The sequence below is a fragment of the Symsagittifera roscoffensis genome, chromosome 9 (genome assembly GCF_963678635.1).
Source record: "Symsagittifera roscoffensis chromosome 9, txSymRosc1.1, whole genome shotgun sequence".
Taxonomy (NCBI): Eukaryota; Metazoa; Xenacoelomorpha; order Acoela; family Convolutidae; genus Symsagittifera; species Symsagittifera roscoffensis.
Genome location: NC_087070.1, coordinates 27,832,295 through 27,904,383, shown reverse-complemented (window position 1 = coordinate 27,904,383; position 72,089 = coordinate 27,832,295). Strand labels below are relative to the sequence as shown.

Genomic DNA, 72,089 nt, shown 5'->3' with positions numbered 1-72,089 from the left:
TAGTTTTGTTTACTGTGCGTGTTGTGATGAAAGAACTATACGAACGAACGCGAATAATGTTAGTGATTTAGGCATAACTGACAACTTTTCTTCGAAAATGAATACTAAGCAAAAAACAAAAAAATCCTAAAAATTTTCTATAATTTTAGCAGAACAATTTTCGAAGTTTTAAAAATGCCAAAGAAGTGCTATAAGGATCTACCAATACTAAATTTTCTGGAGTAAAAAATAAATGTTGTACTTTTGTATAAGACAACTAGCGCGCTCGCTTTACTAAATTGCAAACCGGTTTTCTCGGAACTGTGATTTTTTTTTAAATGTCGTTCGAATCACGACAGAAAATGTCTTAAAATGATAAATAATTCGACAAGTTTCAATGATTTTCTGCGAAACCTGAGTTTGCGTGGGTAACGAAAGAAAATAGAAAAAAGCCGACTTGTTTTTTGAAAGAAATTCAACTACGAATTTCAAAGAAAATCGCTGATGGCCGTAAAGCTCTCCGAATTTTAAGAATAATTTATCTTGACTTTTTTTGATTAAATTTACCCTCTTTGAGCAAGTTGTAAAAAAACGATGATGTTAATTGTAAACAATTAAGGTCACCTTTCTCTCAACTTGACTTTTGACATTACAGCCAAGCTGACTGACTCGTTTCACTCAACTTTTCAAAAACAGCATGACTTACAAGGAAACTTACAAGGAAATGACAAACTTTCAGGTAAAATAATGTTTCAATTTATACGAAAACTCGGGATTAATATCAACTTTTCTGAATAACCCCCTTATTAACAGTTCCCCTTTTCTAACGTTCGCCTTTAGTATTCCCCGTACCATGTAATATAATATCCCTATTTATGATATTATATTTACCTTAGTTTTATCCCTGAGTTACTATTGTATTATTTTTCATGTACTTACTCAACTGATGCCCAACTGCATGGAACTCCTTTGACTCAACCCTTAAAACTACCCTTACTAACAATTGGTGTATTACTCTCCTCAGGTAATTTATCCAAATATTTATATTGGCGCCCCGAAAAAGTTTTGATTAGCTCGTTACACTGTGTTTTTTATTCCCCCACAACCAAAAATTTATGGTTAGTTACTGTTTTTCCTCCCCAGTTTTTACGTCTGCGGTTTATTATATCTTGTTATAATACTTCCCCATTACAATATTATTTCATTTATTTACAGTTAATCGCAGTTTATTTGATTTACATTTAAAAAAAAAAAAAAGATCAATTATTGCTCTTGATTTCTAACCCATGTAAACTTTAAACGTTTCAATTGTTCATAGCTTCATTTACTTTGAATAATGTATTAAGTTATTTTCATCAATTTTCCCCTTTCAATTCGTTTTTTGTTGCTTTGCTATTCCGAGTCTTTTGTGACTCATTTATGAAAAAACTTCAGTTTTCCCGACTCATTTTTCATTCCGTTCAGAGTCTTTATTGCCTTTTGCGTTCCTTTCCGAGTCTTTTCTGACTCAATGTTTCATTCCTTTCCGAGTCTTTCTCGACCCATTTGTTGTTCGTTTCCGAGTCTTTCCCTACTCATTCATTCATTCCTTCCGAGTCTTATCTGACGCCTTGTATATTCCTTCCGAGCCTTTCTTGGCCCTTTGCTTCCTTCATTGCTTCCTTCCTTCAAGTGTTTTCTGACACTTTTGCTTTCTTATTGCCCGACTCCTTGGTTACCTGATTCGAGTTCTTTTTGGACTCTCAATTTTCGTCATTGTTCTTCGACATGACATTTGTTTGAGCTTTATCTGAGCTCACTTATTCCGCTTGCTTCGAGCCTCACTGGGTTCGTGGCTACATTCGAGCTTCGTCTTAGCTCACCTTATTTTCTGCTTTGAGCCTCTCGGTTCTTGGCTACTTCCTGTCGAGCTTTACCTGAGCTCATTTCCTCTGCTGCTTCGAGCCTCACTGGGTTCGTGGCTACATTCGAGCTTCGTCTTAGCTCACCTTATTTTCTCCTTTGAGCCTCTCGGTTCTTGGCTACTTCCTGTCGAGCTTTACCTGAGCTCATTTCCTCTGCTGCTTCGAGCCTCACTGGGTTCGTGGCTACATTCGAGCTTCGTCTTAGCTCACCTTATTTTCTCCTTTGAGCCTCTCGGTTCTTGGCTGCTTCCTGTCGAGCTTTACCTGAGCTCATTTCCTCTGCTGCTTCGAGCCTCACTGGGTTCGTGGCTACATTCGAGCTTCGTCTTAGCTCACCTTATTTTCTCCTTTGAGCCTCTCGGTTCTTGGCTGCTTCCTGTCGAGCTTTACCTGAGCTCATTTCCTCTGCTGCTTCGAGCCTCACTGGGTTCGTGGCTACATTCGAGCTTCGTCTTAGCTCACCTTATTTACTGCTTTGAGCCTCTCGGTTCTTGGCTGCTTCCTGTCGAGCTTTACCTGAGCTCATTTCCTCTGCTGCTTCGAGCCTCACTGGGTTCGTGGCTACATTCGAGCTTCGTCTTAGCTCACCTTATTTTCTGCTTTGAGCCTCTCGGTTCTTGGCTGCTTCCTGTCGAGCTTTACCTGAGCTCATTCCTCTGCTGCTTCGAGCCTCACTGGGTTCGTGGCTACATTCGAGCTTCGTCTTAGCTCACCTTATTTTCTGCTTTGAGCCTCTCGGTTCTTGGCTGCTTCCTGTCGAGCTTTACCTGAGCTCATTCCTCTGCTGCTTCGAGCCTCACTGGGTTCGTGGCTACATTCGAGCTTCGTCTTAGCTCACCTTATTTTCTGCTTTGAGCCTCTCGGTTCTTGGCTGCTTCCTGTCGAGCTTACCTGAGCTCATTTCCTCTGCTGCTTCGAGCCTCACTGGGTTCGTGGCTACATTCGAGCTTCGTTTAGCTCATCAACTGCTTCGAACAACTCTAGTTCGTCTCATTCGCTACGCTACAGCGATAAAGGCAAGTTGTCCTCTGGGAGGTCAACTGGTATAAGTGCAAATTTTATTGCACAGGGATAAATCTACGGTATTAGGACAGGTAGGTAAACAGGTACATCAACTTTAGTTGTCCTCTGGGAGGTCAGCAATCACAATTCGGTCGTCTGCTAAATAGCGACAGGTAGGTAGGTAAATACGTCATCCTCAGTTGTCCTCTGGGAGGTCAACACTCATTGGTGCTAATCTTTGCACCCGGTTTTTTTTTGCCGTTTATACTGGTAATTGGTAGGTAGGTAGGATCGGTAGGCTGGTAGGACCAGGTAGGTTCTTGGACTAGCTTTAAAATCGCATTTAATTGTTAATACCGAGGACACTTTGAACGACCGCTCAATTTTCCCTCGGAGGTAGGTACAAGTGGTAAGGTACAGTGGTAATTGGTTAAACTTTATCCATTATTTCGCTCCTTCTTACGAGCATCGGTGGTATTCGGTATAAGTTGGTAGGTTGGTAAAGGTAAATTCATATTCTGGTATAAGTTGGTAGGTATTGGTTTACGTCTCCTGGTTCAAGGTATGGCCCCATCCGGTAGAAATAAAACGACGCAAAACAATGACAGCGATCCTTCGGAACAAAATGGTACCCAAACGCAAGATACCAATCAAAACGTTCAAGAGACTGGCGTTCGAAAACTGGTTTCGCTTCGACGTCATCACGAAATGGAGATCAATACTTTGATCGACATGCTCGAAAACAACATCTACGAGGAAGAAGATGATCTTGAACTCATCAATGAAACGTTCACTGAATTGTCTCAATTCCAACAAAAACTTGATACCCTGAACGATCAAATGTTACAGGCTGGTTCTGAACACGATTTTGAAGAACATTCTCACTGGACAGTACAGTTGAAACAGAAAATCCGAGTATTTTCAATGAAAGTGAAAAAATATTTGAAAAAACAAGTATCAAATCCTGCTACTTCTACAATTCCAAATAACAGCGCTCAAGAAAATGCTACTTCAATTTTCCCACAGGAAACCGCAACCTCCATGCCGACTGCAAACATAATGGATATACCAAACAACAACCTTATAACCATGAGCAACAATACTCAAGGCAATGCAAGAACAGCTGCCTCTGACGACAACCTTTCGGCGCCATTTCAAGGCGACCAATCATTTTCAAATCCATTTGCTAGTGATGTTCCTAACCACAGCTCACAACAAGCTAGTGCTGCAAACCCTCCTAACAACAACAATCGAGCTTTGGCAACTAATCCAAGCGACACTTCTACTACATTCAGTCGATCAGTGCCAAAACTGAAGCCTACAATTTTCAATGGCAATCCAAACTATTGGTTGCACTGGTATGGTGTATTCGTATCATCGATTCATAATTCTAATATGTCTCCAACTGAAAAGATGATCCATCTTCAATCATTGGTAACTGGCCCAGCTAAACTAATGATAGCTGGTTATGGTGCAAACGGCGACACATACGAACTAGCACTACAACGTCTTCGTGAAAACTTTGGCAATACCAATAGAATTGTCAACTCTTTTTTGCAACGTCTTGCAAATTTCAAACCTCCAAATCTGGCTCAACCAGAATCATACATGCAGTTTTCTGCTTTTCTCCTAACTTTAGTGGACACTTTTGAGCAACTTGGTTTTGTTCACGATATTTGTTCTACAACAAACTTGAACACTGCTCTGGCAAAGCTTCCCGACCCTGTGAGATTAGAATGGAATCGCTTCGTCATCGACAAAGACTACGATCAACCCTCCTTGAGACATCTAGCACAATGGTTTCAACGGTACGCACAGGCGTGTCGCGACATGCCTCCGACAGGTTTCCGAAACCAAAACAATAACAATTTTAACAATTCTTCTGGAAACGCTAAACACCCTAGTGGTTCCCGTTTCAATGGTTTTACTACAAATGGTGTAGGAAATCAAAATCAGCGCTTTAACCATCAGGGAGATCAACAAAACTCTCGTGCTCAGAATAATGTAAACTCGAATGCTTGTCCTAGTGGAGACACCTGTGGACCTCTCTACAAATGCGAGCACTTCAAAGCCTTAGACCCTAAGCAACGAAAAGAGCATGCCCGAAAAATGCACTTATGCTTTAACTGTCTAGGGAATCATAGGTTTACTGACTGCAATTCGAAATCGCTCTGTCGAACCGATAATTGTGGTAAAAAACACCACACTCTACTCCACGATCCTTCTGATACTTATGGAAAAAACCCTAGTAAAGCTGCAGTGAATCGCGCAATAGCTTGTCAGAGATCAGGTCAATCAGCTTTTGTACCAATCGAATTATCAAATGGTGATAAAACACTTTGTACCTACGCTTTCTTAGATAGTGGTAGCTGCGTAACTCTACTACTGGACTCAGTGGCAACTCAACTAGGCTTGGACGTCAACAAGAAGCACTCACTTCCCATATCTGGATATCATGAGACCAAGTCAGTTCAAGTTACATCTGTGGATGTACAAATTAGACCATACAAAAGCACATCGACTCCAATGACGCTCGATGACGTACTCACGGTAGATGAAAATAATTTGGCCCCAGTTGATATTTTTCAACTAAACGCAATGTGCAACAATTTTCCACATTTAAAGCATGTTAAATACCCGGACTTAAACGACAATAGCATATCGCTAGTCATCGGAAACAACAATCCAGAATATCATGAGATCAAAAATACCGTTTATGGCCCCAAGAATGTTCCCTGGGCTATCGAAACCCTTTTGGGATGGACATGCACAGGTCGGAACAAAACGCAATATAATTCCGTTCCATCTGTTCCGGTGAACTTCACACAAGTTCATTCACACAATAACTTAGATGAAAAATTATACCAGAAAGTTCTCAACTGGATGAAAATAGAAAACACAGGCATCGCTTCTTCAAAACGCTCGCACTCCAAATCGGATAAAAGAGCAATCGATATTCTCGAAAACTCTTGTACTTTAGTAGATGGTCACTATCAAATTGACCTTCTTTGGAAAGAGGATACTGATCTTCCAAATAACCGTTGGCTAGCTGAAAAGCAACTCAACAGCCTCGAATTTCGCCTTAAAATTAAACCTGATTTAAGGGAGAAATACCGCGCAACAGTCATCACTGACTTAGAAAAAGGCTTTGTCACCAAAATAGATGCAAAACATGACACTGCAATCAAATCTTGGTATTTGCCGCATCATCCAGTGACAAATGTCAACAAACCAGACAAAGTTAGACGAGTCTCAAATGCTTCCAGCATTTTTCAGGGTAAATCCCTCAACTCGAGTTTGCTCAAAGGGCCCGATCTTTTGTGCAACTTAACAGGTCTCATAATTCGCTTTCGACAAAATAAAATAGCAATATCTGCTGACATAGATGCTATGTTTATGCAAGTGCTAGTCAGCCCAAAGGATAGACCTTTTCTAAGATACCTTTGGAAAGAAAATGGTAAATTAGAAACTCACGAATATACACGACACATTTTCGGTGCCACAGACTCACCATGCGTGGCTTGCTACGCAGTACGACGATGTGCATCAGACAGTAAAAACGACTTTCCTCTGGCTTCTGAAATCATTCAACGGAATATCTACATGGATGATTTGTATGTCACTTCGTCAACGGTAGAAGAAGCCCTCCAACAAATGACACAACTACGAGGATCTTTATCTCGAGGTGGATTCAACTTGAATAAGTGGAACTCAAACAGTAAACCATTCCTGGATTCAATTGATCCAAATATTTTAGTCAGCCCTAATGATCCAACGCCTAAACATCAACGAGTTCTCGGTGTTCACTGGAATACCAACACTGACTGCTACTTCATCGATAACAAAAAGTTTGTAAAAATTCTACGTATTGGCATTGCTACGCAACGGAAACTCCTGAAGTATACCGCTTCTTTATTTGACCCACTCGGAATAGTGGCTCCATTGACAATTCGGATTCGAAAAGTTCTCCAATCTGTTTGGTCACAAGGTGTTAAGTGGGATACTCCATTAGACACGGATAAACTTCCCGATTTCAAACTTTGGGTAGACGAAATGGAAAATTTCGAAACTGTTTCATTCCAAAGGAACTTCTTTGATAAAGAAAACCCTGCTTCAATCCAGCTTCACACGTTTTGTGATGCATCAGAATTCGCTCTCGCTGCTGTTTGCTACCTAAGAATAGTCTACAGCGACGGCTCCACATCTTTGAAGTTTATAATAGGAAAGACAAGAGTCGCTCCTATGAAACGTGTTACAATTCCCAATCTCGAGTTGCAAGCTGCAGTATATGCTGCCCAACTATCGCTCTTTGTTTCAGAGGAAATTGACCTCAAAGTTGAAAAAACTTATTTCTGGTCTGACAGTACTACTGTTTTGTATTGGCTGCGAACACCTGAAATACGACACAAAATTTTCGTCGCTAATCGGCTTCAGAAAATTTTAGACGTTTCTAAACCTGAACAGTGGTTTCACGTTCCAACTCTGCTAAATCCTGCTGACGACGGTACCAGAGGATACATTGCTTTAGAAATGACCTCAAGCTGTCGGTGGCTACTAGGACCGGAATTTCTGTTGAACGATTCTTCTCAATGGCCTTCACAGGAAAACATTCGGCTTGAGAACATTCCTGTATTCGTTACTTCATTAGAGTCTAAATTTGAGCCTATATTTGACATCAAACGCTTCAGCAACTGGAAAAGACTAATACGGACAGTTGCATACTGCTTCTTATTCGCAGAAAATCTCAAACGGAAGATCAACAAACAGTCGAAGGTCGATCTTCAACTCTTGCATCTAACGAAATCGCACTTTCTCATAATTAAAACTGCCCAAAGGACAGATTTTGTCTCTTAAATTTCAGACATCAAAAAAGAAAAACCAATTGAAGGCAAAAGTAGACTTCGAACATTAGCACCGTTTGTGGACAACTTCGGTATCCTGCGTTCTCGTGGACGTCTCACGCGTGCCCCTATCATGCTATCAGCTAGATATCCAATCATTCTCGCTGGTGAAAACCCCAATGTTCGCCTGCTGTTAGCTAACATCCATGTTCTACATTCCCACTGCGGAAAGGAACAAGCAATTGCCATAGCACAGGAAAACTACTGGATTCTTCGCTGCCGCGTCATGCTGAAAAGTATCATACACAGTTGTATACCCTGCAGAAGAATGCAACAACAAGTCGACTACCCTCAGATGTCAGATCTTCCAATTGATCGACTGCCATCAAAAAATCATTTTCCTTTTGCAACGACTGGATTGGACTACGTTGGACCTTTTCCCATCATCCTTCAAGGAAAACAATACCAAGCGTATATTTTACTGTTCACATGCTTAGTGATCAGAGCTGTGCATCTTGAAATCTCATTAGGACTATCGACAGACAGCACTCTTCTTTGTATCAGACGCTTTTTTGCCCGGCGAGGAAAACCATCGAAAATGGTTTCTGATTGTGGGACAAGTTTTGTGGGCTCCAATTCTGAGCTGAAGAAATGTCTAGACAACTTGGAAAAGAACAAAGAATTTGTGGAAAGCATCAATCAGCTGGACGTATCACTCGAATGGAAATTCAACCCTCCTGCGGCCCCTCATTTTGGTGGTTCTTGGGAACGACTAGTTCAGATATTTAAACTTTCCCTGTACAAAGTCATCGGATCAAGAACACTCTCCTATGAAACACTGGCTACTTTCACGACCGAAATTGAATCAACCATGAATTCACGACCTTTAACCAATGTGTCTGACGACATCAAAGATGATCTGCCTCTCACTCCCAACCATTTCCTTCTTGGTCGTGGAACTCCAAATTTACCGCCTGGTATCTTCAAGGACAAGGATTTATCTCTGTCAAAATCATGGAAAGCATCCCAACTACTCGCAGATCACTTCTGGAATCGCTTTCTTCGAGAGTACTTACCAGGTCAGCAGAAACGATCAAAGTGGACTTCTGCGACTTCCAATTTGCAACCCGACGACATGGTCTGGATGTTGGAGGATTTTACACCTCGTGGACTGTGGCCTCTTGCTAAAGTGGTGGAAACCTTTCCTGGACAAGATGGAATAGTCCGCTCAGTGAAGCTGAAAACGCCAACTGGATTCAAAGTTCGACCTGTGGTCAAATTGAGCCGCGTTTTCCCAGTTTCGCAGTAACCAAGCTCCAAATAGCTAACCAACCAAATAATCACGCAACTCAGCCTTCAACATATCAACTCGACAAAGATGAACAAATCTACGACGTGTCAATTCAACTAAGACAATCAGCTCAACGATAGACAAACCAAGATGAAGATGAAAAAGAACAATTTCTGGTTCCCTTATCTACTGGTTCCCTTATCTTTGTATTTTACCGTATCCTTACTATTTTATTCAATACTTTATTTGCAAGCTCTGCAAATGTGGGCGGGTGTTAATTGTAAACAATTAAGGTCACCTTTCTCTCAACTTGACTTTTGACATTACAGCCAAGCTGACTGACTCGTTTCACTCAACTTTTCAAAAACAGCATGACTTACAAGGAAACTTACAAGGAAATGACAAACTTTCAGGTAAAATAATGTTTCAATTTATACGAAAACTCGGGATTAATATCAACTTTTCTGAATAACCCCCTTATTAACAGTTCCCCTTTTCTAACGTTCGCCTTTAGTATTCCCCGTACCATGTAATATAATATCCCTATTTATGATATTATATTTACCTTAGTTTTATCCCTGATTTACTATTGTATTATTTTTCATGTACTTACTCAACTGATGCCCAACTGCATGGAACTCCTTTGACTCAACCCTTAAAACTACCCTTACTAACAATTGGTGTATTACTCTCCTCAGGTAATTTATCCAAATATTTATAGATGACAATAATGCATTCATCCACTTTGCTTGAGCCGTTGTGAACTTCTCAGCAGAACTCAAATAAAAAGTGAGACCAAAACGAACCATGAATTAGACTAAAAAGACGAGGAACGCATAATGACCGAAATATGCTGACTTTTTCAAAAAAAAAAGCTCTGTGCAACTAATTTGCTGACTCTTTCTAAAATTTCATGACATTTGCCATCTACTGACATTTGTTATCAAATGAAGCATACAAAATTATTCCAATATCACATTCAAAACTAAAGCAGAAAGAGCCATTCAAAGTCAGCTTTGTACAATTCTAAACAGGGGCGGATCTAGGATTTTCTCAAGGGGAAGGGGCGGATTTTCAAAAATGTTGCCCACCTTTTTTCTAGATTGACCAAATTGAATTTCCGAGCATTTTCAGAACACTATAAAGACCCTATTTTGACTCAAAATGTTCCGCCGCAGGCAAATTTTAGAAAAAAAACAGGTCAAAAAGCCGGTTTCGGGCACTTTATGGAAAATTTTGACCAAAAATGGCGTTTTTCGGCGCGCGCTCCCCTTCAAAGTCAGTAAATATTGGCGCCGAAGGGTTGGTCGGCCGAAAATGGATGCCAAATAATAATACCAAAATGGGGACAATTTGATTGGTGAGGTGGTCGAATCCCTGTGAGAAGGTGGTGTCCGAACGCATCCCCCACTCTAAATCCGCCCCCTGATTCTAACAAACATCAAAACTATCCGCAGATCCGCTATACTCAGACAAATTTCACTTGATTTCTAAACTGCATAATTTTACCACCCTCTGTGCAAATCGAAATTAAAAGACGAATACCATTTATAATTGAACAACAAATATTACGCGAGTGTCTATGATAGCGGTGGCCCGGCGCCTGGCATTCAGCGGAATTTAACTTTTCGATCGTTTGCAGCTGTTTTAGCTTCGTATCTGCGGCGTTGTGAAGTTTGAGAAACATGTTTCGCTTTATTCGAGGCACTCGGCGGGCAGAGGTAGCTTTGGATGTTTGCTCTCGAAGTGCTGTTTGTATGTCTTAGCATCTCCTAGCTGTATCATGCACACACTACATTTGATAGTTAGTGCAGCCTCGGCCGTTTTTTTGTGGTCACCGGCCTTCCCTTTTTTCGCTTTCTGCTGCTTCTCCGCATTTTTCTGCTGTGACTGGATTTTTTGCTGACCACGCGCCATCGCAGTTCTACGCGTTCTCTTGGTGTACACTATTCTATTTAGTTTTAGCTGCTGTTTACACTAGACAGACAAACAGCCCGATCTGAAAATGTTTCATAATCATTAGGACATTCCTTACATCCTCTTTTCTTTAATCGGATTTTGGAAGCCAGAAGCCAATATAACAGAAGCCAATATAAAACCTGATAGTCCTCAAATTTTAAAGAAAAAAATCATGAGATTTCTTTTAAAAAAACTGGCAAAAGTTGAGACCGCGGAAAACTCAGCGAAGATCAGGGGCGGATCTAGGATTTTCTCGAGGGGGGGGCGGATTTTCAAAAAATTTTCCAAAATTTTGACGACCTTTTTTTTTTTTTTTTTTTGAATAAATTTTTGAAAAAACAGTCAAAAAAAGCCGTTTTTGGGCACTTTTTGAAAACTTTTGACAAAAAAATAGCGTTTTTTTTGGCGCGCGCTCCCCCTCAAAGTTAGTATATATTGGCGCCAAAGGCGCCTTTAGAAAAATGTTAGGGTCGGTCGGCCAAAAATGGATTTCTGAAAAAGTATCAAAGGGGGGACCCTTTGGGTCGGCAGGGGGTCGAATCCCTGAGGGGGGGGGGCTTCCGCCCGCCACCACCCCCCCACCTAAATCCGCCCCTGGCGAAGATCCACAAATATTTTCAAACTCGTAGTTCGGACCATTCTAGAAAGTGAGGGAAAGAACTATGGCGTAGGGCGGATTTTATTTTCAACCGATTTCGCCCTACCTCAAACAAAGCTTTTAAGTGCGCATGAGCTATCATATTAAAACCCTTTCATTCAAACTTGTATAAGAAACTTACAAAATTTGTGTCCAGAAAAATTGGTTTAGACAATTTAGACAAGAGCGGATAATTTCTCGTCTTTCCAATATTGATAATTGTCCAGAAAATAGTTAACTGTTGTGATTGAAAATTTAATTTATTAATCTGAGGATTTATCGTTGGCAGCATTATTCACGGTGTTTTGATTTTTATGTACCTTTTAAAATGATAGCTGTGCTTCTTGTAGACCGACCGGCTATTCTTGTTCATATATGCAACAAACAATGAATGACTTTCTTCAGGATATCAAATTTTTCCAGCAAACTTAAATGAAAATAGCGTGTACAGCACCTCCGGTTCTTCAAATTTATGACAACTCATAAAAAACCGCATATATTAAAACTTTCATATCTAAGTTCTTTGAACATTAAAAAACACGCCATATTTCGAAATATCATAAAACACGCCGTTTCTCGAAAACAACAAGTATTTTAGCAGCCATATGCAGAGGCAAGAGTCGCGACCCCTGAGAGTACCCTCACAGTTTCCAAGTACGGGATTGAGATCTTAAAAATTTTGCAAAATTTTTAAAAATTAATTTTTCTTGAAATTTTGGAAAAACCTGGTTATTCATATATGGTGGCCAAAATCAGAACAACTGGTGAAGCCCTAAAAGCATCCCAATATTGGTTTCTAAATTCAAACTTGGTTAAATAAACACTAAATCCAAACTGCAAAATCGAAAAAAAAATTATAGCCATTGCAATATACGATGTAGCTTAAACATGAAAAAACTCTTTTGATATACATGCAAAAAAATACGTTGCTTAAAGCTTAAACATGGCGAGATAGTGAAGCCCGCATTTAAAAATATAATAGATAAAATATTGAAAAAGTATCATCGCCCCTGTGATATCTTATTATGTGCTATGATCACTACTGTGATATAAAAATAAAATCCACGCTTGCGATCTACTCAGTAATCTCTCCTTATTAAATTTTCTTGAGTAAATTTTGATGATCACGTTTGCTATAATTTAAACAAAAATAGCCTGTTACTGTGCAAATAGCACAAAATGTCCCGATCATAGTTTTCAAAGAACTACAAGATAAAAGCTTTTTTCAAATTAGTGAAGTTTTTTTCTGCGTAGGGTGATTTAAAAAATCTGATCTAAAACTATACTTTAGACTTATTTGACATTCATAGCGATTTAGGCCAAAAGGACAAGAACTTTTTTAAAAAATTGACTGGAAAAACAAAAAATAAAAAAAATACAAAAATAAATTGCAGAAAATTTTCCACTTTTTTGAAGTTTTTGGTTCCCAAAATGGAGCTAGAAAAATTCAAACCCCAAGACCTTAAAGTACAGAGCCAACATTTTACCTCGCCCATTTTGCCAAGTGTGAAACAGTTTCGAAGTTGCTACGTTTGGCTAATAAAGTAACTTCAATTTCAACTTAAGAGCTAAGAAGTTGTTTACGAAAAGTAGTCTAGTTCCCGATTACAGGACACTTGCTTTCGCAAATGTAAAAAAACTTTCGAAATTATAACTCCGTCAGGTTTCTTTGTGCAATTTAGTTATTGGAGATCTTAATTTCTTGTTTTTTATCTTAAAGAATCAAAAGTTGGACTTTTTTGAATTGAATTAATTTTACACCGATACCGAGCTTCGCGCCACTTGCGATACAAAAGAAATTCGAAAAAAAAACCGGAAAAACTAGATATGAAACACAAATACTTAAAACGTTCTTTGCTTGTCGAATGCACCAATATGAGTTCATATAATGTAGACCAAAACCTATTAAACCGAAAAGAAAAATAAATAAGACTGGAAAAATTCAAAAAATTATGATTAATAAAAAGTTATCAAGTCCTCCTCACTCTCAAAACACACATGAAAATTTTTCGCTTGTCGAAAGAAGCAATATCAGGCACTTACGCCGCCTTTATATAGGCCGAAACCTATGAAGCGGAACACAAATGAAAAGCACCATTTTATTTGCACCAAAAAGAATGCTATAAGTACAGCCGATCGTACAACCAAAAACAAATGTTTGAACCAATTTTGTTACTTGACGTGATAAAAAACTAACAAAAAAACTGATTTTTTAACGATTTCTTTAAAGAGACTAGGAGGTTGATTTTAAGTTTTTCCCAATTTCATAAAGAACTCGATCACTACCATATAATACCAAAGAAAATTATTCAAAAAAACATAAGGAAAAGAAGCCGACAGAATTGAAGTCAACCAATCTCAGCGCAAAAAATGTATCAAATTTGGAATCCTACAAAAAAATTCATTTCTAGCTCTTAACGTAGAACAACTAAATGCCCTGTCGTAACTGCATGGAGCCTGCATGGAGTCGAGAAGAGATGAGTCCTGTGCCTGAAGTGATTTACGGGAAAAAAGTCGATTGCAATACCCTTGCTATCGCAAGAGCATTAAAAATACTAGCGTGTTATGCACCTCCGGTGCTTCGACTTTTTGACAACTCAAGAAAAACAGCATAAATTGGAAACCAGATCTGCAGGCTTTTAGTGTACTCTGACACCAGCCAATTACAGGGTTGGTAATTTCAAATTTTATGAACTTTTTTGAATTCCAATTTTCCGTCAAATCTCGAAAACGTCATATCTCAAAAAGTACAAATATTTGAGTAGTCATATTTTGGGGCAAGATTTACAACTCCTGGGAGTACCCTGGCAGCACCCAATTAGAGGCTAGGGATATTTAAACTTAGTGAATTTTTCTAAATCTAAATTTACTGAAAATTTTTGAAAAATCATAGCAAAACCTCATTTCTCGAAAACTACAACAATTTGAGCAGTGATATTCAGAGACAATATTTGCAACCTCTATGAGTACCGAAAAAGCACCCAACTACAGGGTTAAGAATTCCAAATAATTAAAAGAAAAATTCATTTTAAATTTTCTGAAAAACTTAGAAAAAATCACTTAAAACGCCGGATCTGGAAAACTACAAAGATTTGAGTAGTCATAATTGGAATAATGGTTCGTAACCCCTGAGAGGGTTCTGATAGCCCCCAAGTACAGGGTGGGGAATTCAAACTTCGAAGAAAAAAAATTTCGTTCAAGTTATCTAAAAAAAATTTGAAAAAATTACAAAAACGTCATATCACTAAAACTACAAGGATTTGAGCAGTCATATTCAAAGGCAAGATTGGCAATCCCTGAGATTACCCTGACAGCATCCAACTACAGGCTAAGGAATTTTGAACTTGGAAAAAAAAATTAATTTAACTTTTTTGAAAATTTTTTTGAAAAAATCACAAAAAACATAATATCTCGAAAACTACAAAGATTTGAGCAGTCATAATTAGAGGCAATTCTCGCAAGCATTGAGAGTACTCTGATATCCCCCAAATACAGGGTTCGGAATTTCAAATTTTGAAGAAAAAATTTCGTTTAAGTTTTGTAAAAAAAAATTTTGAAAAAAATCGCAGAAAACGTTATATCTCGAAAATTACAAGGATTTGAGCATTCATATTTGGAGGCAAGATTAGCAATTCCTGAAAGTACCCTGACAGCACCCTGCTACAGGGTAAAAAATTTCAAATTTTGAAAAAAAATATATTTTTTGAAAATTTTTAGAAAAAATCACAAAAAACGTCATATCTCGAAAACTACAAGGATTTGAGCCGTCACATTTGGAGGCAAAATTCGCAATCCTTGAAAGTACTCTGACAGCACCCAACAACAGGGTTAGGGGAAGTTTGCTAAATTATGTTGGAATTTGAGTTTTCTGAAAAAAATCACGTAAATCGTCGTATCTCTTACACTCTTACATAAGGATTTGAGCATTCTTAAATGGAGGCCAAATTTGCAACGTTTTGATGAATCCTGACAGCATCCCATTACTGGGCTGCTAATTTTAAACTCTATGGAATAACCACTGAATTCAAACTGGAAAATCGAAAAAATCTTAACCATTGCAATATACGATATATCTTAAACATGCAAAAATATTACGTTGAAAAAGCTTAAATGTGGCGAGATAGTGAAGCCCGCATTTAAATATATAATAGATAATTGATTATCTTAAAGCATTCTAAGAGCTTCAAGTCCATCTATTTGTTTGTTTTGAAATTCGAAAGCTGAAAAATTTCAAAACACAAGTCAAGTTTTTCGGTTTTCTAGCGTTCATTAACACTTCCAACTGTTCAAGCTTTCCAATTACGAAAGCCTCAATGGTGCAAACATACGTGAACAAATTCTAGTTTCGAAGAATGATTTTAATTTTAGATTTCCCAGCGGAGTAAAAAATCTACACTTGGTCTAGTTTTCTCAATTTGGTCACTTTTATAACATAACTCAAAAATGTGTCAATCGTAAATAATTCTTGAAACTCGAAGAGCCTGGAGGCCATCTATTTTTTTAAATTCAAAAGAAAACTACAAATTAACACGACCTAAATAAGTATCTTCACTGCTTTCCTTAACACTTGAAAAGCTCTAAGCCATCATATTTGTAAGATTTACTGCTTGACATAAATAGTTAACTATTCAATTTTAAAAAAGTTAGCGTGAAAAAATCTATTATCAATCTATTATCATTTTGATAAAAATTTCTAACACTTTAAACCTTTAGCTGCGTGCAACAACAAAGCTATATTATATAAATCTTTAAAGCATCTAAGCATCTTCGTAGAACTTTCAAGTCAAAAGTGCTTATTATGGAACGTGTCTCAATGAGCACCTATTAGACTATTCATATTTCAATTACATGAGAAACACTTTCGGTTAATTGGGAATTTACTGGTTGAGCTGTTGAGTCTCTGGCCATTGGAGTCCAGTTGGACCAGAGAGCGACTGGACATGAGGCGGCCTTCAGTGTCTGTGGTGACAGAGAGCACCTCTCCCTGGTTCTTGTAGATGAAGTCTGTCACCAGGATCTCCGCTATTTGCTGGAACGATCGCCACACTCCATCTCCAGTTTTCGCACTGCCTTCAAGATTAACTCAATTTAAAAAAAAACAAAAAAAAATAACTCATCTGCTTTTCAAAAAACAACAAGACAGCCAAATCGATAGTTGACTTGAAAACTCAGATACTTAACAAGGAGTGAATCTAGGAATTTCCCGAGCGTGGGAGATTTTAGAGTGGAAGATTTTCAAACACAGACGCGAAACGGGCCTTAGCATCACCTTGGTACAAAAAAAAATCACGTACGTAGCCGAAAGAAAATAAGGGGAAATAGAGGCTTAATGACTATTATTAACACAACGAAATAACTACGAATGTCACGAAAGCCAGTAAGGCGAAAAATTTAAAGCCGAAAAAAAATCAATTAGAATTTTTATACGTTTGTCTCGAGTAGGTTCATTTTAAGGAAAACACTTCGAAAAACAAAGTCAGTCTTAAATTCGCACTAAAGCTTTTACGCCGCACGCCTAACTAACATACATTTCCGCCGGAGTTAAGGAAATTAGACAAGCAAATTTTGAAATTTGAGCCATGAAAACTTAATTTTACTCGAGTAAAGCTGTTTTTTGAAATTTTTTAGCGCCATTTTGGTAATCAAAAACGCCAAAAACTGCAAAAAATGTCTCAAAACTTTATTACGATGTTTATTCACTTTTCTACAAAAACTGTTTTCCAATTGTCCTATGACTATCGAATATACCTTATTTCTATTTCACACCAGATAGAAAAAAAGACACTTAATATATATTTTTTAAGACTATGGTCGGAACATTGTGCTATTATCACAGTAACCTACTATCCTTCTTTACAATAATTTTTGATCAGTTCTATGATAGCAAACTCCTAGGCCCCATTTTACACAATGCGAGGCAACTAAAAATATGCCAAAATTTTTTTGAGCCATGAAGCCTTCACGGCGAAACAATTATAACAGACGGTTGAAAAACTGGCAATTAACTCAAGTAAAGCCGAACAAATGATTGATTTTTTTGCAAAGAAGATAAATATCACTATAAAGCTAACTTTATTTCCTGATCAAACTTTTCTAATAAAACACAAGACCAATCAGAGAACATAGCCAGCAGCGCATTGGAAAAGTCCCATTGAACTAAAGGAAAATGAAAAAGGAAAAACAACTGATTTTAATCCACATCTAAAATTTCAAATCAATTTTCGAGCGCACTTTCATCGCGGTTCTTGCACTTTTATAAATGGAATGCGTAACTCGCTTTCCTTTTAACAAAATAATGTAAATTGGCCCATAAAAAAAGAAATCACAAGTCAGACCGTGGAAGATCAACTTTGAGCGCTAACCAATTTTCCTGAAAAATACCGATGACCTACATAAGTGTCTTCACGATCAATGGATATTATTTCTATAAATTATTTATTAATAAAAAATTATATGTGGCAGCCGGCCCTCTCCTTCAACTATACATGTGCTACCTTCGAAGTAGTGTGCGTCGATGGACTTTGAAATGGCCACTGCCTCGTGTCTCTCTATCTCTCTCCTCTCCCTACCGGCATCCGTCTTGTTCCCTATGATAATCAGACGGGGGAAGTCGGCCACATCCTCTATCCGATCTATCCACTCGTGCAGGTTGGAGAACGTGGATCTAAATCCACAGATGAATGAGGGAAAAAAACCTGAGCTTTAAACAAATCAAACTTCCAAACGCAAAAAATCACATTTGAGCGTGATCAAAATTTAAAATATTTCCAGCAGGAGCGGATTTAGAATTTTCTCGAGGGGGGGGGGGGGCGTTTTCAAAAAAAAATTGTCGACCTTTTTTTAGGTCGACCAAATTTGATTTTTCGAGCTCTCCTAAAGCACTGTTTTGTCCGTTTCAGCCAAATTTTCTGCGCCGCCAAAAAAATGGCCAAAAAAGGCGGTTTTAAGCAGTTTTTGAAAAATGTTGACCAAAAAAATCGCTTTTTTTCGGCGCGCGCTCCCCCCTAATTAGAACATATTAGAATATATTGGCGCCGAAGGCACCTTCAGAAAATGTTTAGGGTACGTCACCAAATATGGATATCTCAAAATAATACAAAGTGGGACCCTTTGGGTCGGCAGGGGGTCGAATCCCTGAGGAGGGGGGCGTCCGATTTCCAGAAAAAAAAACGGATAAAAAATCCTCATAGCCTTTGTTCAATTTTTCACATGTCTTGTATCCAGATAAGCAACAGCTTACATTGCATCTCGAGTTTGTCCACATCTCTGATTTGAAGCAACAGCTATATATTGCATCGGGAAATTGAGTGAATAAAGAGTGTCGGGATGTGAACAAAAATCGAACAAAACACAATGGAAAAAAAATTAGTCTAACGCTATTTTAACATTTCTAATTTGTTTCGGTTGATTGTTCTAGGAAAGATATTGACCCAGTGCTTCAATTTCATATTTGACACAGAGGCGAAGTTGCGCTTCGCAATTACTTGCGAGAACACCAACAAAACGCAGCTCTATCAAGTGAAATAGAAAAAGTAGAAATAAGCCTCTGTCCAATTAGCAAAAAACTCGGCTACGTGTCGGATTCCAATCTGCGACCTAGCAAATTTGAATCTCACGCACTAACCACTCAGCCACGGAAGCTTAAAAGCCTCAAAAACCAGCCACCAATACCGCAGCTACATATTGCCAATTCGATGCAGCAAAAGTAGCACTAAATATAAAAAGACATAAAATTGCATGTAAAAAAATTGGAAAGCCTAAAAACCAAATTGTGTGTAAATTATGCATTTCAAAAAAATTGCGAGACTCATTGAGTTGGAACTTTTCTGAAACCGATCTTTTTATCATTGTACAGCTGTTTGAAACAAAAAAAAAATTTTCGGGTCATTTGATGAATTAAAACGCATCCGCTGCGTTAACTTTTTACTAATCAAATGTCAAAGCGCATATACTATTATACTGCAACCGCAGCCTACCGATTCAAAAGTGCCACCAAACGTAGCACTTTTATTTGCGACCTAGGTTTGAAAAAAAAAATAAAGTTCGTAATAATACTTATTGCTTCGCAAGTTTAAAAAGCTAGTGCAATATTTAAACACAGAGGTGAAGCTCCGCTTCGCAACAACTTGCGAGAACACGACAAAAAGCAGCTCTATAGAGTGCAATAAAAAAAATTAGAAATAAGCCTCGAATTAGTTTTAAAAATCGTGTACCTCAGAGATTCGAGACTGGGACATAGAGATTAAGATACTCACACAATAGCCACTCAGCCATGGAACCTTAATAGATGACAAACACTAGCAAAAAATAAAGACGAGAACAGATGCTATGCAATTTCCAATGCTACATTGAAATTTTCAAATAATGGAACACTTCTATCTGTGAGTTAGGTTAGAAAAAAAGAAGGTTCGTAATATCACACTAAACTGATCGCAAGTGAATACACTAGTGAAATATATAAATATTGCACTAGTGTTTCAAAAATTGCACTAGTTTTTCAAATATTTCACTAGTGTTTCAAATACTGCACTAGTTTATCAAATATGGCATGGAAACATACTGAAAACCCGTGTTTTAGATCAGTGATATTCTAATCGTTCTGTTACACATTAAAAAAGTCGGAGTGAAAGATCACTTTCAAAGACGACCTTTAAGTCGGCATTCAAAACTCAAAAGAAAACTCAGAACTTTTCATGATATGTGAAAATTCTGTGCAGCTACTCGCAGAGCAAAATTTCAGACAAGCATTGACAATCTCTTGGAGAAGTGCAGCTTTCGCAGATCTTTCAAATGCTTACCCACCTCTTAGTGACGTCGAACATGAGAATGGCGGCGTCTGCATTGCGGAAGTAAGACTGCGGCAGAGATCGGAACTTCTCCTGGCCAGCCGTGTCCCAACATTGCAACTCCACTCCCACCGCCTTGCCCCGTCTGCTAACTCGAAACTTGTGGCGGAAGAAAGACATCCCTACAAAAAGAACAACGACTTACTTCATTTGCTTTAATAAAGCACATTTTGAAACATTTATCGAGTCTCCAAATAAGTTATGCTAGATTTTTTCGTTCTTTTTTATTGATCAATGCAACAGAAAGGGAATAGAATTGTGAATTAACCTACACCAAAGACAGCCTTTGGCTGTGCTTACCGATAGTAGCAATAGTAGACTCTCTGAACTCTCTGAGACATAACTGGTTTAAGAAGGATGTCTTTCCCACAGACGGATCCCCACATAAGATCACTTTGAACGTGTACTCCACCAAGTTGGGGAACTGGTGCCAATCTAGTTCCACATAGTCTGCCTTCTCCCTCTCCGCCTCACTTCCGTCGTCTTCCATGGTACTTTGAGGGTGTGGTTGCAGAGTGGACACGCGTGATTCGTCAGTGTCTTCATCTTCTGACGTCACTGAAATCTGATCGTCCAAATCTGCAGATGTGTTCTCATTTCTGAGAACCCGTTTTGAGCCTAATTCTTCTCTTTTCGATGATAGCTGCCTCTCCTGTTGATTTCCAGTGGCACGAGATGGTTTCGCTCTATCAGACAGAATCTTCGGCTCCTCCAGAGTATGCAGCAGCGAATCACTGAACTGCTCTTCCGTTCTCAGCGCTGATTGGCTGAAACTAGTGTCCCTACTGTAGCCCTGCTGTGCAGTGTAGAATGTTTCCTCGTTGTTAGTTAAGGTGAGTGAATCGTCGTCAGCTGCCGTATCGAATGTCGAGTGACTTCTGTTGATCTTAGGGGTGCTGAACGTATATGAACCATCCGAAAAATGTGCTGAGCCTAAAAATTAGAACATCAATTTGATATTTGTATTTGCTGAAATAAATCTTTGCAAATTTACACAGAGGCAAAACTGCAACTTGCAGAGACAAGCAAGAAAAACGGCAATATGTAGCTTTAAAGTGGTGAGAATACGCCGGAAAAGAAAAAGGCCAAACAACACCAAGCTACCGTGGGAGTCAAACCTACTATTTGCTGCGGAGCCTAAACATTTATGATCACTGCTTATGTCCTTTTGATCACTCAGGCCTTATAACTAATGATTTCAAACATGGTTTACTAGAAAACACCAGACAGCACCGAATGCGACTTCACCGAGCGGATAAAACGCATGCTATCGAATCGCCTAATATAGAGTTGCATACAGCAGGTGTTACAGTGTTGCTTTAAATTAACCGAACAAAACGAAAATAATTGTTTTTCTCAAATTGGGTTAACATTAGAGAAAAAGAGAATAAAAGTTGCCTAGAATTTCACCTCATCATAATTAATACGATGCAATTTGTCTTTAACCAAAATTTTAACCTAAAAATGGATCATTTTGCGATTTTTCAGTTTATCAAGAATTACGCTTAATTCCTTAAGTTAATCGACTAAAAATTTTTATCGCAAGAAGCCCCCTACAAACCCAACAAATTTCTAGAATTCTTGAAAAGTCTATTAGAATTTTAATTGCTTTTTAGCCAAAATAAGGTCATTTTTACCAAAAATTTGTTCAGTTGTTTAGGGGGCTTCTTGCGATAAAAAGTTCTTATTGATAAGCTTGGGGTTCAAGCTTAATTCTTGATAAACAGAAAAATGGCAAAATGACCCATTTTTGGGGTAAAATTTTGGTTGCGATTTTTGCAAAACAAATTGCATCAAATTAATTCTGGTGAAATTTTAAGCAAATTAAGTTTTCTTCTATTTTGTATAATTTTAACTTAATTTAAGAAAAAACCGCGTATGAGGTTTCAAATTTTGTTTGTTTTGTCCGGATAATTTAAATCAGCACTGTATTGCCAGAACAAACTAACACAAAAAAGGCAACTTTGGAGGGAAAAATTGAGATAACATTATAACAGCAGCGTTGCTTGTGCTAATTTTACGCAAGGTCTAAAATTTCAGTTCCAAGTTTTCGAAGGAGATTAACAAATCACAGCCAACCTGGCGATCGGAATGACTGGGTTCTGCGTGGTGTTGTGAACTGATCTATGGCATGCACTCGAGCGGGCCCGTTACCGCCACTGATACACTCGTTACGTACTCGCTAAAACACCATAAGGGTCTGACTGGGACTAAAATAGTTTTCAACAATTTAACTCAATAATTAGCTTCATTAATGTCCAGAATAAGCATACCTTCAGTTCATTTTTCAGCTGCTCCACTTCCATTTCGTATTCACTTACTTTCGAATTCAGCAACTTCACCTCGTTTGATCTACGGGACTCAACGCTTGTTTTAGCCTGCAGCTCGTCCATCAGTTGTTCTCTTTCAGAACAAATAATATCAATTTTCTCTTCATAACTTTTGATACTATTCTGAATTTGTTTTTCATACTGCGCAATGACTTTACTTAAATCACTCTCTGCTGATTTCTGTAAGTCCATAAGCCGGTCTTCCTCTGAAAGGTTGAATTCCTTCAATCGTTGACTTTGTGCTTGAATAAGGCTCTGCTGATTGTCCATTTCCAGGATTATTTTCCCCACAAACGATTTAAACATGATTTCCAACGTGTTGTCTTCGTGCGCACGCAAAGCTGACCAGACCTGCAGCAGACTGTTTTGCTCTAGAGTCAGATCTTTTGTCATTCCTAGTTCTTTCATGTACTCATCCAACTCAATATTAGTTTGTTGATATGACATTGCCTCTTCGTTGCCCGCTGAAAACCAAAGATCAGTTATTAGAAAATCTGGTTACTTTAACTGGGATATATTACATTCTTCATTTGAAGAAGAGGAGGCGTAGTTGAAAAAAAAACTAACAGCTAGAGTAAACTTCGTACTCTTGAAGACTTCTATTTGGACCGCTGAAATGGTCGCCGCTTGAATCAAGGCTCATGCCAAACGAATGATTTCGGATAGTTACGTTGCTCAAGGAGGCAGGAGCAATCTGATAGCTGTTCTGCCACTCAACTGAGCTTCGCCTTGATAACGACGGCCCGCTTTCGCCAACAGTCTCGTGAAACTTTTCCATGAACTCATTTTTCGAAATAAATGTTGCATTGAGAGGAATGAGAGAGTCTACGATAGTCTGTGTATCAGCTTCTGACAAATTATACTGAAAATCAAAAATATGAATGATAAGCAGGTCCTTTCCAAGGTCAATTGACTATTGAATCCAAAACAGAAATGATTTTCGTATTAAAACTTCAGCTATTCAATAAAACCGAATTGGTGAAAATGGATTGACTACTTGAAACAAATTGTTTACTATTTAAGTGTCAATCCCTTCGTTGCCTAGAAAGACGCCAATATTTACTCAAATTTATTCACTAAAATTGTATTTCTTTGTTTTCTTACCGAAACGTACAAGCCTAATTGTTGTGATAAACTTACTAAAGAGCCTAAATGTTGTGATAAACTTATTAAATAGATCTCCTTTTCCTTTGTTCAAACCATGTGTTTTCAGATGATTTGAGCTAGAGGCATGAACATTTGATTAATTAAATTAGATCAAAGAATACGAATTTGCTCTACGACAACAAATACCGGTGGGAACGGGGGTACAGCAAATTAATGACAAAAACGGCTTGTGCCCATGTTGCAGCAGGAAAGTCACATATAGATCAAAGGGGGTTGAATGCGAGAGTTGCCGAAACTGGTATCATCTAAAATGCGGAAAAATATCCGATGACGTATACGCATCAATAACCGAGATAGTCTGGTACTGTGAAAGCTGCTGCCGAGCTAAGAACAAGGAGAAGGATACTCCCCAGGTGAAATTGTTCCTCAGGTATGTGGATGACATTGTTAGAACAGTCAGAGGGGAGCCGAGTTGTCTTCTCGATGCCGCCAATTCTCTTCATCCAAATTTGCAGTTCACTCTAGAGAAAACTAATTCGGAGGGGAATTTGCCGTTCCTGGATTTGAACATAAATGTATCGCAGGATAGGCGTGTAACTTGCAGCTGGTATCAAAAACCAACAGATACAGGGACTATACTGAACTATAGAAGCTGCGCCCCAACTCAGTATAAGCGTAGTTTTATCCAAGGCACTCTACACAGGGTTTTTAGGAGTACATCTAGCTGGAAGCAATTTGATAAGGCTATGGAAACTAGTAGGGCGCAATGGCTGACAAATCAGTACCCTGAAAATTGGTCCGCAAAGGTGGCTTCAGACGCCTTGTGCAAGATCATCGAGGGTAAAAGCAAGCCCCTGGATAGTGACAGGGGTTTGTCAGTTCAATCACCAAAGGATGAGAAGCCCCCAATGCTGATGATGCAATATAGAGGTAACCAGAGCCAATATTTTGCTAACAGGTTACGAAAATTAACGAACGTTCAAGTGGTTTTCACCACAAGAAAACTACAATCATGTTTACCATCACTGAAGTCAGCATTTTCTAATGACCTCAAGTCAAGAGTGGTTTATAAACTGTCATGTAGTGGATGCACTTCCACCTATGTCGGACAAACTGTTCGACATTTGACCACTAGAATTGAGGAATATAAGAAAGCAGACTCACCGGTAGGCCTCCACCTTCAGCAATGCCAACTTGAGGGAAATAGCGCAGATCTTAGTTGGGAAATTATAGATAGGTCAAACAACCAAACAAAATTGCTAACACTAGAGGCAATACATATCAGGAAAGAGAAACCGGGCTTGAACACGCGCGATGAGTTTAGGAGCAGGGAGTTAACACTGAAAATTTAGTCCCAAAATATTTTTGGTTTTTTATTCAAAACGTACATGTCTAAATCGAAATTATGACTCAGAAACTTCCAGACAAATTAATTTTAAAATGTTTAATTAATTTTAGAGGTTAAAAGTATTTTAATCTTAATAGTAATTTAGAGGTCAACTGGGATTGGCTAATTTTTTATCATGATGGTTTAGAACCAAATTGTATGTGATTTATTGTAAATAACATTTGTAAATTGATGTTTTATCGTCATTTAGAGTAGTTTATTGTAAAAATCCTGACGATGCACATAGTTGCGAAAACGTTTGAAATTTACTTTTTGGCAAAAATATCTTTAATTAAATTTACGAATACAATAATTTGTCCAAAGTCCCCCCCCGCCTCTAGCTAAGGGCGGGTGAAGATCTATCCCTCAATCTATGGTATTTGTTATCGGAGCTTCATCATTAGATCGAGCAATCGAAGTTGCGAAACACCCATTCAAAAACGACTCCCAGGAAAATACTTTACTGTCAATCCAGAGTGAAGAAACAAACTACTATTCAGCAATACCACTCGACAGGCAATCAGAGCAAAAAATAAATACTGGAAAAGTTTTGCGGAAATAGAACAAAAGTAAATTTTGACAACTATAAAGAAAAAAGAAATGCTGTTAAGACAGCTACTCGAAATGATCAAAGGGCAAAGGAAAGTGAAATAGCTAATGATGTGAAAATAAAACCAAAAAAAATCTGGAGCTCTGTGAGACAGAAAACCGTGTTACAAAATGCAATACCAGCTTTAGTGCAGGATGATGGATCTTTAACGACCAATGAGATCAAAAAAGTTGAAGTTTTGTCAAAGATCTTTTCATCAGTCTTCACACACGAACCACCGGGAGAATGGAAGATTCCAGAAGTGGATATCACCCATCCAATAAAGGACTTAGAAATAACAGAGAAATTGGTGAAAGAGCAACTAGGTTCAATACATCGAAATCTCCAGGGCCCGACGAAATTCACCCGAAACTTCTGTTTGAATTGCGAGATTTCCTGACTCAAGTTCTAACAAAAATTTTTATTAGAGCCCATCTTATGGAACATCTAGAAGAAAATGAAATCCTTGTAAACGAACAGTTTGGTTTTCTGCCGGTAGATCATCACAATTACAACTACTGAGAGTGCTGGATGATTTCACAAAAACAATAGATAGTCGCCGAGAAACGGATGTTATCTACTTGGATTTCGAGAAAGCGTTCGACTCGGTTCCGCACAAAAGACTGATAGGAATCCTAAAACAATATGGAATAAAAGGAAAAACACTGGTCTGGATCAACGAGTTTTTATTAACAAGACGACAAAGAGTTGTGATAAACGACAGTAGATCTGAATGGAAAGATGTTCTGAGTGGGATTCCCCAAGGATCTGTATTGGGACCTGTTTTGTTTGTAATATATATAAATTCAATGCCAAACACACTCAAATCAAAATTGTATTTATTTGCAGACGATGCAAAACTATACAGAGATATTACCAGTAACAAAGACGTTGAGTTGCTGCAAGAAGATCTAAGAAAACTGGAAGAATGGTCAAAAAATAGTCTTCAATGAAAATAAATGTGTAAATATGATAATCTCAAGTGGAAGATTAAATCGTGAAACAAGATTATATGAACTTTACGATAAACAGTTTGAAACGGTAGGAGAAGAAAAAGACCTTGGAGTGATCATCGATAGTAAACTCTCTTTTGACTCATATCTTTGCAAAAGTTAAAAAGGCAAATTCTATCCTTGCAGTTTTTAAGAAAACGTTCATTAAAATGACTATACCTGTATTTTAAATGTTTATAGAGGCCTCATAGGGCCTCATTTGGAGTTCTGTAATCTAGACTGGTACCCGCGATTAAAGAAGAACACAAGATTAATCGAAAATGTTCAACGACGAGCGACACGAATGGTACAAGGGCTGCAGACACTAAGATAAAATGAAAGGTCAAAAAACTAGAACTACCGTAACTTGAATACCGCAGAAGGCGAGCAACAATGATCGAAATGTTCAAAATAGGTTACCACCGTTATGACCCAAAAACTACAAAAGACATGTTTGAAATGAATAATCGTCACACAAGGACAAATGACAAAAAAGTGATAAACGAAGAAAGCCAACTTCGAATTGCGGAAAAAATGTTTTACCATTAGATCAGCTACAGATTGGAATATGTTGCCAGGAGAAGTAATTGACTCGAAGACCTTAAACGCTTTCAAGATCAACCTGGACAAATATTGGGAGAAAAGAGGAATTAATAAATTTGAGACTAATTAATCGAAAAGGAGTACATCACGAGCTGATCGATAGAGGCGACAAAACGCCTAAAAGATCAGAAAAAGAACTGAACTGAACTGAACTGAAGCATGGCTTTCCGATGAAGTTGATGATCCAGAAGTTTTCGTGGAGCACCAATCAAAGAGCCATCTAGATCTGACCGTGCTTATGGTCAACATGGTGGGTTAATTAAAGCTTATCGTGTTTCGTCCAATTTTACAATACAAGACCTATCAATCTATTGTTATTCTTTCAGCATTGCTCTAATAAGCACTTCGTATATAAATTTCTATGCTTTAATTTCTAATCCACCTTCATCTTCTCTTTAACGAAACGATAGTCTATCAGTTTGCTCATGTACTCATGTATCAAAGACAACAAAAATAAATTCAAACTGTTAACTCTATCACACGGACAAAATTCTTATAATATTTATTTTCTATGAGATTTTATTATGCTTGCTACAAATTGGGATTTTTTTTATTCTTCAAACAGTTCCAAATCAACTATTTTGGAATGTTCATCTGACATTCGGTTATATCAATTCATAAATGTACCTACTCAGGTTGATGGAAAAACCCTTGATATCATTTTCGCCATCCCCGATAAATTATCATTTTCAATCGAAAACATAGATATTTTAGACCAATTTCCTTTACCTTTCAATCTTCTCTACAAAAATCTCCTAATTCATATTCTTAAAGAGATATTTCAAAGTCTTCGTTTCCCCCCATTGTTTTCAAAAATTATTCTAGTATTGTTGTTCGGGTTTTCAACTCTATGTCTACCACCTGCCAATGAATTTACTTCAAATTGGTACAGTTCTTTACTGCATGTTTTATCAATTTCGGCTGACTCTAAATTTAGAAAACGTCTAGATAATTCTTACTATTACTCCTGTCACACTATGCACTTATTCAATTGTAGAAACACAAATTACCGCAAGTTACAGAAGCATTGGTTTTTATTTTTATCAATAAAACATCGTGATTTGAACCGCCAGTCATCAGAATCGATAGAACTTGAGAAATGCTTATTGGTAGATGAAGTCAAACTTTCATATTCTAAACATTGTTTTTAATAGCTTCGTTCATTCAAAGATAACCAACACTTACCTTCTAAAAGAATCTCGGAAAAACAAAACAGCAACCTCAGATAGCAAAACAGCTGAACTTTAATTTTTTTTCGATCCGTTTTGCTCCTGATAATGATTTTGTTAAGTTGGCATTGAAAAAAATACAATAAAACTTTAAAACATTTCTTTTTCGTGTTCTAAAGTTGAGCAGTTAATATTGTCTTGTGATAATAAATCATTAATAGGCTCTGACAACAATCGATCATTTGTTTTACATCAATGCTCTTCCGTACTTGCGTCTATATGGAAATAACCTTACGTTACACCTTTGCACAAATCTATTTCAACCAGCGACATCGCGAATTATAGACCAATAAGTATTTTGCCTAAGCTATCACTTCTATTTTAGTGTGTTTTATTTGATATCATAAACAAAAAAATTGATTTATTGTTAAAGGAATAACAACATAGCTTCATGAAAAACAGAAGCAAACTAATCAATTCCCTGGTAATATATTTATTTTGGTATTCAAAAAGCAGCCGATTCAGTTACCCATCGTTTACTCTTGCAAAAACTCCGTCTACTCGGTTTTGATACCAAATTCATTATGTTAATATCCGATTATCTCTCATACCGTTATCAATCTGTTAGAACAAAATATACAATTTCATGCCCTATCAAGGTAAGTTCAGGTGTTCCCAAAGAAGTGTTTTGGGCCTCTATTTTTCAGATTATTTATAAATGATTTTCCCGACTGCGTGATTAACCGTATAATTTTTACATACTACGATGACATGAAGTTACTACCATTTACCACAAATCCCATTTTAATTCAAAACGACATTGATAGTCTCTCAACTGTTAAACAATTAAATGGTCTTAATTTTCACCCTTCAAAGTCGAAGATATTATGTTTTGGATCAACTCATGAAACATCAACTCATTTGAGTGAATCAGTTCTTGAGCAAATAAATGATATCAAAGATCTTGGTTTGTTAATATCCAATACCTTAAACTGGTCAAATCACGTTGATAAACAAATTGCGAAATGTTCAAAAGTGTTTAATTTCATTGCCATATCAATTTTTTGTTAGTCGCAAAAAACTTTTATAACAATTATTGATATTGTCTATTTTACTTTACTGTTCCCCTGTTTCGTCACCTCATATTTCTGGTTTACGCAAAAAAGAATTTTTTCAGCGGAATGTAATCCGTTGGATTTACAATTTCAATGATAACAACACGCTTTAATTTATACAAATTTACTACCAATTTCTTTTCAGGATGCTCGAGCAGATCTCGTATTCCTATGGAAAATCGTGAAAAAAAAGTAGAAATGTCCAAAATTCCTCAAGTCAAATCCTGGTCTCGTACAAAAAAATCAAGAGAAAACAATCTTTTCAACATCCAATATTATCAAAAATTCAAGTCAGACATTAACTTCTTTGTTCGCGAACTTAGACTAGCTAACAATTTTTTATCTCTTAATGGGATAAACTTTGAAAGCCCTCTTTCCTCATTTATACATTCATCGAACTTTTTCTTTAAAACTCAATACTTTGACTTTGAAAAGTCTTGCACCTTTTTGTAAAATGTAAGTGTTCGATCTGCCGATCCTAAGTCATTCCTTATATTGTAAGGTACTTAAAATTTATTTTTCTGTTTCATGTATTCAAACCAAGTGTTATGTTTAATGTTATTATTCCTTATTTTATGAAATTGAGTCTTATACTACTACTAGTCCTAATTGATCAAGGTGCTAATTCTGTGAGCCCAAATTGATCGTTGGACGCCGGTTAATTTTCTAATAACTCTGAAAAAAAATTGAAATCTGATTTCGAACGTTTTGGGAACTATGTCCATCGTCAGGTTATTAACATTTATAAGAAATGATTCAGAGATGTTAAAAAATCTAAAAACAAATAGATGCTTCTAAAACAAAACATATATCCACCAATCAGTTTTAAGCATTATTAAGTACGAATTACGTACGAGTACTTAGCATTTTTTAAAGTAACTTTCGACTTTACATACTTTCCGATTGACATGTTCTATATTTTACGCAAAAAAATTTTTTGGATTTAATCTATGGGTTAGCTCTTAACTCATGATCCCTGGCCTCAAGTTCCTAAAACTAATAAGCGAAAAGCTTATGTTCAGCGCTTCCGATGTTAGGAGTTCCGTGCGTTGTTTGACTGATCTATTTCCAAACTCAACTGTGCAGTGATCGCTTCCTTCTCACACTGACGTATGTTTTGCCTACATGCGTAACCTCTTCCTTATATTCCTCAATGCTTGTGGCCAAATGTCGAGCAGGTAGTCCAACATAAAAGAAATTACATCCACAACAAGACAATTTGTAGACTACACTGGGTTTTAGATCACACAGAAGGACGAATTAAGGGTGGTAAGAGTGGTTTTCAATTCCGGATCTTAAACAAAATTTGAGCGTTGATGGTGCTGAGCACCTTGCTTGCAAACATTGAAATCTGATTTTCTCAAAAATAAAGTATAAGATTCGGGGGTTTCTCCGATACTGGTTATTTGTTGCCCGAGTTTGCCTCTTAGTTGGTATTAATTACGTCCTATGAAATTAAAACCAAATGCTGATTGCGTCATAGATCTGTAGACACACCTCCAACCAATTTTTGCAAAAAGAGTAATCCCGAGGCCACATGGCTGAAACCATAATATATATAAACTTACATATACATTGTAATTGAGGCTACAGTCAAAAGTTTCTTTAATATATTTTCCTGTCAAAATTTAAACATGATTTCCAACGTGTTGTCTTCGTCCGCACGCAAAGCTGACCAGACCTGCAGCAGACTGTTTTGCTCTAGAGTCAAATATTTTGTCATTCCTAGTTCTTTCATGTACTCATCCAACTCAATATTAGTTCGTTGATATGACATTGCCTCTTCGTTGCCCGCTGAAAACCAAAGATCAGTTATTAGAAAATCTGGTTACTTTAACTGGGATATATTACATTCTTCATTTGAAGAAGAGGAGGCGTAGTTGAAAAAAAAATAACAGCTAGAGTAAACTTCGTACTCTTGAAGTTTTCTATTTGGACCGCTGAAATGGTCGCCGCTTGAATCAAGGCTCATGCCAAACGTATGATTTCGGATAGTAACGTTGCTCAAGGAGGCAGGAGCAATCTGATAGCTGTTCTGCCACTCAACTGAGCTTCGCCTTGATAACGACGGCCCGCTTTCGCCAACAGTCTCGTGAAACTTTTCTATGAACTCATTTTTCGAAATAAATGTTGCATTGAGAGGAATGAGAGAGTCTACGATAGTCTGTGTATCAGCTTCTGACAATTATACTGAAAATCAAAAATATGCATGATAAGCAGGTTCTTTCCAACGGCAATTGACTAATGAATCCAAAACAGAAATGATTTTCGTATTAAAACTTCAGCTATTCAATAAAACCAAATTGGTGAAAATGGATTGACTACTTGCAACAAATTGTTTACTATTTAAGTGCCAATCCCTTCGTTGCCTAGAAAGACGCCAATATTTACTCAAATTTATTCACTAAAACTGTATTTCTTTGTTTTCTTACCGAAAATTACAAGCCTAATTGTTGTGATAAACTTATTAAAGAGCCTAAATGTTGTGATAAACTTATTAAATAGATCTCCTTTTCCTTTGTTCAAACCATGTGTTTTCAGTTGATTTGAGCTAGAGGCATGAACATTTGATTAATTAAATTTACGAATACAATAATTTGTCCAAAGTCCCCCCCCCGCCCCTAGCTAAGGGCGGGTGAAGATCTATCCCTCAATCTATGGTATTTGTTATCGGAGCTTCATCATTAGATCGAGCAATCAAAGTTGCGAAACACCCATTCAAAAACGACTCCCAGGAAAATACTTTACTTTCAATCCAGAGTGAAGAAACAAACTACTATTCACCAATACCACTTGACAGGCAATCAGAGCAAAAAATAAATACTGGAAAAGTTTTGCTGCAATAGAACAAAAGTAAATTTTGACAACTATAAAGAAAAAAGAAATGCTGTTAAGACAGCTACTCGAAATGATCAAAGGGCAAAGGAAAGTGAAATAGCTAATGATGTGAAAATAAAACCAAAAAAAATCTGGAGTTATGTGAGACAGAAAACCGTGTTACAAAATGCAATACCAGCTTTAGTGCAGGATGATGGATCTTTAACGACCAATGAGATCGAAAAAGTTGAAGTTTTGTCAAAGATCTTTTCATCAGTCTTCACACACGAACCACCAGGAGAATGGAAGATTCCAGAAGTGGATATCACACATCCAATAAAGGACTTAGAAATAACAGAGAAATTGGTGAAAGAGCAACTAGGTTCAATACATCGAAATCTCCAGGGCCCGACGAAATTCACCCGAAACTTCTGTTTGAATTGCGAGATTTCCTGACCCAAGTTCTAACAAAAATTTTTAACAAATCGTGGGACGAAACGAAGCTACCTGAAGACTGAAAACCTGCTCACATTGCCTCTATCTTCAAAAAAGGGAAAAAGTCGTTAGCTGACAACTATCGTCCAGTAAGCTTAACATCAATAGTTTGTAAAATTTTTGAGAAAATAATTAGAGCCCATCTTATGAAACATCTAGAAAAAAATGAAATCCTTGTAAACGAACAGTTTGGTTTTCTGCCCGGTAGATCATCACAATTACAACTACTGAGAGTGCTGGATGATTTCACAAAAACAATAGATAGTCGCCGAGAAACGGATGTTATCTACTTGGATTTCGAGAAAGCGTTTGACTCGGTTCCGCACAAAAGACTGATAGGAATCCTAAAACAATATGGAATAAAAGGAAAAACACTGGTCTGGACCAACAAGTTTTTATTAACAAGACGACAAAGAATTGTGATAAACGCCAGTAGATCTGAATGGAAAGATGTTCTGAGTGGGATTCCCTAAGGATCTGTACTGGGACCTGTTTTGTTTGTAATATTTATAAATTCAATGCCAAACACACTCAAATCAAAATTGTATTTATTTGCAGACGATGGAAAACTATACAGAGATATTACCAGTAACAAAGACGTTGAGTTGCTGCAAGAAGATCTAAGAAAACTGGAAGAATGGTCAAAAAATAGTCTTCAATGAAAATAAATGTGTACATATGATAATCTCAAGTGGAAGATTAAATCGTGAAACAAGATCAAATGAACTTTACGATAAACAGTTTAAAACGGTAGGAGAAGAAAAAGACCTTGGAGTGATCATCGATAGTAAACTCTCTTTTGACTCTCATATCTTTGCAAAAGTTAAAAAGGCAAATTCTATCCTTGCAGTTTTTAAGAAAATGTTCATTAAAATGACTATAACTGTATTTTAAATGTTTATAAAGGCCTCATAAGGCCTCATTTGGAGTTCTGTAACCCAGACTGGTACCCGCGATTAAAGAAGAACACAAGATTAATCGAAAATGTTCAACGACGAGCGACACGAATGGTACAAGGGCTGCAGACACTAAGATAAAATGAAAGGTGAAAAAACTAGAACTACCGTCACTTGAATACCGCAGAAGGCGAGCAACAATGATCGAAATGTTCAAAATAGGTTACCACCGTTATGACCCAAAAACTACAAAAGACATGTTTGAAATGAATAATCGTCACACAAGGACAAATGACAAAAAAGTGATAAACGAAGAAAGCCAACTTCGAATTGCGGAAAAAATTTTTTTAATTATTAGATCAGCTACAGATTGGAATATTTTGCCAGGAGAAGTAATTGACTCGAAGACCTTGAACGCTTTCAAGATCAACCTGGACAAATATTGGGAGAAAAGAGGAATTAATAAATTTGAGACTAATTAATCGAAAAGGAGTACATCACGAGCTGATCGATAGAGGCGACAAAACGCCTAAAATATCAGTAAAAGAACTGAACTGAACTGAACTGAAGCATGGCTTTCCGATGAAGTTGATGATCCAGAAGTTTTCGTGGAGCACCAATCAAAGAGCCATCTAGATCTGACCGTGCTTATGGTCAACATGGTGGGTTAATTATAGCTTATCATGTTTCGTCCAATTTTACAATACAAGACCTATCAATCGATTGTTATTCTTTCAGCATTGCTCTAATAAGCACTTCGTATATAAATTTCTATACTTTAATTTATAATCCACCTTCATCTTCTCTTTAACGAAACGATAGTCTATCAGTTTGCTCATGTACTCATGTATCAAAGACAACGAAAATAAATTCAAACTGTTAACTCTAACACACGGACAAAATTCTTATAATATTTATTTTCTATGAGACTTTATTATGCTTGCTACAAATTGGGATTTTTTTTATTCTTCAAACAGTTCCAAATCAACTATTTTGGAATGTTCATCTGACATTCGGTTATATCAATTCATAAATGTACCTACTCATGTTGATGGAAAAACCCTTGATATCATTTTCGCCATCCCCGATAAATTATCATTTTCAATCGAAAACATAGATATTTTAGACCAATTTCCTTTACCTTTCAATCTTCTCTACAAAAATCTCCTAATTCATATTCTTAAAGAGATATTTCAAAGTCTTCGTTTCCCCCCATTGTTTTCAAAAATTATTCTAGTTTTGTTGTTCGGGTTTTCAACTTTATGTCTACCACCTGCCAATGAATTAACTTCAAATTGGTACAGTTCTTTACTGCATGTTTTATCAATTTCGGCTGACTCTAAATCTAGAAAACGTCTAGATAATTCTTACTATTACTCCTGTCACACTATGCACTTATTCAATTGTAGAAACACAAATTACCGCAAGTTACAGAAGCATTGGTTTTTATTTTTATCAATAAAACATCGTGATTTGAACCGCCAGTCATCAGAATCGATAGAACTTGAGAAATGCTTATTGGTAGATGAAGTCAACCTTTCATATTCTAAACATTGTTTTTAATAGCTTCGTTCATTCAAAGATAACCAACACTTACCTTCTAAAAGAATCTCGGAAAAACAAAAACAGCAACCTCAGCTAGCGAAACAGCTGAACTTTTCAACGTTTTTTCAATCCGTTTTGCTCCTGATAATGATTTTGTTAAGTTGGCATTGAAAAAAAATACAATAAAACTTGAAAACATTTCTTTTTCGTGTTCTAAAGTTGAGCAGTTAATATTGTCTTGTGATAATAAATCATTAATAGGCTCTGACAACAATCGATCATTTGTTTTACATCAATGCTCTTCCGTACTTGCGTCTATATGGAAATAATCTTACGTTACACCTTTGCACAAATCTATTTCAACCAGCGACATCGCGAATTATAGACCAATAAGTATTTTGCCTAAGCTATCACTTCTATTTTAGTGTGTTTTATTTGATATCATAAACCAAAAAATTGATTTATTGTTAAAGGAATAACAACATGGCTTCATGAAAAACAGAAACAAACTAATCAATTCCCTGGTAATATATTTATTTTGGTATTCTAAAAGCAGCCGATTCAGTTACCCATCGTTTACTCTTGCAAAAACTCCGTCTACTCGGTTTTGATACCAAATTCATTATGTTAATATCCGATTATCTCTCATACCGTTATCAATCTGTTAGAACAAAATTTACAATTTTCATGCCCTATCAAGGTAAGTTCAGGTGTTCCCAAAGAAGTGTTTCGGGCCTCTATTTTTCAGATTATTTGTAAATGATTTTCCAGACTGCGTGATTAACCGTATAATTTTTACATACTACGATGACATGAAGTTACTACCATTTACCACAAATCCCATTTTAATTCAAAACGACATTGATAGTCTCTCAACTGTTAAACAATTAAATGGTCTTAATTTTCACCCTTCAAAGTCGAAGATATTATGTTTTGGATCAACTCATGAAACATCAACTCATTTGAGTGAATCAGTTCTTGAGCAAATAAATGATATCAAAGATCTTGGTTTGTTAATATCCAATACCTTAACTGGTCAAATCACGTTGATAAACAAATTGCGAAATGTTCAAAAGTGTTTAATTTCATTGCCATATCAATTTTTCGTTAGTCGCAAAAAACTTTTATAACAATTATTGATATTGTCTATTTTACTTTACTGTTCCCCTGTTTCGTCACCTCATATTTCTGGTTTACGCAAAAAAGAATTTTTTCAGCGGAATGTAATCCGTTGGATTTACAATTTCAATGATAACAACACGCTTTAATTTATACAAATTTACTACCAATTTCTTTTCAGGATGCTCGAGCAGATCTCGTATTCCTATGGAAAATCGTGAAAAAAAAGTAGAAATGTCCAAAATTCCTCAAGTCAAATCCTGGTCTCGTACAAAAAAATCAAGAGAAAACAATCTTTTCAACATCCAATATTATCAAAAATTCAAGTCAGACATTAACTTCTTTGTTCGCGCACTTAGACTAGCTAACAATTTTTTATCTCTTAATGGGATAAACTTTGAAAGCCCTCTTTCCTCATTTATACATTCATCGAACTTTTTCTTTAAAACTCAATACTTTGACTTTGAAAAGTCTTGCACCTTTTTGTAAAATGTAAGTGTTCGATCTGCCGATCCTAAGTCATTCCTTATATTGTAAGATACTTAAAATTTATTTTTCTGTTTCATGTATTCAAACCAAGTGTTATGTTTAATGTTATTATTCCTTATTTTATGAAATTGAGTCTTATACTACTACTAGTCCTAATTGATCAAGGTGCTAGTTCTGTGAGCCCAAATTGATCGTTGGACGCCGGTTAATTTTCTAATAACTCTGAAAAAAAATTGAAATCTGATTTCGAACGTTTTGGGAACTATGTCTATCGTCAGGTTATTAACATTTATAAGAAATGATTCGGAGATGTTAAAAAATCTAAAAACAAATAGATGCTTCTAAAACAAAACATATATCCACCAATCAGTTTTAAGCATTATTAAGTACGAATTACGTACGAGTACTTAGCATTTTTTAAAGTAACTTTCGACTTTACATACTTTCCGATTGACATGTTCTATATTTTACGCAAAAAATATTTTTGGATTTAATCTATGGGTTAGCTCTTAACTCATGATCCCTGGCCTCAAGTTCCTAAAACTAATAAGCGAAAAGCTTATGTTCAGCGCTTGCGATGTTAGGAGTTCCGTGCGTTGTTTGACTGATCTATTTCCAAACTCAACTGTGCAGTGGTCGCTTCCTTCTCACACTTTGCCTACATGCGTAACCTCTTCCTTATATTCCTCCTTGCTTGTGGCCAAATGTCGAGCAGGTTGTCCAACATAAAAGAAATTACATCCACAACAAGACAATTTGTAGACTACACTGGGGTTTAGATCACACAGAAGGACGAATTAAGGGCGGTAAGAGTGGTTTTCAATTCCGGATCTTACACAAAATTTGAGCGTTGATGGTGCTGAGCACCTTGCCTGCAAACATTGAAATCTGATTTTCTCAAAATTAAATCATAAGATTCGGGGGTTTCTCCCTTGCTGGTTATTTGTTGTCCGAGTTTGCCTCTTAGTTGGTATTAATTACGTCCTATGAAATTAAAACCAAATGCTGATTGCGTCATAGATCTGTAGACACACCTCCAACAGTTTTTGCAAAGAGAGTAATCCCGGGGCCACATGGCTGAAACCATAATATATATAAACTTACATATACATTGTAATTGAGGCTACAGTCAAAAGTTCCTTTAATATATATTCCTGTCAAAATTCTAATAATTTTTTAGATATGGAAGTGATAATGATAATGAGGTGAGGATTACAGTTGATTTAATTAAAGATATATTTTTTAAAACGAACAGAAGGTTTAAAATATGATAGTAACCGAAGTTACAGTCAGGAGTCTCTTCATCACAAATTCCAATCAAAATCCTAAGAAGTTTCTAGCTATGATAGAGTAAAGTACAATGTGGACAGATGAAAAGAGAGCCAGATGGTTGAGTATCAAGCCAACAAATTGAGAAACTACTAAAACCTACCCAGAACAAACTGGAATTGAAAAAAAATTGAACTCATATGAGGCGACGGGTCTATTAGATCCTTATAGCAGACTGCGCTTTTTTCCCTTGGCTCTAAGGAGAAACTTTTCAGTTTTAGTTTTTTTCTTGATTAATCCAAGTGCACAAGCAGCTTTCTCAACCTGTATTGCGAGGGATTTTCTCTGCTTAAGAAAACTACCTGCCCTGATTTCCTCGGTACAAGTGCTGACGTTTTTACTGGGCTCGTTCAGTAAAATCTGTGCTAGGGTAGGCAGTTGAACTTCAAAAGCTATTTGCAGATAAAAACAATCATAGTTTAAGAAATCCCTTTGTTTCCCAGATACCCAATGTTCCTTCTCGGCCGCAACCGCCGCCATTCCGGAGTCCAAAACCGAGCGCGCTTATTCTACCAGAAAGTAGAGGTCAACTACCATTACATCCCACAGAAGGTGCCTACCAACAGCCCAGTAGACCGACGTCAAACCGTCTGGCCGCTTCTGATCTGTCCTGTGGATGCGAAACTAAAACAGAACAAATGCGAGTGGAGGCAAAATTTTGCTCATGAGGGCATTCAAAATTGAATGCTCAGAGAATCTCCCTGCACTTTTCAGACAACACAAAATTCTGAACCTAGTCAGAGTTCAATTGCGATTCTAAGCTGCCAATTTGGCAATTTTAACCTTAGATTTTAACAAATTATGACATTCAACCATTGAAAGCCAAAATTATCCTGGAAAGCATTGAACATTTTTTAAAAATCTGTAGGTTCCAACTTCAAAATGATTTGAGAAAATTTGACATCAAGAAGGGCTACGTCCAGTTTTTTTTATTCCGTTTTCCAGATCTAATTCATATTTTCACGAGTCAAACCAACTTTTCGAGGCATCAATATATGTTTGAAACCCAAAGTTTGCTCGTCTTCCAAGCCAACACTTTCATTCAAGGAGTTTTTCAAAGCTACTGCTGAGGCTAAGGCGAAAAAAGCTGGTAGAAGAGTAGAAAAACAAATAAGCCACCTTTGAATGCAGGGAAAACTGCTAGCAAAAATTGGCTGTCAATCAATATATCAGTTGTTATATCATTATATATTTGTAACAATGTTTTCACTATTCAAAAAATCAATAACTTTATCCAAAAATTTTTCTGCCAAGGGAAGACGCGAGTCCTTAGGTACTCTCTTGAGTTTTCGAACATTAGAAATGGCTTTATTTACATAATTCCCCAGCACTAATTTATTATGAATTGAATCCTTAATTTAATTTTTAATTTCAGTCAATGAGGACATAGAAAACATCTGATTTTCTTGGAATCGAAAACAAGTGTTCTCAACAATTGATATAATATCATTTAGAAAAACAATCATTTCTAATCCAATTTTCAAAAAACTCTGAAGGTGTTTTGCATTTTTGCTGGTACACTTCCTGTTAATTTTTTCAGCTGAACCGAGCGGCGTAAGGTTAAAGAATCAACTGGACTCAAGGAGATTGAACTAACCCAAAATATCACAGTTGGACTTTTATAGACGAAAAAAAACTATTGAAAAATTAGTTTAAGCAACCATAAAAAATTCATAAAACTCGCTTATAAGGAACAATTTCAGCCTAGCTCAAAAGTTCCAGCGGAGCACCTCCAAACTCCCAAGGCCAGGAACTCCTTCCTTCAGACCAGAAACGTACTTGACAGACCTGTCTCTAAAATCCCTCAAAGGGCGCTCGACAAACAGTCACAAACATCAAGGACATGTCATCTATTTGTTTCACAACAATTAGGCTCGAAAAGACTCTGTGATTTTATAATGCGCAATAGGAACACGTAACTCGACACGAGAAAAAATTAGTATAAAAAGCAACACAATGAAATAATTCGTCGAATATAGCTTTGTCATATTTTGTGCTCAGTACGCTTGCGGCGTTTGCAATCTATTTCCCCATGGAGATTCTGTTTTAAAAAGCTGCTTATCCTGAGTTCCTCCGTACATACACTTAGGTTCTTTTAAATCTTGCTCAAATCAGTTTCAGGGCTGGGGTCGGCAGCTCCCTGTATCTCAAAAAGGTAGTCATTGATAAAGAAAATTCATCTTCTACTAAGTTTTTATACTTGTCGATTTTTACTTTTCTACATCAGCGGTAGCCAAACCAGGGTAATTATCCGAACCCGCACTAATCCTACTTGGGCTAGGGGCAACTACTAACTTTACGTCCCAATACCACTGCTTAACAAAGCGTGGCGCTCTGATCGGTCCTCTACAGGTGTCGTGGCTCTAAGACAGAAAAGATGTGAGAAGAAGATAAACTCTGCTTGAGAATTGAAGTCAGATTTGAATGCCTAAAGATTCTTTCTTGCCTTTTGAGGCAAGAAAAACAATTTCAATCATCTTCGGTGATGTCTTTTATGCACACGCATTTTTGCTTTTTGCAAATTTTACAGCCTACTCGAAGTCTTATCACAATTTTTAAATGTTGGTTCCATAGTTTTAATTTATGTTTTTGGCACGGCGGGACTTTCGATCATTGAGAGCAAAATCTATCTTGGAACGTGTTGATCTGTTTTACGTCTGTTGGTTTAATTTTTAAAATCAAGTCTGAAATATCGCTGGGAGAAACTGGCTCTGTCCATTTTTTGGGTTTCGTTTTATGGAGCTAGTTCAATTTTTCCATGTTGAAATCAACGATTGTTCGAGCGCCTGATTATAAGTACAACCCACGTACTCCAACAAAACAGTTTTACTTATGGAGCTTGTTGCTCCTTTCGCTCAGGCTAAAATAGCGGGCGGAAGAAACAACATAGCCATCTTTGCATGCCGGGAGAACTGCTTGTAAAACTATCTATGTTTTCTAACCATTTTATGGTTAGAAAACTTGGAAAAGGTGTTCCTTTATATTCTGTCGTAACGTTCAAAATAGGGTTTTGGTACGCAAAAAAACAGAGAAAAATGGAATGCTAATGCAATTTTTCAGAAGAAACAGCAAAATAGGCATTTAGTTTGTCATCGAGAATTTTTCAAATTACTCTATTTTTTCTCAAGAAGTTGTTACGACACAAATCAGCTATTGGACAATCTAGCAAAAATATATTCTTCTTTTGCTTTTCATTATTTTGTTACATCCTTCAGAAACTTACGTTAAACTTCAATCGTACTGTGAACTTATTTAGTTCTGCATGATTGGAAAAAAATTTTTTACTTTTGTTCTCTATTTAGAGAGCTAAGGTAATTCTCAAAATCTAGTCTTAGAATAACAGAGCTATTTCGATTGTCTTCGCGTTCAATTAGGTTTCGAAACAAGTGTGCAGCTAATTCTGCTCCTCGTTTAGTGACCCACCCGACCAGCAGATTTCAACTGTAGATTGAAAAGAGAGTTTATTTAGGCAAAACAACAAGTATCACTCCTTTAAATCTCCTTACTTATTAATAGCTTTCTGATCTGCTCGAATTCAGTCAGAGACAGGCTTAAAACTTGAGGATGTTTTCTTTTTGAAAGTGAAACAGTATTGGCTCAAATTTTTGTTATTATCAAAAAGGTCATGCTTGTGGTTTGCTTGCGGCTTTTATTTTCGATTGCTCCAAAAAATTTAAAAGGACGTTTAAAAAATAGCTATTTTGTTAAATCCTCTATCTTTTGGTACTCTTTTGAGTACTCGGACATTTTAGATGGCTGCTTAAACATATTTGTTTTGTTGCCCTACTAACAGAGTTTACATCAACACATAAGGGACATTGAAATCATCGGAGTTTCTTAGAGTCGCTAGTAGAAACATTTTTACAACTGATTTGATGCCAACTAGTACAACAATCACTTTCTTTCCAATTTATCGGTCCTTTAGGCTTAAGGCAATCTTTACTGGTACATTTTTTGTTCTTTTTTCTTCATCATGACGCAGCGTAAGTGTAAGAAAGGATTTCCAATTTCCAATAGATTTTAGTGGACTGAATTAACCCATGACAAGCGGGTAGGGGAAATTTCTTAGATGAAAATTGTGTGGACGAGGAGACCTTTGTTCCATAATGTCATTTTTTTGACAGCAGCTCTGATCTAAGACGTAGCATTGCTTTAGTCAAGCAAGCACTGGTGGGCTTTGTCAGCGCTTATCATCAGGTGATATGATGCTACTGAGGTACTGAAGGTGATTAAAATTTTCAACCTGTTCACTGAGTATTTTGATGGGGAAACTAGTTTCTGTTTTTGCTTACGATACTTTTAATTTTCTCAACAGATACTTCTCGTTGAGCTAGTCCAAAAGTTTTGGCCGTTTATTCAAAATCTGGGCAGCATTTACTTGATTGTCGGAGATCAAAGCCAGATCAGCAGCTTATAAAAAACTTCTTTTTCGAAGAACGTCAGAAAAGATGATGAACGACAATGAAATTAAGAAGCGCTCTTGCCTTACTGCTCGTTTCACTATAAAGGTGTATTCTTTTATCAATTTCGATTCCTTAAAGATGTTAAAAAGCTCTCAAAACAATTAAAGACTCGCCACGTTACAAGCAGTTTTGTTTAACGTTATTTATAGCTTTTATCAGTGTGTCCCTGATAAAAGCTATAAATCACACTGACGTCCAGACAGCTCTTTAATATCTATAAGGTATCGAAATGGATAAAAGAATACACCACCTGTATAGTGAAACGAGCAGTAAGGCAAGGGTGCTTTTTGAATACACACCTAATTTCAAGATATGCCATCAGATATAAATATCTAATTCTTTCACACGTTCGTACACAATTTTCCATAAAAAGTTAACTGCAGCTTCAAAATACGCATTTACAGTTCGGGAAAAAAACAATTCAAAATTACCTGTCCCGAATTTTTTTTTCGATAATTAAGAATTGTAATAGATATCATTTAGATTCTTTCAAATTTTTGTTTTGTTCCCATGACTTAAAATTTATTGCGAATGGCTGTTTGGATTTGCGGTTTTTGCGTTCTGCTATTTATGGGAACTTTGAGAGTGACATTCGAAAATTATGGAAGGGTTCAAAAGCAGATATCTCTCTTTTTGTCTTGTAAATTTACACGAGACAATTTGATGCCGTATTTGAAGTTCTGATATTTTCTTCTTAAAGTGTTCACACTGACTTTCATGACATAGTCTGTGAGCTCTGGTCTGGTGATGTAGCCTTTATTGTTCACATCTATGCGGCGGAACACGTGATCAGATGAAATCCCACCATCGTCTTGATGCTGGTGATGCTGCAGGGACATATTGGAAGAGGCACTTATCTCATCCAGCCAATAGTCCTCAGCTGCTGCGGCTGTGGCTGCTACGGCTGTGGCTGCTACTACTTCCCTCTTCTCCAGTGGTGTCCTGGCTGTCCAAGGAGCAGCTCTGTTGGTTCTCTTGTCTGGAATAAAAGCAGCATCAGAACCAGTGCTCTGCACATGAAGCAGTTTTTGACGGTGGTGGTTTAGCTCTAAACAACTTGCACTGGTTTCAGCTTTCTGAGCTCACGCGCAAAATTACAAAAACACACCCAAATTTTAAAATTTCTGCACTGCAATTGTTGTACAAAAATGGCTAATTTTCAATCTTTTTCTGGAAATTTTTGGTCCTGGTTTTCCGCGCGCTCTCGAAATTTTAGTATTTTATGGTTCCTTCAGGAGAAAATAGATTTTGGTTCGACAATTGTTGGTCGAAACATATATTCGAACTATTTTTTAGTACTTATTGTTGCTTCAGGAGAAAATATATTTTGGTTCGACAATTGTTGGTCGAAATACATTTTGGAACGAAATATTTGAATTTAGTCGAATAATCAAAGTACACATTTTGTTAAATATATAATTTTATCTTATTCGACAAGGACCCAAATTGAGCTAACAAGCTCTTCTAGTTTGAGACCTTGTAGGAAGCAGTGACCTGAATGGAAGGATAATTTAAAGAAGAACTTAGAAGAAGAAAGTGTCTTTGATTTCTCTATTATCCTCTATTATCTCTATTCTCCGCTGTGCCTGTTCATTTTTTGTTAGTCGAGTGAAGCAGGAAGAACCATATATAAAGATGACTTTGATTACTATGCTTTTTGCATACGAATTGTAGAATAAGAGAAGAAACTTCGTTGGGTAAACATCTCTTATTTTGTAGATACCACAAAAAGGGATGCCCAAAAATATTGCCAAAAAAATAACAATTTGAAAAAACTGGGCTTTCAAATGAGGGTGGCGGTCATCCCTTCCGTCACAACTTTTCTCAACAGTAACCTCCTGAATTTTTTTCTTCTCTGAGTTATTTCAAATTGAAAAGTGAATATTAAACGATAAAAAACGAACCTGGAATTTGATTGAAATCGAATAGCCGTCAAAAAGTCCTCGCGTATCAATAATCAGTTCTACTTTTTTGTTTGGCTGGTTTGGCTATAGTTGCGATTTAAGCAAATCATTTACAAATGAACGCTTTTTAAAGCAACTTGTATGTTTTTCATACTATGCTAAATTTTCAGCGCAAACTTCTTCATTGCTTACGTAATAAATGTTCGTGCAGAAAAAAGTTACAACAAATAATCACCAACTATAACTATTTTATTTTAAACCAAGAATATAACTTGGATTACCATTACTAATATTCTGTAGATTTGAATTATTTAAATCGTGAAAACTTCTATTTTCACTTTAGACTTCCCGATATTAATCAGATTTGAGGTGCCGGAAAAATTAATGTTTAGGGTGCACAAAATATTTAAGGCGCATGAAAGAACGTTCATTTTATTCGAGTCCAAATCTCATCACCCGGATTGAGTAGCTGGACCTATCGCTATCTGTTTTGTCATTGTTTCCTTTCGCGGACACTGTTTTGGTTTTGATCAATTTTTTTTGGACTTTTTTCGATTTGCCTGAAATTTTTTTGCTCTAGTATATATATAATGTGAATATATATGTATTCAAAAATGAGTTTTTGCAAATTGATCCTTGCAAATTTGTTGCTTAGGTTTGTATGAAAGTGTGATATCCTTTGGTATGAGAGATAAAAGAATGCCCGTAATACTGAACTTACATAGTGCGAACATAAGTTTTTCTAAGAGTATGAAAAAAAATTGTCGTTGAATTGTATTCAACAGTTCAACAAACTGATGTAAATTACGACTTTTAGATCAAAACTATGGCAAGACCGGAATTACATCATATCACGTGACAAAAGTTTTATAGAATTGGCTACTGCCAAAAACATTTTGTACTTTCTGTAAAATTATATAGCTTATGGGTTTAAATCACAGTTTTCCCCGGTCGAGTTTTTCATTATGAACAGGTAGTTTAAACTATTTTTTCCACTTTTTCTCTTCTTTTTACTGCTTATTTTTCCTTTCAGTATGGTTACCCACTCTGCACCAAAAGCTTTTATCTAACTCTAGAGCCCTCGGTCCAAAATTCCACGTGAATACTTTTTTTATAAACTGATTGAGTCGATGCTTGATTGGATCATTGGATCCCTTGGAAAATTTTGAGTTGCCAATTTTGTCCAGTACGGCTCTAGAGACACTCGGCTCAGTTTCTCGGACATTTTTTATCTCCTCGTGTTTCGCCCTCTACTGTGTTTACAGAGGGTTTCACACGGCTTGCGTATCTGTTCGGCTGTTTATTCCTATCAGACGTCAAACTCTTCTTACATCGCTCGCTGCGGCCGCCATTATTTTAAACGAGTCGTCAATCTGTTCTTGTCTGAGTTTTTCGTCTCCTCATGAGCGTTTCAGGCCCTTCATGAGATGTTTCCGCCAATTCTTCGACAAAAATGGCTACAAACTGTTTTTAAGACAGATCTATTCAACTGTTATTGCTATACCCCTTTTTAGCATCTGCTCTTTCATTTCCAGTCGCTCATAATGAAACTTTTATTTCTTAACCTTTAATTCTTATCAAAATGCTGTAGAATTTCTTAAAAAGTCATTTTTTTCTTTGCCGCGCTTTCCTGTCCCTGCTTTTTTTCGCTGTATTATGACAACTTTGAAGGGCTCTTTTCCAGTTCCCTCTTTCAAAATACCGAGTTTTATGTTTGTTTTACGTGTTATTACAGCTAAATGCGTGAAATTACGCTGAAAAGTATGAGGAACAAATCTGTTCACAGTTGTCGATTTGTTGGTTCTTTTCTCACCCCGAACTTTCAAAATTTCTAGTTTCACCGAAATTACCGAAAAGCAATTATCAAATTCAAGAATTGTTTATCATTACTAATTAAAAAAGACCCATCAGTGGCAACCTTGGCTCTTTTCCAGTTCCCCCTTTTCAAAATCAATTTTCAAAAGCTTATTTAACGTTATTAAAATGCAATGAAATTTGGCGTGGTGAACAAATCGACAGCTGTGAACAGATTTGTTTTTCATACTTTACAGCGTAGCATCACGCAATTAGCCGTAATATCACGTAAAAAAAACATCAAATTCCGTAGTTTGAAAAGGGGGGAACTGGAAAAAAACCACAACCTCTGGTAAATTATCTTGTTAGAAAAAAAATAAAGTGGAATTCCATTTATTATTTTGATTATCAATATCATTGTTTATAACTATAATTTCAGGGGCGGATTTAGGGGTGGAGGGTGAACGCCCCCTTCGCCTCATGGATTCGACCCCCTGCCGACCCAAAGGGTGATGGACACTAATGTTTTTGTAAAGGCGGCTCTTTTCCAGTTCCCCCCTTTCAAATTCAGTTTTGAGAAGCTTCCCTAACGTTGTCATAATGCGATGAAATCGACAACTGTGAACAGTTTTGGGCTCTTTTCCAGTCCCCCTCCCCTTTAATTTTTTCTGAAATTCATTACATGAAAGTCTATTTAAAATGGTTTTTCTTGTGAGAAACTGCAATAGAAGCTGCCAGCCAGTCATTGAAATGGAGCAAAGATGGTTGGTAAAGACTTCTTTTCACTGTGTGAAGAGCCCATGATTCCTTCATGTTGGGTGGCATTTACCTATTGCTTGGTTCAACAAAGCAACACCTTCCAAATCCTGGGTATAGGAGAGTGACTTAAGCACATCAACAAGATTTGAGATGGTAGAAGCAAAACTTGTAATGCTGTCAGAATTGTGCATCTTCAATAGTGGGAAACAATTTAGTTTGTCAAGATGATCAATAACAACCGTTTGTGGCTGGCTGTTTCAAAATACTGTCGGGCTTAAATAAAGATTTCATCGTTTTTGTGTGTTAAAATCTCTAACCACTGTTCCAAGGCTGCTTTGTTGGATTTTTATGATGTAAAAAAAAGATTTCTTCATTTTTGGAGACGGCTTTTCCCGAGCATTCTTTACAACTTTGAAGCCATTTTTTGATTTTAACAGTGCGGTGCGGTCTTTCCTTTCAATGGCCTCAAGAATGCACTCATGGTTTATATCTAACCATTTTTCGAGATTGGTCCTAGCTAGCGTGAGACGGTTGATCTTATCGGCAACATCCGACGCCATTGCTGGCGGAGACGAGGGAACGTTCGCGGTAAGCGGAAACGGGTCGGCAGCCATCGTACAACAAGTGACTACACTGAGCATCAGACAACCCCCAGGAGTGAAACCTGAGGTAAGAAATTAGCACAGTGTAATCAACTCGGAAAAACTTCTGGCTGAACGAAAGAATTGCTATGAACACCTTATCTCGCCTGCTAACCAAACGTTAACAGATAAAAATTGCAAGCAACTCAGAAAATTTTTTTAAAATAAATTAAAGTAAACTCAATTGACAAGGTAAACGAAAAACTAAATTTGATTAAAATTTATGCTAACACTTTGAATTAAAACGAGGACATTCTGGGCGGCCATATAGTTTGCTTCCTTTTGAAAACTTTTCGTTGATTTTTACCATATTTCTTTTTTCGTTTAACTTTTTCAACAATGGTTTTCAAATTTTGGCTGGGTCGTAAAATAATGGTTAAAGATTTCAATTCGAGACGAAAAATTTGATGCAAAGCTTTATATTGCTTTTGAATGGTTTTATCTTTTGCAATTTTTGAGAATTAGTTTGATTTAAAATTGAAATAGTTAAAGGGGCAGACTCCTGTAAAACGGGAAGAATATTGTCTGTGCCCTCTCGGTGACAATGAATGGTTGCAGTTATTCGGTTTCTATAATTGTTTAATAGTCGATTTAGTTGCAAAGCAGACAAACATTGAAAAATATTCCTTTATGCTTAATTATAGAGTTGATGATTAAGTCACAGAACAATATCATTCCGGGATGCTAACTGAGGGTTATTGTGTAAAATGTATTGCACTGTTTTGTTTTGATTTCTTGCAAAAAAATTTAAAGGAAGTCCTTTTAGGGCTAGACAATTTCTTTGCAATCTAGCTCTCAGCTTTTGGGGTTGAGATTGTATTGCATAAAAAAGAGAGCTGGCTGCTAAGATGAAAATCATTATAGTTGTAGAGAACGCTACATTAAGTTATTCTAAGGTACGTTTTAGAATCTTTAGAAAAAAAAACATTGAATGACAAAGTCTTTGTATGAACTGTACGGTTACATCTTTGTGTGCACGGTACTGCACACCCATAGATAACGGGCGGAGGTGGTTCGCTTACGGACTGAAACGCAAACGCGCGCGAACGGAAGCGGACAAGTTGATTGTATTGATCTGAAAATCAGACAACCCCTGATCTGAAAATCAGGAGCAAAACCCGAGTTAAGAAATGAATCCAAACCAACACACGCAACTACGGCGAAGAACGGACAGTGACGATGGGACAACGTTTTTGGGGTCGATATGCGACGTTTTACTATCAGACTGATAAAAAAATCGGTACCAGTAAGGTCGAGTTGAGTGAACTGCTATAAGTTTTAGACAACCCATGGAGTAAAACCCGAGGTAAAAAATTGGCTTAAACAACTCACTCAACAAAAGGAAACGCGGAGAGGAGGCAACAATGTCTGATGTTTTTGAATAAAAATCTCCAATACTTTGGTGTTTTACAGGGGCGGATTTAGGGGTGGAGGGTGAACGCCCCCTTCACCTCATGGATTCGACCCCCTGCCGACCCAAAGGGTGATGGACTCTAATGTTTTTGTAAAGGCGGCTCTTTTCCATTTCCCCCCTTTCAAATTCAGTTTTGAGAAGCTTCCCTAACGTTGTCATAATGCAATGAAATCGACAACTGTGAACAGCTTTAAGCTCTTTTCCAGTCCCCCTCCCCTTTAATTTTTTCTGAAATTCATTACAGAAAAGTCTATTTAAAATGGCTTTTCATGTGAGAAACTGCAATAGAAGCTGCCAGCCAGTCATTGAAATGGAGCAAAGATGGTTGGTAAAGACTCTTTTTCACTGTGTGAAGAGCCCATGATTCCTTCATGTTGGGTGGCATTTACCTAATGCTTGGTTCAACAAAGCAACACCTTCCAAATCCTAGGTATAGGAGAGTGACTTAAGCACATCAACAAGATTTGAGATGGTAGAAGCAAAACTTATAATGCTGTCGGAATTATGCATCTTCAATGGTGGGAAACAATTTTGTTTGTCAAGATGATCATTAACTACGAATAAGAGTGTTCAAGGTATCTTCAAACATAACACCGGAACACGCAATTTCAGCGATGGCATTTTTGGCTTTCCCAGTCACGAGAGTTTTCAAGTTTGTCAATTTGACGTCATCACTCAAACGGGCGGAGTCGAAAGCGCTTAGAAACTGGCCATATTATTCATGCAAATGTAAAGGATCACCGTTGTATCGAGACAATTTCCAATCTGGTAATGAATTTTTACGGTTCATGGTAATAATCTCAGCGAGGTCTTCGATAGTTAGAGATTTTTGTTCGTTAATTAGCGGGTAGGGCGGCTTGTTTCGATCAACGTGATTGTATTCATCAAGGTTACAATAATTAAACCCGTCATCTCGGGAATCCGGAAATTGATACTCAGACTCCGGCTGCTAGAAGACGGTTCCGCCACTGGTTAATGGAGAGTTCGAATTCGTATAATCAGAAACCGAGTTTGGCACGTTTCTATTTTTGACTTCACACGACAGTACAGCTAGAATTTGACTCTGACTGGTTTGCGCGGTTTGAATGAAACCAACGGCTAGCACAGTAGATTTATTAGACGTTTGCGGAAAGTTCTTTTCGGATTATTTTTTTTTCAGATCTGGCTTGCAAAGGATTTCCGATATTGGTTTTATCTTCATCCAATTGACTAGTCGAGACAGAAATCGCCGGATGGAAAGATTGGTTAACAGGGTTAACGCGGAACGGGGTTAAAACCAGCAGCACTCGGTGACGGTTCGGTTTTATGTGCAGACTGAATTTCTTCGGTTGATTTATTCACCCAGTTTTCTGTCCTTTTACTTACGGCAAGACTCCCCTCGGGCAAGTCTATCGGACTTGACTTCCTTTTCATGTCTTCAAGAAATGCATTTTCCGTTAAGGTAGGTTGGGCCAACTCTTCCAGTTCTAATAGATTTTTCTGCTGTTTTAAGCGAAGTTAAGCTTCATTTTCTCGCTCTATTTCTTCACGGCTCAAGGTTGCAATTTTCAGCTCTTGACTTCTTTGGCTAGAAGTCAGGGGCGCAGACCAATACTTAGAAGATTCCACATGACTTTTATGTGATGTGGTTGCAAAGGTTCTTTATTTAACACTTTCAAAGTGGCTGAGCGTCTGTTTGGCCTCAAGATACTGTCGGGCTTCAGTAAGGATTTCATCGTTTTTGTGTGTTAAAATCTCTAACCATTGTTCCAAGGCTGCTTTGTCGGATTTTTATGATGTAAAAAAAAGATTTCTTCATTTTTGGAGACGGCTTTTCCCGAGCATTCTTTACAACTTTGAAGCCATTTTTTGATTTTAACAGTGCGGTGCGGTCTTTCCTTTCAATGGCCTCAAGAATGCACTCATGGTTTATATCTAACCATTTTTCGAGATTGGTCCTAGCTAGCGTGAGACGGTTGATCTTATCGGCAACATCCGACGCCATTGCTGGCGGAGACGAGGGAACGTTCGCGGTAAGCGGAAACGGGTCGGCAGCCATCGTACAACAAGTGACTACACTGAGCATCAGACAACCCCCAGGAGTGAAACCTGAGGTAAGAAATTAGCACAGTGTAATCAACTCGGAAAAAGTTCTGGCTGAACGAAAGAATTGCTATGAACACCTTATCTCGCCTGCTAACCAAACGTTAACAGATAAAAATTGCAAGCAACTCAGAAAATTTTTTTAAAATAAATTAAAGTAAACTCAATTGACAAGGTAAACGAAAAACTAAATTTGTTTAAAATTTATGCTAACACTTTGAATTAAAACGAGGACATTCTGGGCGGCCATATAGTTTGCTTCCTTTTGAAAACTTTTCGTTGATTTTTACCATATTTCTTTTTTCGTTTAACTTTTTCAACAATGGTTTTCAAATTTTGGCTGGGTCGTAAAATAATGGTTAAAGTTTTCAATTCGAGACGAAAAATTTGATGCAAAGCTTTATATTGCTTTTGAATGGTTTTATCTTTTGCAATTTTTTGAGAATTAGTTTGATTTAAAATTGAAATAGTTAAAGGGGCAGACTCCTGTAAAACGGGAAGAATATTGTCTGTGCCCTCTCGGTGACAATGAATGGTTGCAGTTATTCGGTTTCTATAATTGTTTAATAGTCGATTTAGTTGCAAAGCAGACAAACATTGAAAAATATTCCTTTATGCTTAATTATAGAGTTGATGATTAAGTCACAAAACAATATCATTCCGGGATGCTAACTGAGGGTTATTGTGTAAAATGTATTGCACTGTTTTGTTTTGATTTCTTGCAAAAAAAATTTAAAGGAAGTCCTTTTAGGGCTAGACAATTTCTTTGCAATCTAGCTCTCAGCTTTTGGGGTTGAGCTTGTATTGCATAAAAAGAGAGCTGGCTGCTAAAATGAAAACCATTATAGTTGTAGAGAACGCTACATTAAGTTATTCTAAGGTAAGTTTTAGAATCTTAAAAAAAAACATTGTATGACAAAGTCTTTGATTGAACTGTACGGTTACGTCTTTGTGTGCACGGTACTGCACATCCAAAGATTACGGGCGGAGGTGGTTCGCTTACGGACTGAAACGCAAACGCGCGAGAACGGAAGCGGACAAGTTGATTGTATTGATCTGAAAATCAGACAACCCCTGATCTGAAAATTAGGAGCAAAACCCGAGGTAAGAAATGAATCCAAACCACCACACACAACTACGGCGAAGAACGGACAGTGACGATGGGAGAACGGTTTTTGGGTCGATATGCGACGTTTTACTATCAGACTGATAAAAAAATTGGTACCAGTAAGGTCGAGTTGAGTGAACTGCTATAAGTTTTAGACAACCCATGGAGTAAAACCCGAGGTAAAAAATTGGCTTAAACAACTCACTCAACAAAAGCAAACGCGGGGAGGAGGCAACAATGTCTCATGTTTTTGAACAAAAATATCCAATACTTTGGTGTTTTACTTCGTTTTGAACAAAAAATTTGAATTTTGGGTCGAAATTCTTGTGAGGTATTGATAACTTTTTCCACTTCTCTTAAAATTTAGTTATGAAAACCATTTAGCACTTTATTCTACGTTTTTTAATTTTTGGTTCAGGTTATCTTAACAAGTATTCGAGAATTAGGGTAGGTTATAGCTCGGTTTATACTAAAAATACATTTAGCAAAAGTTAACTGCTATAAAATGGGACTAAAATTTAACGTTCTTACAATTTTTCAACTGTTTTTTTCTTGGAAACTTTGCTCGCCGATGTCAGCCAGCGTCTAGTTGTTGAGATCCTTGTCCGGATTCACACTCTGTTTTCCTGACAATCACTTCTAGCTGGAGACGTATGTTGACTTAGAAGAAAAGTCCTGTAAGTACTCCTGAGCTCAAACTAGTTCCAGGGTTGCCCCACTTTTTCTGGAGTTATTGATCGGACAGCGTTTGAAAGAATAACTTAACTCCAAGACAACGTAAGACCTTACTTTATCATTTTTTTGAGAAAACCCTAAGTTTGTCTCAATAATCACCCCATTCTTTCGACAAAAGTTTCTTTTTTCACCGAACAAATAGCCCCTTTTCCGCTAAAATTGCCTTTTTCTACGACTTTTCCCAAGTCGCGGCACCAAAAAGTTCCTCTGACAATAAGAACGGTCGGAAAAAAGTTAAAATAACATTTGAATTCAGAGTTTTCAGAATAATTGGTAACATTTCTCCTCGTAATTCGAACAATCTTTTTTTTATTCACAAACTTTCACGATTATTTAGCAACTGCGGAATATGGGCATTTGAACAAATATCTTCAAACTAAACATTTTGTGAACAATTCAATATATCATCACTTATTGCAATAAGTTGAGGCTGAACAGAAAGAAATTTCATCAACTACGGCCAATGAACAAATTTAAGCAAAAACCGAAACAAGAGTTAATTTAGTTCAAGTTTTAGTTCCTTTCCAAGAAACTGATCCAAAAAGTTCTATAAGAAATGACTACATTATAAAAACGGACGCATAGTTAGCCGCGCTAACAACTGCAATAAAAGATGTCAGCGTGAACTGGTGAACAAATTTCTACAACATTTCTAACATGCAAATTGCCGTATGTTCAATTTTTTGACAGCTTTTTTTGTAATTTAACAAGGGGTGCGGGAAATTGGAAAAGAACCCAGATTTGCTCTTTATACTTTTCAGCGTAACATCACGCATTTAGCCGTAATAGCACGTAAAACAAGCAGAAAGCTCGTAATACAAGCGTAAACTGGAAAAGAGCCCTAAAGGGGCCTTCGGCGCCAATTTATACTGCTTTTGAGGGGGAAGCGCGCCAAAAAAAATTGCGACTTTTTGGTAAACATTTTCCAAAAACTGCTTAAAACCGCATTTTTTGGCCATTTTTTCAAAATTTTGCCTAATCCCAGAAAATTAGGCCAAAACAGGGACTTTTTTTGTGCTCTGGGAGAGCTCGAAAAATCGGCTCTTTTTCCTTTTTCCCCCACCTGCAAGTTTCTACATGTAAATTTGTGGACCACGTTGTCTGATTGTAGTGAGAATTTACATACGGACTAATAAGGCCACGACAAACATAAATATGTTTGTCGTGGTCTTCATACTCAACCTCGTAAAACCACTGGTTACATTAATATATTGAAGCTCGTGTGAGGTGGGGGGGGGGAAGGAAAAAGAGCCGAAAAATCAATTGCTTGACCTAAAAAAGGTCGAAAAAATTTGGTCGACCTAAAAAAAAGGTCGACAAAAAAAGTCAACAAAAAGCCGCCCCCCTCCCCCTAGATCCGCCCTGACTAATTTCAAACTTAATTTCATTAGTATCTGACATACAATTGCATTTTGAAAATATATTCATTTGGCACTTGAAATGTTTATTTATTCTTTTTCAAGGGCCATTTTATCATTTCGAAAACTTCTTTCGAATTTTTTGCAAAAATCCTGGCTTTCGGCAATCATTTTAATCAAAATTCTGACCTGCCCTGACTGAGTTGTTCTGGAGCAAACTCTCTCTGAAAGAACTGCTTCGTCGTTTCTTCATCTTCTCAATTGTCTTTGAACTTAATTTTACGAACAAAAAAATAAGCAGCAAAAAGTTCGGGGGCGGACAAAATGGCTCTTTTTCCTTTTCCCCCCACGTGCAAAATTTACTAGTGAAATTTTGTTCACCTTTTCTGAATGTTACGAAAATTGGCATGCCAACTAAATAGACCATGACAAACATATTTGGTCTTCATGGTTAACCTTGTAAAACCTCTCGTTACACCATAAAATTGACGCTTATGTGAGGTGGGGAGATGAAAAAGAGCCGACAAAAAAATTTAAAAAAGTAAAAAAGCAATTGACATTTTAAAGCATAAAGCATTTTTTTCAGATGGAATTCATGCCCCACGCTTACTGATTATCGAAACGTGGAAAATTAGGACTCTTTTCCGCTTCCCCCTATCTTTCAATTTTTCTGTTTTTATAGTTCTTTCATTCGTTCATTCATTCATGGGTTTCTTTTGACACCTGTTCTTCACTCTAAGGTGTTCTGTTCTCAATAGAAATAATTTAGTTGTTTTACATGTAATTATCAATACATGCGTGATGATACAATGAACGATATGATGAAAAAATCTTATCACAATTGTTAAAGTAGTTTTCAAAAACAGATAATTTTGGCTTTTTTCCAGTTTCCCACCCCCCTCGTAAAAAATCAAAATAAAGCTGTTCAAAAATTGTTCACACGGCATTTTGCATGCGAGAAATGTTGTCAAAATTTGTTCACCTATTCACGCCTATACGTTCTTTACATGAATAAGTTTTCAAATTTTAAATTTCCAAAAAAAGGGGGGCCTGGAAAAGAGCCAAAATTTGAAAGGTGGGGTGGTGAAAAAGAGCCACAATTAGTTTTTAGCTGGAAGATAGGTTTCGATTTGATATTACATACCAAAGTGTTGGCGACATCGGCAAACTTGGGTGTCCTAAACTGTCCATATTGAAATCACGGTTCTTTTTCTTAAACACTAAACACTCCCCCCCCCCCCCCCCCACCTCACACAAGCATCCATGTTATGGTGTAATGAGTCATTTTACAAGGCTACTTATGTTGACCAAATATGTTTGTCATGGCCTAATTAGTCCGTATGTTAATTTCCATAACAACCGAACAATGTCAACAAAATTTTTACCTCTAAAAATTTGCAAGTGTGGGGAAACGAAAAAGAGCCGAAATCACTTATTTTCATGTAACATCATTTTACGTTTCTTACATGCAAAATGCCGTGCGAACCATTTTTGAACATCTTTATTTTGTAATTTTACGACGGGGGTTGGACACGGGAAAAGAACCTAGATTAATTAGATTCTTTGACACGATTTTTAGAGATGAGCAAAGAATTTATTTTTCCGGCGTGAAAACGATCAAAACGAGCAGTTTAAGACTAACTAACTACGTTCAGACTCGCAGATCAAAAAGATTGCCATCAAATTGGCTTTTGCTGTATAACTTTTGTCTATCCGAACTTTTTACAACTCTCAATACTTCTCAACTAAAGAATAATAAACAGCAGCTTTTTTCTTGTTTGCAGAACGATAACCTAGAAAAGGATAAAAAAAGCACGTGGTGGTTCATGGACCACACTTGTTAAAATGACACTTCCATCTACAAATATGAAAACTACAATAGTCATGGCTCAAAAATTTGTCATGGCTCAATTTGTCTGCATGCCGTCTTTTGTGACAATCCGGCAATGTGAACCTGTATTTACTCGTAAAAAGTTGCAGGTGAGGCGAAGAAAATTAGCCAATTTTTTTGCTGCTCTCTTGCTTTTTCCTTCCCCCACCATCTGCAAAACTTTTTCAGTATGGCGATTGTTAAATAGCCCAATTCTCATGAAAACTCACATGCGGAGTAGGCTCTTTTTCCTTTTCCCCCCACCTCACACGACCACCAATTTTACGGGGTAACAAGTGGCTTTACAAGGTTAATTATGAAGACCAGATATGTTTGTTACAGCTTAATTAGTCCGCATGTCAATTTTGATAAAGATCGGACAATGTGACCAGTAACTTCACTTGTAAAAAATTGCAGGTGGGGGGGGGGGAAGGAAAAAGAGCCGCGGAGTACATTGGGCTTGGCAAACAGATTTAGTCCTCCTCATACTTAACCTTTAAAAACTACTCACTGCCTGAAAACTACTCGTTCTAAAAACTTATGATCGGATTGAAAACGAAAAAAAAGAGCCCCCCCCCCCCCCCACCTCACACAAGCATCAATTTTATGGTCTAACGAGTAGTTTTACAAGGTTGATTATGAAGACTAAATATGTTTGTCATGGCTTAATTTATCAGCATGTCAATTTTCATGACAATAGGACAATGTGATCAGTAATTTTAATTATAAAAAATTGCAGGTGGGGGGGGGGGGGAATTGGAAAAAAAGCCGAAATTTGCGGCTGACAAAATTTTTGAAAGAAATACTCCTTTTCATTTAACCCGCAGAGAAAAATACCCGGCTCTTTTCCAGTTCCCCCCCCCTTTGAATTTCAATTTTAAAAAGTCTATTTAACGTTGTCATAATGCAATGAAATTTGGCGTGGTGAACAAATCGACAATTCTGAACAGATTTGTTCTTCATACTTTACAGCGTAACATCACGCATTTAGCCGTAATAACACGTAAAACAAACATAATACTCGGTATTTTGAAAGGGGGGGGGGGGGGAACTGGAAAAGAGCCAAATACCCGAATGTGTCAATATATAGTACTTGTTTGGTTCCGATTGAGTACATCATAATTAGATGAGATGTATCGGTTATCTCTTGAGTAGTTTCGAATTGGGCAACAACGTCTTTGTCGCATCTATTTTTGACTGAATAGGTTCGTGTAACTTCTCATCTTATACTGATCTTAATCCTACTCTGGTTCCCTGGTCTCAATAGATCTAAAAAATTACTGCAAAAGCAACATGATTGTGGGATAAATTTAACTTTATTTAGCCTAATAATAATCTGATAAGTAAAACTAATCAATTTTTCAACAATAAATCTTGGCTTGAGTTTTGGATTCCGATTGATTTGCATTCAGAGTAAAAGCTAAAAGCATATAAATGCCCACTCCCCCCCCCCCCACTAATTTGAAATTCAATCTTGCAAAACCAATTTAACCTTGTCATTGTTTAATGAAAATCGACATGGTGATCAAAATAGCTACTGTTAACAGATTTGTTCTTCATATTGTACGTCCTAACATCGAGCATCGAGCATTTAGCCATAATAACACTTTAACAAAACTGTGAAGAAAGAAGAGAATTTGAATGGGGGAATTGTCGAAACAAGCCATAATATAAATGGAACTCCGAACGGGTTGCATCTATCCGTGGCTACTAAATTTTTGATATTTTAATCAAAATTTTTCGGTTTGATTGATATACGTCTAAGCTGTATGTTGTTTTCGGTAGTACAAAGTTGCTGGTTTTCAAATAGATGCTGCGCGCTCCGTAGTTTCGGTTCTAATAGTATAACAGTTGTGGACATATAGGGTGTTTGCCTCGGTCAGAGGCGGTTATGCGCTGTTTTCATACAATTTCTTTTTTTGAAAAAAGAGGGTTGTAGAACAATTTCATTAGACAATAAAAGTAACAAAAAGCCAAGTGAAGAAAAAAGCAGAAATTTTTATTGCAGAAATTGTGTAAAAAAACAAAAGCAGTTTCTTACCTGAATTGTATGAGAAGCATTTGTTTCATACTCTATGAAATTATATCATTATGTAAAAACTGTCGAAATTTGTTTTTTTTTTATCCGAGCAAAACGATAACTAAAGATTTTCACCATTAAAAAAACCTAGAGTGTAAGTGGAAGTTATCACTCGAAAAATCTGCATATGGTGATATTACCAATATCAGTTAATGTTATCATTTTCACTAAGAGTTTTATCTAACAAAAACGCAAAATTTTTGTTAATAACTAGAAAGTTTTTACTTTGAAAATTCTGGTGGTTGAGAAAAGAGGCCTGCTTTTGTTTTTACAAAAATAAGTTTATCTTAGCATATGAAAATATCGGATAAAAGTGTTTAAAACCACACTCGCTGTTGTTTTTTGGACTTTGTGAAGAAAAATCTTTATCTGAAAAGTTTTACAGATAAAATAAAAATATTCGCAAAATTTTTTCATAAAACGTTTATCTCTGTACAGAATCGAAATGCAACCAAAAAGAGGATGAAAAAATTTTCCCTCGAAACTTTATTTTTTCTATGGAGAAGTTGTATATCATACAGTTTTTATACATGAAATTGTATAAAAAATATGCTGTTGTATTGTGGATGCCAAAGTTGCTCTCATGTAGCCAAGAAAACCATCAAATGTTTTAAACCAATTTAAATTGATTTTTGAACAAAAAATCGATTGAAAAAATGCTTGATTTAAAATTTTCTTCGATGGCCATTGCATAAAAAACTTTTTTAATTATTTCCGTATTTGAAAATGTACGATTTTATTTCAGTTCTACATGGCATTAAATTGACAAATTATACGTTAGAACAAAGGCAAGTGTATACTTCGCATAAGAAAGCTAGTATAAAGACAGTATAATTGCTTGTCATAACAACCTTTACAGCCTAGCATACCCATAAAGCGTTCCGGGGAGTTAGGCGTGGGTTCGATTCTCACCTAAGTCGTTTCATTTGAGAATGGCTTTCGAGAATCGCATGTTCTTGATAGTACTGATAATTTTGTAATCGGTTCGAAGTTCAGGATTTCTTAATTCATCTGCGTAATGTGATAACGATTTGCTGGGAACAATCACAATTCAATTACTCAAAGCAAGGCATGATCGACCCCACGTTTTTGCTTGCTACGCACAATGTTTTTGCAATATTTCGAGAAAAAAATCCTGGATTCAGAAATCGTTGACGGAATGTTTTATAGATGCAATAAGAATATTTGCAAAGATGTTTTTCAAAAAAAGTTTATCTCAGTACAGAATCTAAGTTGCAATCAAAAATAAGATTAAAAATATTTCAACTCAAAACTGTTTTTTTTTCTATGGAAAAATTGTATATCATACTGTTTTAATACATAAAAATTTGTAAAAATTATGATGTTGTGTTGTGGAGGCCAAAGTTGCTCTCATGTAGCCAAGAAAGCCATTAACCATTGTTTTAAACCAATTTAAATTGATTTATGAAAGAAAAGTTGATTGAAAAAAATGCTTGTTTTACTATTTTCTTCTATTGCCATTGCATAATAGGCTTTTTTCTAAATTTTCCTTATTTGAAAATGTGCGATTTTATTTCTACATAGCATGAAATTGACAAATTATACGTTAGAAAAAGGCAAGATGAAAGCTAGTATAAAGACAGTACATTTGCTTATTAAAACAAACTGTACAGCCTAGCATACACAAAAAGCGTTGGTGGGAGTTAGGCGTGGATTCGATTCTCGACAAAGTCGTTTCATTTGAGAATGGTTTTCGAGAATAGCTTGTTCTTGATGGAACATAAACTGATAATTTTGTAATCGGTTCAAAAGTCAGTATTTATTTATTCATCAGCGTAAAGTGATTATGATTTCCTGGGAACAGTCACAATTATCCAAATCAACGCATGATCGACCCCACAATTGTTTTTGCAATACTTTGAGCTATAAATCCTGGATTAAGAAACCGATTTTGTTTTGTTTTAGCAGAACATTTGGTGCAACGGCTTGGGAAAAAACAACATATGAAAAGCGAATGACCCTCTAGCCAAGCCCACAAGGGCCCATACAAAAGAAAACATCAGCTAGTTGACGGTCAATTTAGCCGAACCGATGAAATAGCCAAATTTTATCAGGCACGCCAACATGAGAAAAAAATAACTATGACTTCTTTTAACTGCTTCGGTACAAAAAAAAACTTACCTGATACCATTTTGAAGCTATGTTAAGTTTTTTCTTGGAATTTTTCGTTAAACCGATATTGTTGTTGACTATTTGAAAATCAAGAAACGTGAGTTATTGAGAAAACCTTACCGGGTGGAAGGCAGATTTACTATTTCCAGCAGCTGTTCATTTAGGCGACGGCTGGGCACGAATTGCTCAAACGAGTTGGCTAGGTTTCTACATCCAGTACAGATATTTTCTTCAAATGACCAGAAAAATTGTGTAAGATCCAACAAGTATCTTAAGCTCTTTAAAAAAAAAGAATTGCTAAAAACCAAAAGCTATTAAGCTGACCCAAAACTACCAACCCAAAAGTTTTGTGAAAAAAAAATTTAACAAACTATTTCTCAAAATGATGTTGTACCAACTTTTGTAAATTTTTCTAAAAGGTTTTTTTTTGCTTGAATGCAGGGCAAAGCAGAAACCATTGAAACTGTCAACCGAGCTATTTTCTTGAGTGAGTATATTCTTTGGTTTTCTCCAGTGGTTTGATTTTTTAAGATTTGCTTTGCTAGCCCGTTGTTCGGCAAAAAACCATCGCGATTGTTACTACTACTGATTTACAGTAACACCGTGCAGTTTAACCGATAAACCCTAACTGTTAGCTTAGATAATACCGAACGTAAACCTCAGTGTAACCTTAAAAAAACCTCGGATAAATTTTTTTTAAGTTAATTTTGTCATAATTTTTATTCCTCTTTCATGACAATTTCAGAAAAAAAAACAACCTCTATTTGGGCACCATTCAAGTAACCCTTTCGTTCATCACTGTCATTGGTTTTTATTATTGCTGCAAATTGTCTCCGTCAATCCAAAAACACATAACTTTAAATCTACAAAACGCCATGACGACGCTTTTCAAGTTTCAATTTGAACGCACTCATGGGTTTCGGCAAGCCTCGCACAGCAATTGAGTTGAATTTAGATATTCTGGTGAACGGCTTCAATTCGACATAATCTGCTCCCAATCAACAGGTCAAAGTGAACGTGTTTGCCGAACTCAATGGCTATGATTTAACGTTCAGCGTTACGCCGTTTGTCAAAAACAGTTTGAGAGTTGGTTCCGCATCTGCAGCCAGTTAAACCTAATGTCTACAATTACTTCGACGTTGAGATGATATTGGGGTAGGATGTCTCATGCAAGCAAGCTTCTCGAATACTTCCGAGGAGGAAATCAAATTACTTCTGTGGCTGGGATCTCAGTGGCTTGCTTCCTTCGCCAATTGCTGTTCGAGCCACTAGCTTCAAGTGCAATGTTAGATGCAGCACTGGCTGACCAAATGAAGAACAGGTAAAAAAAAACAATCTTATGGGAGAACAACAGTAACCTGCTATTCTCTATGGGGAGGGAAACACTATTTAAATGCCATTTCCTGATTCTTTTCTTCAACCCTTGCAGAATTGAGAGAATATCCTTTAAATGAGAGCTAAAATCATCTGCAAATTTTCTATTCTATCTGCCAGATTTATTTTGAGCGAGAAAAAAATTTTCCAAGAAGTTAATAAGAAGATTTTTAGATTAAGAAATGTATCCTACTTTCTTAGTAAATGTAGGATCAACATTGATACTTAAATTTTCTATAATACTACCTTTTTTCTATGCTCATGGAAAATAAGTGGGAAATCTTGATTGAAACTTTGTTCTCAGAAACATTGAGACGTAGAAAGTATTACTTTAACTGTGCATTTATTTAATCGACCTTTTCAGAGGTTATTTTTAAATTTTTTAATTGTTTCTTGTCTTTGTCTCACCAGTTATAGAATGAAAATCGACATGGTGATCAAAAAAGTTACTATTAACAGATTTGTTCTTCATATTTTACGTCGTAACATCGAGCCTTTAGCCAGACTAACACGTTAAGCAACAGTGAAAAAAGAGAATTTGAATCAGTGGGGTTGTCAAAAAAAGCCATATTATATATGAACTCCGAACGGGTTGCATCTATCCGGAGCTTACTAAATTTTTGATATTTTAATCAAAAGCTTTCGGTTTGATCGATAGACGTCTAAGCTGTATGTTGTTTTGGGTAGGACAAAGTTGTTGCAATTCAAATAGGTGCTGCGTGCTCCGTAGTTTCGGTTCTAATAGTATAACAGTTGTAGAAGTATGGGGTGTTGCACTCGGTCAAAGGAGGTTTTACAAAATTTCTTTTTCAAAAGAAGAGTCGGAACATTGAAGGATTGTCCTGATACATGCAGTTTTGTTGTTGTTGTATTTAATTTCTCGCCGTCGTTCCTCTAACTACAAAAAAAAATCTAATAAGCTAAACGTAATATTTAAGCTGGCGTAGTTATTTCTTCTCCGGGAACTTTTGCGACTTTTTAATTGGCCGTTTTTGGAAAAAAGACTCCATCAAAATAAAAACATTGGCTTGGTGCCCATTATAACAGATATTTCAACTGCGATTGTTCTTTGTTTGTATGAAGGGATAAAAAATTGCAGGTTTGTAAAAATTGGGATAATGAACGCGGAATGAATTTCATCTTAATAAAAAGGCAAGCAGCAAAATAAATCTAAGCGTACGGGGAAAATTAACTCAAATGAACGCGGAATGCATTTCATCTTAACAAAAAGGTTAGCGGCAAATTAACTCTAAGCGTACGCGGCAAATTAACTTTAAGCGCAAAAGCGTAAAACGCAAATTATGATATATTTAAATGGAATTACGGTCTGTATTTAGACAACCGCTATTTCATACTCGTCAGTGAGCAAAAGAAAACACTGTTTTAGCCAATCCTAATCGACATGGGATGCAAGTTTGTGAAATAAATATTTTTTCAAATTTTTCCTTGTCTCGGTTCTGATTTGCTTACAAATAGTATTTGTCTGCTTAATGACGAGTCTGAATACGCCTTGTCTAAATACTGCTACGCAAACATTTAAATATTGTCACTTTCAACATTAAGTAGCTGGTAATTCCTTTTCACTGGTTTTTTATTTGGAGATTATAAAGAAAACAAAACGAAAAATTCGAAATAATGGTCGTTTTTGTTGAAGCTTTGATCAAAAACTTATAACTCAAAACTGCCCGGGGTGGCGTCCATAGGAGAAAAATGCTTATCATGCAGTTTCATATATGAAGAATTCATACAAAATTTTAAAAGTGTTTTAAAAATTTTTAATGAACATTTTTAGTCTAATTGCCTCTTTTGAAGCTTTCTGGTCATTAAAAAAATGATAAAAAATGTTTGATAAAAAATGCTTATCATACAATTTTCATGTCTGAAAATTATAAGATAGTAATTTTGTCATTGATAAAATATTACTTTGTTGTAGCTAATTCTAAATTAAAACTATTAAAAAGAATATGGAATTAAGATGAATTAGTCGGTAAGTTAAAACATTAAAACAATGAGAGATCATTCTCTCCGCCGGAGAGAATGGCCAATGAAGGTCATGTCAGAGTGACCAGTTAAATAAACTAATATGTTTTGCAGTAATTGCAAAACATGATGTAAATCACAACATTCCCCTAAGCAGGAAAAAAATTTTAAATTACGAATAAAACAAAGCACAATGACTAACTAAGTCTGACTCCTTTCTCCCCCTTTAAGGACTAGGAAAAGAAAAAATTAAGCGCCGTAAATAAGGAACTGACACTAACTGAAGCGCCTCTATGTGATTAAATTCAATAACTATAATTGAGAAATGATTATCTGGATTCCGACGGATAAGGGCTGGGTTTAAGAGGTTAGAATGCGAAGAAGTTGTCGCCAAGTTTTATGGGTGAATCAATGATTTGCGAAACGCAAACTATAGAGAAGTCGGCTGAGAGAAATTATAAGAGCACCAGATGATGTTTTCCTTTACTGATGGTTTATCCGAAGGATTTGATAGAGTACTCAAGATTACTGAAGAACATTTTGATACCTGAAGATTAGCACCGGTTTATAGGGTAATATGTGCTCCATGATATGCCAATATAACAGAATTAGGGTAAAGCAAAATGTTTACAAAGATTTATAATCATTTAGAAAGTTTTCAAGTTCGTTATTAAAAAATTCACTATCTAGATCAGAATGATCTCCAAAATTTTCTAATTTCATCCTCAGCGATTCGTCCGTTGATGAGGTTGACATTTGGTCTGAAGATGTTGGACTTGAGTCTAGAACAATTAACTCCGCCGGAGTCGTCTTGTTGTCGGTCTCGTGTGATTCCTCAATTTCAATCACGATAGGATCGGTCGCCGAACCGGAGGCTTCTTGAATGTTTTCTACGGCATCAATAAAATAACTTTTGCCATAAAATTTTGGTGGGCCGACATTTCTACTAGAACGGCGGATGGTAGGAGGAATTTTACCAGATATGATAGTAGGATTGGGAGGTACAGTGCACTCGTCAGTTGAGTCGTTTATCTCGTAGACCGGGAAATCTGTAACAGAGTTGTTGTCCGTTGGATTACACTCGTCTTGCAGGTCCTGTTGTTCAATGGTGTCTTTGTCCCCTCCCTGGTTCACTGTTCTCTGTTCCGCAGTACTAGGTGTTCGGCCAGCGGGTATTATGCTTATTGGGCACTCGTAAGATTATTCCATAGGTTGTTCTTTGTTAGGATCAATGTCGTTTTCTAAAATCTCAGATTTTATTTCAGGATTTGTTATAGCGGAATTAGAATTTTTTTTCAATTGAGAGGTGAGGTGTATTTGAGTCTGAAATAAAGCGTTCTCTGGCTACGTCTCTACAAGGAAAACCGCCCGCTATCCATTCCCAGTCGCTAGTATGCGAAATATCCGAAGGAATTAGCATAGATTCATCCGAAGCAAGGTAACCTGGTGGAGTTGAAGACTTCTTTGCGTGGCGTGTTTGTCTTGTAGATTTGCGAGATGACCCTGATATGAGTGTCCTAGTTAAGTTGTCGGAAGGGGTCGGATCCAACTGTCTGGTCATTTTTTTGGTTGGCTTTTTTGATCTTGGTTTCCGTGTTGGGCCTTCCTGTTTCTGACCTACTTCAACATTAGCATTATGAAAATACGGGAATGAAATGTTTCCTTTAAAAGGTCTGATTTTATTTGAGGTAGAAATCGGAATCGCAATGTCGGATTTTCGTATTATTTTTCCGTCGGATAACTCTACTGTCAAAGTGGATAAATTTATAATTTTTTTATTTAGTTCCTTATAGAAACAGTCTCGGTTTATGTTACCGTTAGATTTCCGAAGGATTTTACCTATGAATGGACTTTTGATTGGTAGTCTATTGGAGGTGATTTTCGAGGAAGAAGCATAGTCTGTGTCGTAGCCTTTTTCAGTCGGGTTCTGGTTCTTCTTGGCTATCAAATCGTCCTTGTAGCCGTCCTCTAGTCTATCATCCGCATTCCAATCCTTAGCTCGTTCCTTAGACAGTATTGATTTCCCTTTGTCTAAAATTCCAAAGGAGGGTTTACCAGACGCTAATTGTTTCCAAATAGTATTTGGTTTTCTGTTATAGTGAATCTCGAAAGGTGAACATTTAATTTTTGATTGATAGGTAGAGCGTAAATTCCAGATGATTTTTGAAACGGCATTTTGCAGTGTACATTTATGATGTTCTTTTGAAATAGCCAGTAGTTTGACTTTCACAGTGTGTACTAGTTTTTCGACTAATCCGTTGGAACGATGGTCGCCTACTGTACAAAAGATTATTTTGATGTTGTTGGAATCGCAGAATAATTTAAAGTATTGGCTTGTAATGCAGGTAGCATGATCAACCCTTATAGAATAAGGTATTCCGTGTAAGAATATGTAGTCTTGTAAAAATTCTATAACTGTTTTTGAAGAAGTAGATGATGTAATTTTTGCCAACGGAAATTTAGAAAATCTGTCGATGCAAAGTAGAATGTATTTATTTGCCCCCCAATAAGCTGGAAGATAGGTTTCGATTTGATATTACATACCAAAGTGTTGGCGACATCGGCAACCTTGGGTGTCCTAAACTGTCCATATTGAAATCACGGTTCTTTTTCTTAAACACTAAACACTCCCCCCCCCCCCCACCTCACACAAGCATCCATGTTATGGTGTAATGAGTCATTTTACAAGGCTACTTATGTTGACCAAATATGTTTGTCATGGCCTAATTAGTCCGTATGTTAATTTCCATAACAACCGAACAATGTCAACAAAATTTTTACCTCTAAAAATTTGCAAGTGTGGGGAAACGAAAAAGAGCCGAAATCACTTATTTTCATGTAACATCATTTTACGTTTCTTACATGCAAAATGCCGTGCGAACCATTTTTGAACATCTTTATTTTGTAATTTTACGACGGGGGTTGGACACGGGAAAAGAACCTAGATTAATTAGATTCTTTGACACGATTTTTAGAGATGAGCAAAGAATTTATTTTTCCGACGTAAAAACGATCAAAACGAGCAGTTTAAGACTAACTAACTACGTTCAGACTCGCAGATCAAAAAGATTGCCATCAAATTGGCTTTTGCTGTATAACTTTTGTCTATCCGAACTTTTTACAACTCTCAATACTTCTCAACTAAAGAATAATAAACAGCAGCTTTTTTCTTGTTTGCAGAACGATAACCTAGAAAAGGATAAAAAAAGCACGTGGTGGTTCATGGACCACACTTGCTAAATGACACTTCCATCTACAAATATGAAAACTACAATATTCATGGCTCAAAAATTTGTCATGGCTCAATTTGTCTGCATGCCGTCTTTTGTGACAATCCGGCAATGTGAACCTGTATTTACTCGTAAAAAGTTGCAGGTGAGGCGAAGAAAATTAGCCAATTTTTTTGCTGCTCTCTTGCTTTTTCCTTCCCCCACCATCTGCAAAACTTTTTCAGTATGGCGATTGTTAAATAGCCCAATTCTCATGAAAACTCACATGCGGAGTAGGCTCTTTTTCCTTTTCCCCCCACCTCACACGACCACCAATTTTACGGGGTAACAAGTGGCTTTGCAAGGTTAATTATGAAGACCAGATATGTTTGTTACAGCTTAATTAGTCCGCATGTCAATTTTGATAAAGATCGGACAATGTGACCAGTAACTTCACTTGTAAAAAATTGCAGGTGGGGGGGGAAGGAAAAAGAGCCGCGGAGTACATTGGGCTTGGCAAACAGATTTAGTCCTCCTCATACTTAACCTTTAAAAACTACTCACTGACTGAAAACTACTCGTTCTAAAAACTTATGATCGGATTGAAAACGAAAAAAAGAGCCCCCCCCCACCTCACACAAGCATCAATTTTATGGTCTAACAAGTAGTTTTACAAGGTTGATTATGAAGACTAAATATGTTTGTCATGGCTTAATTTATCAGCATGTCAATTTTCATGACAATAGGACAATGTGATCAGTAATTTTAATTATAAAAAATTGCAGGTGGGGGGGGAATTGGAAAAAAAGCCGAAATTTGCGGCTGACAAAATTTTTGAAAGAAATACTCCTTTTCATTTAACCCGCAGAGAAAAATACCCGAATGTGTCAATATATGGTACTTGTTTGGTTCCGATTGAGTACATCATAATTAGATGAGATGTATCGGTTATCTCTAGAGTAGTTTCGAATTGGGCAACAACGTCTTTGTCGCATCTATTTTTGACTGAATAGGTTCGTGGAACTTCTCATCTTATACTGATCGTAATCCTACTCTGGTTCCCTGGTCTCAATAGATCTAAAAAATTACTGCAAAAGCAACATGATTGTGGGATAAATTCAACTTTGTTTAGCCTAATAATAATCTGATAAGTAAAACTAATCAATTTTTCAACAATAAAACTTGGCTTGAGTTTTGGATTCCGATTGATTTGCATTCAGAGTAAAAGCTAAAAGCATATAAATGCCCACTCCCCCCCCCACTAATTTGAAATTCAATCTTGCAAAACCAATTTAACCTTGTCATTGTTTAATGAAAATCGACATGGTGATCAAAATAGCTACTGTTAACAGATTTGTTCTTCATATTGTACGTCGTAACATCGAGCATCGAGCATTTAGCCATAATAACACTTTAAACAACTGTGAAGAAAGAAGAGAATTTGAATGGGGGAATTGTCGAAACAATCCATAATATAAATGGAACTCCGAACGGGTTGCATCTATCCGTGGCTTACTAAATTTTTGATATTTTAATCAAAAGTTTTCGGTTTGATTGATATACGTCTAAGCTGTATGTTGTTTTCGGTAGTACAAAGTTGCTGGTTTTCAAATAGATGCTGCGCGCTCCGTAGTTTCGGTTCTAATAGTATAACAGTTGTGGACATATAGGGTGTTTGCCTCGGTCAGAGGCGGTTATGCGCTGTTTTCATACAATTTCTTTTTTTGAAAAAAGAGGGTTGTAGAACAATTTCATTAGACAATAAAAGTAACAAAAAGCCAAGTGAAGAAAAAAGCAGAAATTTTTATTGCAGAAATTGTGTAAAAAAACAAAAGCAGTTTCTTACCTGAATTGTATGAGAAGCATTTGTTTCATACTCTATGAAATTATATCATTATGTAAAAACTGTCGAAATTTGTTTTTTTTTTATCCGAGCAAAACGATAACTAAAGATTTTCACCATTAAAAAAACCTAGAGTGTAAGTGGAAGTTATCACTCGAAAAATCTGCATATGGTGATATTACCAATATCAGTTAATGTTATCATTTTCACTAAGAGTTTTATCTAACAAAAACGCAAAATTTTTGTTAATAACTAGAAAGTTTTTACTTTGAAAGTTCTGGTGGTTGAGAAAAGAGGCCTGCTTTTGTTTTTACAAAAATAAGTTTATCTTAGCATATGAAAATATCGAATAAAAGTGTTTAAAACCACACTCGCTGTTGTTTTTTGGACTTTGTGAAGAAAAATCTTTATCTGAAAAGTTTTACAGATAAAATAAAAATATTCGCAAAATTTTTTCATAAAACGTTTATCTCTGTACAGAATCGAAATGCAACCAAAAAGAGGATGAAAAAATTTTCCCTCGAAACTTTATTTTTTCTATGGAGAAGTTGTATATCATACAGTTTTTATACATGAAATTGTATAAAAAATATGCTGTTGTATTGTGGATGCCAAAGTTGCTCTCATGTAGCCAAGAAAACCATCAAATGTTTTAAACCAATTTAAATTGATTTTTGAACAAAAAATCGATTGAAAAAATGCTTGATTTAAAATTTTCTTCGATGGCCATTGCATAAAAAACTTTTTTAATTATTTCCGTATTTGAAAATGTACGATTTTAATTCAGTTCTACATGGCATTAAATTGACAAATTATACGTTAGAACAAAGGCAAGTGTATACTTCGCATAAGAAAGCTAGTATAAAGACAGTATAATTGCTTGTCATAACAACCTTTACAGCCTAGCATACCCATAAAGCGTTCCGAGGAGTTAGGCGTGGGTTCGATTCTCACCTAAGTCGTTTCATTTGAGAATGGCTTTCGAGAATCGCATGTTCTTGATAGTACTGATAATTTTGTAATCGGTTCGAAGTTCAGGATTTCTTAATTCATCTGCGTAATGTGATAACGATTTGCTGGGAACAATCACAATTCAATTACTCAAAGCAAGGCATGATCAACCCCACGTTTTTGCTTGCTACGCACAATGTTTTTGCAATATTTCGAGAAAAAAATCCTGGATTCAAAAATCGTTGACGGAATGTTTTATAGATGCAATAAGAATATTTGCAAAGATGTTTTTCAAAAAAAGTTTATCTCAGTACAGAATCTAAGTTGCAATCAAAAATAGGATTAAAAATATTTCAACTCAAAACTGTTTTTTTTTTCTATGGAAAAATTGTATATCATACTGTTTTAATACATAAAAATTTGTAAAAACTATGATGTTTTGTTGTGGATGCCAAAGTTGCTCTCATGTAGCCAAGAAAGCCATTAACCATTGTTTTAAACCAATTTAAATTGATTTATGAAAGAAAAGTTGATTGAAAAAAATACTTGTTTTACTATTTTCTTCTATTGCCATTGCATAATAGGCTTTTTTCTAAATTTTCCTTATTTGAAAATGTGCGATTTTATTTCTACATAGCATGAAATTGACAAATTATACGTTAGAAAAAGGCAAGATGAAAGCTAGTATAAAGACAGTACATTTGCTTATTAAAACAAACTGTACAGCCTAGCATACACAAAAAGCGTTGGTGGGAGTTAGGCGTGGATTCGATTCTCGACTAAGTCGTTTCATTTGAGAATGGTTTTCGAGAATAGCTTGTTCTTGATGGAACATAAACTGATAATTTTGTAATCGGTTCAAAAATCAGTATTTGTTTATTCATCAGCGTAAAGTGATTATGATTTCCTGGGAACAGTCACAATTATCCAAATCAACGCATGATCGACCCCACAATTGTTTTTGCAATACTTTGAGCTATAAATCCTGGATTAAGAAACCGATTTTGTTTTGTTTTAGCAGAACATTTGGTGCAACGGCTTGGGAAAAAACAACATATGAAAAGCGAATGACCCTCTAGCCAAGCCCACAAGGGCCCATACAAAAGAAAACATCAGCTAGTTGACGGTCAATTTAGCCGAACCGATGAAATAGCCAAATTTTATCAGGCACGCCAACATGAGAAAAAAATAACTATGACTTCTTTTAACTGCTTCGGTACAAAAAAAAACTTACCTGATACCATTTTGAAGCTATGTTAAGTTTTTTCTTGGAATTTTTCGTTAAACCGATATTGTTGTTGACTATTTGAAAATCAAGAAACGTGAGTTATTGAGAAAACCTTACCGGGTGGAAGGCAGATTTACTATTTCCAGCAGCTGTTCATTTAGGCGACGGCTGGGCACGAATTGCTCAAACGAGTTGGCTAGGTTTCTACATCCAGTACAGATATTTTCTTCAAATGACCAGAAAAATTGTGTAAGATCCAACAAGTATCTTAAGCTCTTTAAAAAAAAGAATTGCTAAAAACCAAAAGCTATTAAGCTGACCCAAAACTACCAACCCAAAAGTTTTGTGAAAAAAAAATTTAACAAACTATTTCTCAAAATGATGTTGTACCAACTTTTGTAAATTTTTCTAAAAGGTTTTTTTTGCTTGAATGCAGGGCAAAGCAGAAACCATTGAAACTGTCAACCGAGCTATTTTCTTGAGTGAGTATATTCTTTGGTTTTCTCCAGTGGTTTGATTTTTTAAGATTTGCTTTGCTAGCCCGTTGTTCGGCAAAAAACCATCGCGATTGTTACTACTACTGATTTACAGTAACACCGTGCAGTTTAACCGATAAACCCTAACTGTTAGCTTAGATAATACCGAACGTAAACCTCAGTGTAACCTTAAAAAAACCTCGGATAAATTTTTTTTAAGTTAATTTTGTCATAATTTTTATTCCT

General features: G+C 36.5%; 2 protein-coding genes across 2 annotated transcripts; one reads left to right on the top strand and one right to left on the bottom strand.

The window, feature by feature from the left end:
* The first annotated feature begins 3,449 nt into the window (after positions 1 to 3,449).
* On the top strand, positions 3,450 to 7,739 carry LOC134854795 (uncharacterized). The gene is made up of 3 exons (XM_063871153.1): positions 3,450 to 5,175; positions 5,245 to 6,570; positions 6,643 to 7,739. The coding sequence occupies exons 1-3, from the start codon at positions 3,450 to 3,452 to the stop codon at positions 7,737 to 7,739; spliced, it is 4,149 nt and encodes a 1,382-aa protein (XP_063727223.1).
* Positions 7,740 to 16,316: 8,577 nt separating this feature from the next.
* On the bottom strand, positions 16,317 to 44,984 carry LOC134854387 (ras and EF-hand domain-containing protein homolog). The gene is made up of 9 exons (XM_063870614.1): positions 44,809 to 44,984; positions 43,618 to 43,883; positions 23,357 to 23,651; positions 22,733 to 23,253; positions 22,539 to 22,641; positions 20,760 to 21,392; positions 20,416 to 20,581; positions 18,108 to 18,277; positions 16,317 to 16,683 (listed from the first exon to the last, which is right to left on the bottom strand). Exons 2-9 carry the CDS (start codon positions 43,741 to 43,743, stop codon positions 16,454 to 16,456), a joined length of 2,244 nt encoding a protein of 747 aa, XP_063726684.1. The 5' UTR covers positions 43,744 to 43,883; positions 44,809 to 44,984; the 3' UTR covers positions 16,317 to 16,453.
* Positions 44,985 to 72,089: the final 27,105 nt, after the last annotated feature.

Coding starts and splice junctions, on each gene's coding strand:
- LOC134854387 (XM_063870614.1), bottom strand. CDS start 43,743: ATGTCCCTGCAGCATCACCAGCATCAAGACGATGGTGGGATTTCATCT. Junction 23,652..43,617: donor TCACAGACTATGTCATGAAA/GTCAGTGTGAAC, acceptor TTTGATTTTCAG/TATAATTTGTCAGAAGCTGA. Junction 18,278..20,415: donor ATGTTCGACGTCACTAAGAG/GTGGGTAAGCAT, acceptor CTGTGGATTTAG/ATCCACGTTCTCCAACCTGC.
- LOC134854795 (XM_063871153.1), top strand. CDS start 3,450: ATGGCCCCATCCGGTAGAAATAAAACGACGCAAAACAATGACAGCGAT. Junction 5,176..5,244: donor AATAGCTTGTCAGAGATCAG/GTCAATCAGCTT, acceptor ACGCTTTCTTAG/ATAGTGGTAGCTGCGTAACT. Junction 6,571..6,642: donor ACGAGGATCTTTATCTCGAG/GTGGATTCAACT, acceptor CAAATATTTTAG/TCAGCCCTAATGATCCAACG.